The 57585-nt window shown below is 38.7% G+C and overlaps 1 protein-coding gene across 2 annotated transcripts; it reads left to right on the top strand.

Moving 5' to 3' along the window:
• The first annotated feature begins 375 nt into the window (after positions 1 to 375).
• nherf1b (NHERF family PDZ scaffold protein 1b) lies at positions 376 to 56484 on the top strand. 2 transcript variants are annotated; one of them, XM_079833125.1, is made up of 7 exons: positions 376 to 1108; positions 22863 to 23000; positions 24316 to 24486; positions 31632 to 31785; positions 48505 to 48548; positions 53856 to 53981; positions 54664 to 56484. In XM_079833125.1, the coding sequence occupies exons 1-7, from the start codon at positions 614 to 616 to the stop codon at positions 54808 to 54810; spliced, it is 1275 nt and encodes a 424-aa protein (XP_079689251.1). In that variant the 5' UTR covers positions 376 to 613; the 3' UTR covers positions 54811 to 56484. The 2 variants fall into 2 exon arrangements, with proteins under 2 accessions (XP_079689251.1, XP_079689252.1); XM_079833126.1 differs by lacking the exon at positions 22863 to 23000 and having other exon boundaries at positions 420 to 1108; positions 54664 to 56445.
• The last annotated feature ends 1101 nt before the right edge of the window (positions 56485 to 57585 follow it).

A 57585-nucleotide genomic window follows, 5' to 3' on the forward strand; every position in this document is an offset into this window, starting at 1 on the left:
TGGAGTTCAGGAGATTGTCTTGACCAGGACCACACCCCTAAATACATTGAAGCAACTGCCATGGGATTGGTTGATTAGATAATTGCATTAATGAGAAATTGAACAGGTGTTCCTAATAATCCTTTAGGTGAGTGTTATATAGAGTGAGATATATATATATATATAAATTCAATCAAATTAAAATGTGTTCCTTACAGCTATTTCTTTTTTAAAAGCCAAATTGGTCATTCCAGAGAGATGTAATTTGTGAAGTGTGCGGATGACATCACAGTAAATAACAGAAGTCGAAAGTATACGAAGAGAGAAAGTCCCAAATAATGAGATGACCCCAGTTCACCGTGCTTTCACATAAAGCGTGCAGGGGCGGAGGAGGAGGAGGTTCCAGAGAGGAGTCACTCCTCCCTGGGCTGGTTTGGGATGTTGATGTGCAGCCGTTCAAACACTCGAACACTAGAACTTTCTCCTCACACTTTATCAACAACAAATCCCTTCATTTACTCAGACTGAGCGGGTTAACATGCTTCATCCGTGAGCACCTGAGCGCAGGACCCTCGGTTATTCTTCATTTCTATGTATTTAGGCTATCAGATTAAATCAACAGGTGACTCGCGTGATGCCCAGCCAGACTCTGCGCCCGCGACTTTGCGTCCTGGAGAAGGGCGAGAACGGATACGGCTTCCATCTGCACGGAGAGAAGGGCAAAAGTGGCCAGTTCATCCGCCTGGTGGAGCCCGACTCCCCTGCCGAGCTGTCCGGTCTGCGCGCTGGCGACCGGCTGGTGTTCGTTAACGGAGAGCGCGTGGAGAGCGACAGCCACCAGCAGGTCGTGGCGAGGATACGCGCGAGCGCCGGGAGCCTGGAGCTCATCGTGTTGGACGCGGACACCGACGAGCTGCTGAAGAAACACGAGCTGAAGTGTGTGAGGGAGTTTGTCACAGAGGGCATTCCGGTGCTCGAATGTGACGATGAGCCCGAGATCAGCGACGAGATGATGCGGGACGACACACCGCCGCCGCCCCCGCTGCCAGAGAGAGAGAGGAACGGAGAGATCATCCCCGTTTACGTTCCCGCGGTGGAGAAACGGAGAACATCCGTGAGCTCCGAGACGGTGAGAGACCAACTGAGTATTGATGATAGCCTATTAATCATTCACTGATGCTTGCCATAATTGTAACACTTTTTGCAGGGCTGCCAACTTTTCAAGTTTTTTTTTCTAAACCCACATGACTCACACAACCTTGTAGCCTATACTGTGGTTGTCAAAACATGCGGTAACTGAACATAATTTCATTAAGTTTACTGACAACATGTTACACTGCTTACATGGTACAATGACTAGCGTTTTTATTAGGGCTGGGGATTGATCACACATTTTACGATTCGATTCATAAACTTCCGATTCGATTCCAATTTCGATTAAATTCGATTCAATATCGATTCATTTGGATAATAAAATCTCTCAACTATTGTAAACTATTCAGGGAACCTATGGAAGCTTGTTTCCGCCACAGAATAAAAAATATAAAAGGTAAGCTTTTTATCTCACAATTCTGAATGTTTCTTAGCCTGACAAGCCAGACCCACATCAAGATGTTGGGTCTGGAAGCTCACCATTGACAGGGCTCAATCCGAGGGGCGGGATAAACGGTTGTCTTTCAAATTCCCTCTGCGCGCAATTGGATAGCGCCATCCGCCATGAGCACCACAACCAATCAGAGCGAAGAAAAAGGTGAAGCCGAGCTAACGTTAGTTGATAGACTTTCGCAGTATCCGGTAGGCAAAACTTCGAACATATCTTCTTTTCTAAAGAATGACTTCAGTGCCGTTCTTTGTTCTTTTCTCAAAGAAAAGCTTAACTCCAAGTCTTCCAGAGTCGCGACCAAAAAAACGATTCAAAAGACCTGTCCGTCAGCTTTGTTTACGAGTAGCACGCAGAACCTCCGCAACTCTGCCGTGACGTCATTATGTTAAGCCCGCCCACCGACTCTACACACGCTGTGATTGGCCTGACCAGAGTTTCGTTTTTCCAGCTCTCAGGTCTACCGAGAGTTGTTTGACTACACTCGCGGCAAAATAAATTTTCTGCCGCTATGATGCGTCTAGATTTCTAGGCTAAATGTTTCTCGTAATTGCGACTTTATATCTCACAAACTTTTTGACTTTATTTTGCAATTATGACTTTACAATTCGCAACCGTGATTTTATAACTCGCAATTCTGAGAAAAAAGTCAGAATTGCAAGATATAAACACACAAAGTCGCAATTATCTTGTAAAATGTTTTATTTTGTGGCGGAAACAAGCTTCCATAGGGAACCCTGTCAGCTGGTACATTATTATAATGGTTATAAAGGTTAAAATTAACAACTGATTTGTAAACAATTAATATAAGTTTAAAATAAATAAATAAATAACCGTATAATATTTTTTTTAATGATATAAGAGTGTAAAAAAAAGTTGCTGCCTTAAATGTAAGTACAATCAACTTGGATGTTTAAGTCATTCTGACTTAAATGACATTGAACTGACTTAAAAAATGAGTTGAATCTTGTATAACTTATAAAAAGGGTGAAAATTGCTTGACTTATTTTGATAAATTAAAGCAATGTAAAAACATGTTGTCATAACTTACTGATCATATAATGTTTTTCCAGTGTATATGTAGCAGAAAGCTCCTCTAATTTTTCTAGCTATCTACCAAATTTATGGTCTTTGAATGGCTTTCCTGCGGTGAATGTAACGTTACGTTTACAAGCTGTTTTATTGACGTCTTTTTGCGGTTGAAACACTGATTTAGTGATTATTACATGAGACATTTCAGTAAGTTGTACTGTATCTTTCAACACACCTTCTAATGGTCATTTCATGCAATGACTAGTAGTAAAGAGGAATAGATGATCAGTTCAACTTTAACTGAGGCGCACTCTGTCACAGCACATTCAATTATAAAATACAGAATTTATTTATTGAATTTCGTTATAAAATTTAAAACATTTGAACGCTGACACTTTGTGAGAACAGAGTTGGCAGCCTTGCTTTTTGAGAGGATAAAGTGCATGAAATAATTAGTTGTCTAAACGAACAGAAAGGTACCAGAAAGTATGCTACTTACTATGTTTTTTGTACTTGGTAGTTCCATTGTATTATTCTGTGTACTTTAATGCATTATGCAAAATACATGGTGTATGATTATGGTAATCGTTTACCATGTGAAAAAGAAGTGTGCCTAATTGTATTGGGCTTAACTGTATAATTTGAAGATTTGAAGTTCACTTGTAGTTTACTTAAAATCATAAAAGTATATTTGGTTACACTTTATTTTACAGTGTCACTGTTACATATGTTACATGTAGTTACTATAGTAATAACAGTAAATTATGCATAATTACATGCACTAACCCTAAACCAAATCCTAATCCTAATCCTAACCCTATAGTAAGTACATGTAGTTAATTAAAACTTAAATACAGTATATAATTACACTGTAACAATGACACCTAAAAATAAACTGTAACCATTTATTTAAGGTGTCTTTGTTACACTGTTATTATACACTTAAGGTCTGCGTAAGATTAATTAACTACATGTACTTACTCTAGGGTTAGGATTAGGGTCGGTTGGGTTTAGGGTTAGTGCATGTAATTATGCATAATTTACTGTTATTACTATAGTAACAGGATGTAACACATGTAACAATAACACTGTAAATTAACATGTTACTGTATATTTTTTTAAAAACTACTTGCAGATAATATTACTGAAACATAAGGCTACTTAAGTGCACTTAAAGGAAGACACTTTCATCACTATTTTTAACACACAAGGAAACTTTTAAAAAGTGTAATAATGCCAAATGAAAAGTTTTGGTAACACTTTATTTTACAATGTCATCGTTCCATAGGTTACATGTAGTTATTATAACTATAATTACTATAAATTAGGCATAATTACATGCAACTAACCCTAAACCAAACCATAGCCCTATAGTAAGTACTAGTATAGTAAGTAAGTATGTAGTTAATTAATAATGCAGACCTTACTTAAATGTATAGTTACAGTGTAACAAAGACACCTTAACATTTTCACACCTAAAAAAGTTTTAATAATCGTTTGTCATGCTTTAAAATAAGTGCACTTATTTGAATGTGTTTGACTAACATACTAAAACACATGTAAAGCACTTGATTGTAACTCTAGTGTGTTATTCAATATTCAAATTAATTTTTTACATGTAGGCCTACTAAAATTCATTGTTACAAATGTGTAATTACAAATATATTTAAATACAAAGAGACATTAAAGTATATTTTAGTTCATCATAAATGCTTGTCAGTTCATTCAGCAGTAGCTTTAACCATATTTCAAAGACAATAGAAATGATTATGAAATTACATATGCAAATGTAATTGAGTAAGTGGGTCAAACCTGTTACGTTGAACCAAATGCATTTCATATAAATTTAAACAAATACATTTTCATTTAATTGCACTTAACATGCAATTAAGTGTCTGGAAAAAAATACATTCAGTTCAAACTTAATATTCAAAGTAATTACTCTAAGTATGCTAAAGTTTACTTCTTTTTCACAAGAAAAGTTTTGTAATAAGTAGAATAAACCATTAAAATGTATTGGTTGAACACTAATCTGAATATCTGGTCACATCTGTACCGTTGTAATTTAGTACAAAGATATTATGGTATTAGCACAGTACTTTTGTGAGTGTACTAGTACATTCATGTGATAATTGTATAATACTCTGACAAAGTTCTATGATATGGTCTTTTGTACATGATCCGTGGTACAAAGTACCATGTCTTTAAAGTACGTATTTGTATATTAATGTAATCACTTTACCATGGTACTGCCACAGTTGAACCCTAAACCTAACCTTTAAATCTAAATTGGTCATACTTTATTCTCTGAAAAGTCTAATTGCATCCACCATATGATTCAGTATCATTGCTTTGATGTTTTTGTCCATATGTGTGGTTGAAAAATGGCTTTGTATTCCTCAAGCAATTATAACACAGCGCTATGACAACTGTGAAACACACACCTACACACTGTAGTGCACTTGGCAGGTCACAGACCTAGTGCTTCTTTAGTCATTGACTGTGGGTGGGTGGCACGTTGAGGACGACGTCCACCTCAGTTAGTTCTCACAGAAGACAAACAACTCCATTCAGCCTCGATCCTTGAGTAAACAGCTTTAACGCACAGTTTTACACCACAACTAATTACACAGAACATTATTACCATCATTTAAAGCTGATCATCTGATGAACACATCATCTGTGTGTTCACAAGCTGTCTGAGAAAGATCTTGTTGTGTTTTTCTCACGCATCACTCTATTTTCTGTCCAGACGGTTGTAACCGCGCTGTCTTTTGTGTGTGTGTGTGTGTGTGAACTGCTGCCATGATAATGATTTGCACATTACTCAAGGAGGAAAAAGGCCAGACTCCAGAACAGCTGGGCTCCCCATGGTGACAGTCCTGTTTACTGCTCAGACCCCCTATTCATTCTCATGTCATCTGCATAACCAAATTACCCAGAATGGCCCTTTGGCATCATGCGGATCTGTTCTGCTCCCCACCTGCATGCAAACCAACATATTGCTACTCTAAGGTACTAATATGCACCTTTTAAGGGTAAAAAAGGTACAAAGATGTCCTTTTAAGGGTACTGCCTCAGTGACAAGCTTTTGTGCCCCTAAAGGTACAATTTCTACACACTTTTCTGAGCGTGTAGAGATAACATTCTCCAACGATTCTGAGCAGACATAGCAGAGAATAACATGTAATTTACTAGCCTGGATGCCAGCCGAACATAGCCCCGCCCACAACATTTGAGGTCGGGAAGTTCGGTCTGGACTTGATCCGTTGTGGAGCAACTATGCTCGAACCAGAGCCATTTGGACCAATCAAATTTTCAGGGCGGGCTTTATACGATGATGGACAGATGATCAACAGTAACGTCATCATCTAAGTCACCAAAGAGCGCTTGGGTTGAATTAGTTTGGATCTGAGTATGACGACGTCAGGCTAAAGTACCCCATGTATCCTTAAATTCTTTTACAACACCGGCAAAGATTGTTTACACTCTTCTTCTTCTACTTCTTCTAGCGTGTGTGCAGTCGAGTTCTGTTGACAACTATGCGTCGCTCAACATACGTCACTTACTCCTTTGCTCTGATTGGTTGTAGGTCTATCCAGTTGAGTGTAGAGGCATTTTTTTCCTGGTTCGGTTGAAACGCCCCATAATCACAGCCCAATGGAGCAGTATCAGACTCATATTCTGACTAGAATCTTGAGTATGACGACGTCAGGCTATTAATTTACGATAGGTTTTGACAAAATAATTTAATTTAATTAATTTGAATGAATTATTTAAAAAAACAATAGGGTTGGGTGAATGATTCAATGACTCCCTCATTAAGACTTCACTTGTTTCATGACTGGATGAATCTGTGTTTCTGAACGAATCTCTTGAATGAATGATTCAATGACAAATACATTTCGCTTGTCGCCACCTACTGGTGTTACGATGTAATGGATACAATCATTATTTAAAGCTGCAAGTTGCATTTAAAAAGCTGATTTGCTCTCTTTTGATCACTACCATGGACATCAGTGTTTATATCTGAACTATAAACTTTTATCCCAGGACTTCTGTGATAATATTCATGTTTCTAACACAAAAATAATGAAACTGTATGGTTGTTAAAACTGTTTGTGTAGCTGTTTTGTACCTTTACATGACAACTGCTCTCTCTGGCTCAGCGGCAGCACCAACACAGGTCTTAATGTTCAGGTATGATTTTGTCAAAGGTTTAAAAGACAGAGGCGAATCCTTGCCATTTAGGAATAAGATTGCGTGGGTGTTTGAATCGAGATGGCGATTTTTTTAGTTAAGATTAATCGCGCAGCTCTATATCAGAGAGATGCTACAGAGTGATCACGTTGTTGATACTGCTGCTTTAAACAATTCAAACTTCCAATCTAGTTATGCGGGCAAACTTGGCTCATAAAGTATTTATAAAGCTTTGAAATACAGAATAAGTGTACTTCTTTAAAGCTCGACAAAATACTATTAACACATAATGGTTTATATTACGGTGTATATGGAGATAGAAATGGCTCATTCTAAGGTAATAATAACATAACGGTTCATTATGGAAGGTCTTTATACACCCCTGAAAACATAGTTATGTGTATTATATTGCATTTCTGCCAATAGATCCTCATAAATACTGCACACAGCACCTTTAAAGTAAAACCTTTCATTTGACATTATTACAAAGTGCACTTGTTAAAAGCCTATTTAAGTGTGTTGAGTGTACTCTTTTTAATTGCTCTTAAGTGGCCTTATATTTCATTAATATTATATGATCTGCAAGTACAGTTTTAAAAAAAAAATACACTTTTAGGATTTGATGTACACTAGAAGTGCACATTAAAGGCACAATATGTAAGATTTTTTGGATTAAAATATCCAAAAAACACTGGAACAATGTTATATATTTAGTTGACGTGTGTACTTACATTATGTTTCCAAGAATAATAGTATAAGCAGTTTTAAAGGGGTGGTAAACCACGATTTCACTATTCTAACTTTAGCTAGCGTGTAATGTTGCTGCTTGAGCATAAACAACATCTGCAAAGTTACAACGTTCAAAGTTTAAAGCAAAGGGACATATTTGCTTTTAAAGAAATCAGTTTCTAAGAACTACAGCAAACGGCCAGTAGGCGACTACACACATTCCTCCAGGGTTGGTGACATCAACAGGCTCAATATTTACATAAACCCCTCCTCCGAGAATATTAAATAAGGGGGGGTGAGGCCATTTTGTATCGCGGCGCTGTTGTGGTATAAGTTAGTTAGGCTGGAGTGTTGTTGCCGCGATGCCGAGGAAACGCTGTTATTTTCATCCGGATTGCAGGTCTGGGGTACTTGCTCTGTTCAGCCTTCCTTGGGACGGGGGTGCGTTGTAGAGTGTTTAACATACAACATGTTGCACGTGTGTATGAGACAGCGGGGAACAGGCGCGCGCGGGGCTCCCTGCAGCACATCTCACGGAGGAAAACATCCACCGTCTTCGCGATTTCAATGCCGGATTTGCACAACGTCAGCTGCGTGAAAAAAACACTGCCAGTGCGTGGATGCACGACGCGCGCGCTGCACATTTCACGGAGGACAACACAAACTTCCACAAACTTCGCGAGTTCAATACAGGATATGCACAACGGCTTGCCCTGAAAGCTGGATTTACAAACAGAAGCTGTTTACGGGCCACAACCTGTAAGTCTGATTTATATTTCATCGATGTGTTTTCCTGTAATAGGTTGTAGCAAGGAAGTAAACAGATGACAACGCTGTTCTGCAAACCAGTCTGTTAAATGCTCATTCATACTTAACGTTATCCGACGAACACCTAACGTTACAAACACTAACGTTAAAATCTCAACAGCGAACCTGGCATTAGTGTAAATGATTCTTTGATTAGAGCTTTTATGTATTGTTTATCTTCAGGCTTGCTAAACATGGTTCTGTGTGTGATTTGGCTAACTTACTAGTTAAAGCCAGTGCTTAGTGTTTGTTTTGGGTTAGTTCTTGCGACAGATATTTGGCTATAATCGTTCTAAAAATACAAAAGTTAAAGTGCCATTCAGTAGCGATCATTATAGATCCGCAGTCTTTACTCTTGAGGACTGAACAGGTTCTGCTCGATCATCTTCACTCAAATGTTCTGGGTCTGATTCGGGCTCAGATTGGTATGGTTTTATTGACGCCGTTGTTTCTAACACTGACCAAAGCACAGCCTCCGGTAAAGGTAAGGGGCGTGACGTTTCCGACAAACGTGCACCGGCAGTTAGCGAATCACAACACACTGGGCCAGCTAACCAATCAGAGCCCATCGCGTATTTTTGAGGGACTGGCTTCATACAACCCGGAAAGCATCAGACCGTTTTACAAGGAGGGACAGAGCAGTGTAGAATAAAGGTCAAATATATGAAAAATAAGGCAATTTTTTTTAAAACGAAGCATGAACACATGTTACAGTGCACCCCACAAACACAGTCAAGCCTTCAAAAGAATGTGTTTTACCACCCCTTTAACCAGGACACGGACCATGTCCGTGCGTCGCCTATAAATGACATCATACCCACCTCGATTTCCGGAAACACCAAAGACGCTTTAATATATGATGTGTTTTATTAGACAGGTGAGCAACTGTTTGGAGACATTCATCGCCAGAAAACGAGACATTGTTATATAGCTCAACACAGTTAGTCTTGTTTAAATCTGTTTTTTTTTAATTTACTGCGAGTACCATGTTTTACCACACCTAATATCGATCTAGTGTCTCATAGTATCCGCTGAGTGAACGCACAGAGTATCATTATAACATAACTTTCTACTCTCAAATGTGTCTAATATGATTAAACAGCACTGCGTTACCCCAAATACACATGAGCGGAAGAAGCGAAAGCATTCGTCTGTGGCATAATAAAAGCTCCACGAAATCAAATCACCATCAAGCTACGCCTTTGTTTTGAATAAGTGTACATATTGTGCCTTTCTTTTTCTCAAGGTTGTACAACCTTCAAACTGTGTTAGCTTTGAAAATGATTGCCAAGTCTTGTTGTAGTTTGTATTTGTTGGGAAAATATTCGTAGTTAAAACGATACAGTCACGTTGTCCTACGCCAGATTGAGTCACAAAACTGTCTTTTCCGCTTCTCCAAATCAATTCTCTCAGTGGCAGAAGGCCAAATAAACATCATATAATGTTCACAGGACTCCACAGGAGTTTATCCCCAGTTAAAGAACAACCCTTTAAAACCTGCTGATGTTGCAAGTTCCATCTTTGGGCTTTTGTTAGAGTTGTAATTCTCCGTTGTGCTACAACAGGAGTGTTTGAATGAAAAGAATTGAGAGAACCTGGTCTGTGTTCCGATGTTTTCATGATGATGGTTTTCCTTTTAAAAGCCTGTTGCTTTCCTGTACTGCTCCGAGGGGAAGTCGGAATGAAATCTGCAAAGATAGCAGGGCTGTTTTTCAATCGTGCACAGATGACTGGTCTTACATAAGCCTATTCTCAGAGGCAATTACTTGCGTGGAAGTGCTTTTGTGTTGGGTGAAATCGACTGTGACTCTCCGGGTCAACTGCTGTTTCTTGCGTAACTCCTCTCCCTGTCAGGAAGAAGCACGGGTACGTCACCCTGCAGCACATTTACTCTGGAATCTCAGTGAAGCTCGCTGATGGACTTCATATTAACTTTCTGTAAGAGCAGGTTGACACAAAAAGGTTTTGACTTGGAGTCTTTGATGTGTAATGATTTTGGACATTTCCTGTCAAAAACCATGCCTGAGGCTGAACTATATGCTGTTTTTGTTCAGAGGAGCCATCAACAGACAATGATTCAAAATGAATCAATAAGAACTACAACTAAGATTAGATTAAAGTGGAAATATAGTTTTCCACGTTGTTGTTTTTTCTATTGATTTGATGGAAATTCATTTAACTTTTCTAACTCTAATGCCATTTTGTAACAGAAATTTAAATCGTGAACACTATTAAAACGATCCTGTCCTACAGGTCGTAAAACTAGTGCAATGATGCAGGCTTTGAGTATTAATCACTAAATAAAACATTTGAATCATTGCAATATGGTAAATAATGGTCTTGCTTATTTTTATATACAGTAGCTTGCAAAATCATCACCAGTATGAATATTCACTGTTAATATAGATATTTCTAGTTATGCTTAGCACTAAAATATTTCATTTCTAAAAATCAGACTGGAAAATGAATGGAAATTTTTGATTTAGTTTTTATTATAGTATAGTTAAAGTTTTAGTAATTTTGTTGTGTATTTTTGTCATTGTATTTTGATTTAAATGAAAAAAAATATAGCTAGCTATAGTTTTTAATATTTTTTATTCAGTTAATTCTAATTAGGTCAAAAGGTGTCTGAATCCTGTGGGATTTATAGGTTTCATTCTGTTTCGAATGAACTTCTATGCATTTTGATTTCGAGCTTTTAAATATAATCACATTTATAGCATAAGCACTGCGCAGAGAGACAAGATCATGTGATCGGGTGTTTTTTGAAAGCCGATCTTCAAAGAGGCTGTAGTGAGTGTGTGGGAATCTGTTCTTGGAGCCTCTGGCAGAACAGGCACTCCAGAAAGCTTAGAGTGGTTTCCTCTGATTGTTTTTCATGGATGTGCAGATATCACACACTTCCCCTGTCTTTAAGCACTGATCTAGGAGCAGTGCTCCCACCCTCCGGCCATCAACAACGACAAGAACATCTGACCCTGAAGCTGTCCTTATTCATTACGAGCAAAACTCAGGATCCAGACAAAGGAAATACTTTTGGTCTTGTGGCTGCATCCGTGTCACTTGCATTCTTTAGTTTGTCTCAGTAATTATGTAGACGTATTTGTTAGTTGTAGTGTGATCAGCAAAGCTTTTCTTTTCATGTAAATAAGTTTTTATTTGTGAAACTTGTTGCAATAAACTCTTCCATCTTCTAAAGGTTGGTTTAGTGCTTAATTTGACAAAGTGCACATTTAAAAAATGTGCCCTCAAGTACACTTAAGTTGCCATTTAATGCATTAATATATTATATATGCAGGTCGTTTAAATATATACATATATATATATATATATATATATATATATATATATATATATACACAGATCAGGCATAACATTATGACCACTGACAGGTGAAGTGAATAACACTGATTATCTCTTCATCACGGCTCCTGTTAATGGGTGGGATATATTAGGCAGCAGGTGAACATTTTGTCCTCAAAGTTGATGTGTTAGAAGCAGGAAAAACTCAAGAGTAAGGATTTGAGCGAGTTTGACAAGGGCCAAATTGTGATGGCTAGACGACTGGGATAATGCTTTGGGCAATGTTCTGCTGGGAAATCTTGGGTCCTGCCATCCATGTGGATGTTACTTTGACACGTACCACCTACCTAAGCATTGTTGCAGACCATGTACACCCTTTCATAGAAATGGTATTCCCTGGTGGCTGTGGCTCTTTCAGCAGATAATGCTCCCTGCCACAAAGCAAAAATGGTTCAGGAATGGTTTGAGGAGCACAATAACGAGTTTGAGGTGTTGTCTTGGCCTCCAAATTTCACTGATCTCAATCCAATCGAGCATCTGTGGGATGTGCTGAACAAACAAGTCCGATCCATGGAGGCCCCACCTCACAACTTACAGGACTTAAAGGATCTGTTGCTAACATCTTGGTGCCAGATACCACAGCACACCTTCAGGGGTCTAGTGGAGTCCATGCCTCGGTGGGTCAGGGTTGTTTTGGCAGCAAAATGGGGACCAACACAATATAAGTCATAATGTTATGCCTGATCGGTGTAAGGTTTAAATCTTCTACATCCATTATTTACCACGGTAAATGATTACCATAGTAGTACACCATGTATTTGCATGATGCATTAAAGTACATAAAAGAATACTATGGAACTACCAAGTACAAAAGAACAGTAGTATCATAGTACTTTTTGGTAAATTTCTGTTAATAGGTTAGAAGTGCACAACAAGTACACATTTACTACAATTAACCTCCCTTCTTTTTGACAAGGGGAGATAGCAACATAAGAAACACTACAATACAAAGTGTTTACATGATAATGATAAACGTATTAAGTCCCAGAGATTGTATATAAAGAAGAAGAGGGGGCCTAGTATCGAACCCTGAGGTACCCCGAGTGGGTTTCTGATTAAATGTATGCTGTTTTGTCACTGTTTGTGCAATTGAGTCAGAATCATGGTATGTTTGCTTGAATACTGCCATGAGGCAGACTTAGGAAGTAACAATGCCAGTTTCCCTGTGAAGTGACTCAAAAATGCTAGTGTGACTGTGCCCTTATACACTTCTCCCTCCCAGGATACCATGAAAGATCTACCCATGAGGTCAGACTCAAACCAGTCAAGTGGAAGAAGAATGATAGATTTACCCTAGATAAGAGGAATAGACTCTGTGCTGATAGAATAGAATAGACATTTAAGTAAATAACTGGTCCCAAAGAGTGTAAATAAAGAACAGGAGGGGGCCGTGTATCGAACCCTGAAGTACTGAACTTTGAGTGGGTTTGATCTTCTGATGGTTGGTTTAGTTGGGCACTTTCACAATAGAGCTTTTGATCTGTTTGACATCAGGGATGTTTTGTTTGGTTGGTATGAAACCAGTTTTTCAAACTCTGGTGTGCACCAGCAAACCACAATGACTCTCACACTGGTACTCACATTGAATGACGCTCTTCAGACCTAGAAGTACAATGTGAAACAAAATTGAATTCAGACTTATTTATTTGTGTGTATACAGAATGTTCAAACCAAATTTATTTTATTCTCTTTTCGGTTTTGTTTAGCCTAGAGCATCTAGTAACATTATGTCCTAGATTGTAGCTTTTATTTTTGACCGGCTACATTGTTGTCATTGTGAAAGCCAAGGATTCATGTTACACTGTACCTTTAATAAACAAACGTTGTGTAGTATGGCCTGAAACGGATGATTGTTAGCATGTAAACACAGACTGTATAGATAGAGGTGAGTGGGTGCAGGTTCCTCTGAAGGTAGTCAGGATTTTGTGTGTGTGTGTGTGTGTGTGTGTGTGTGTGTGTGTGTGTGTGTGTGTGTGTGTGTGTGTGTGTGTGTGTGTGTGTGTGTGTTCTCTGTCTAGTGCCAGGGGTGAAGCTCAGGTCTTTCTATTGTGCCACTGGGCCAAACCCACCTCACACTCACAGGGTGGCTGCTTAGAGGAAGGGCAGATGAAGGGGGTTTTGCCTCTTGGGGGTTGTGGATTAGCAGCTACTACTACACTGTTACATCCCATTTCCTCTTCTATGCAGGGTTCACATACTTCTTTTGACAATGAGCACAACCTTTCCCTTTAGAAAAGCCTGACTGAAAAGTGGAAGTCTATCAACCTAAAATAGAGTAGCATCTTCTACACTTCTACAAGCACAGCAAGATGAAAATATCTTGTATAGACAAGCTCAGATCAGGATTATGAACACATTTATATAAATGCAGATTACCACATTCACCTAGTGTAATGACATACTGTACAACATACTGTCCCATCTTACTAGGTTGATTAACCTAACCAATTCACTTTTGGCAGAACTGACACATTTCCTACTTCAATCGTCCTTTATTACGTGTGAATCTCAATACATGTCATTGAAATTAGTTAAACTTAAGAGTGCTTTTTTGACCCACTTAAGTTCATCTTTATAGGTAGAGACATCTTTATTTTTATTTGACTAGGTACATTTTAAAAAAGTGTACTTAAGTGAAAGCCATTAAAGTGTACTCTCTTAGTACACTTAAGGGGCCTTTTATTTCATGAATAGTATATTATCTGCAAGTACAGCAGATCTTTTAAGATTTATAGTACACTACAAGTGCACATTCACTACAAGTAAGCACACAAAGGTATTAGAAGAATATCATGCAACTATCAAATACAAAAAAACGTACTAGTAGTACTTTCTCATATCTTTCTGTTAGTAAGTAAGAAGTACACTACAAGTGCACATTCACTATAATCAAGCACTTCTTTTTCACAAGAGAAGGCAGCAACATGATAAGCACTACAATACAAAGTGTTATGATAGATAGGTAAATAACTGGTTCCAGAGAGTGTATATAAAGAAGAAGAGGAGGGGCCTAGTATCGAACCCTGAGGTACCCCGAGTGGGTTTCTGATGAAATGTCACTGTTTGTGCATTTGAGTCAGAACCCTGGTATGTTTGCTTGAATACTGCCACGAGGCAGACTTAGGGAGTAACAATGCCAGTTTCCCTGTGAAGTGACTCAAAATAAATTGTGAATGTGCCCTTGGACACTCCTCCCTTCCAGGATACCATGAAAGATCTACCCATGAAGTCGGACTCAAACCAGTTGAGTGGAAGGAGTGATAGATTTGCCCCAGATAAGAGCAATACACTCTGGGCTGTCTGGAGTTCAGTTAAAGACACAATAGGGCTCATATGTGGGAAATGTTTGTCTATTCAATAGCTCTGATACCATTCCGGGAGAGTTCAGAAATACACCACCTGCTACCAGAACAAGAGTACAAGATCATTATTGACTTAAGAACACATGCTGTTTGTTTTTGTTTTACGTCATCTGTGGTCATGTAGTCTAGAGCTGGGCATGCTTGACAGTGAGGTTGATAATTTGCAGGCCATTTAGTCTAATATGGGTGAACTTTGGACCTGACAGGGTGAAATGAAGCTGTGAATGGAAATGTGTTTCACCTTGTTGAGAAACATCTTTAACTTCTGTGAAAGCTGTAATTTGACTTATCAAGCCTTGCTATCTCTGAACAGATGTGGCTTGTGTCATAGAGTCACCATATGAAGCTGGACAGGAAGTTCACCAGGGACTTATTTATATATTAGGGCTATGTGTAAATATTTATTGTCAGCGGGTTTACTTTCAAGTGCAGTCTAGTAAACTGTTGGTCAAGTTTGTTGTATAAGAAAACCCACAGAGAATAAAGTCATCACAACTCATTTACCATATGTGTCTAGATTATACAGCAGTGTTTTCCAACCATCAGATGATGAGTTAAATCAGGTGTTTGTTTAGAAAGAGTTTGAAAAGAGTTTGGTGTGCCTGTTAGTGTGCCTCCAGGAACAGGATTGGGAAACAATGGTATAAACCACCACAAATTTGCCCATTCATTTTCCAATCTGCTTGTTCTATGTAGGGTCGTGGTGAAGCTGAAGCCTATCCCAGAGTCACAGGCTTTAGGCAGGGAAACACCAGTGTTGTAGTACTTGAGTCAAGACAAGACCGGACTCGGACTCACGTCCATCTCAAGTATCAAGTCCAAGAGCATATTTTCAGGAACATGTACACCCGCTGTGGACTCTGACTCGAATGAACTGGTCTTGACTATTCATAGAAAATATGGTCTTGGATTCTTGGACTGATCTTGGACACACCTGAACCAGCTAACCAAGGTCTTCAGGATTAGTAGAAAATTGCAAGCAGATTTGATTGGTCAGGCAGGAGCTAAACTCTGCAGGACATTGGCCCTTCAGAGAGTAGGGTATTAATGCAATACTGGGGGTTTCAGGACAGCATTTCTAGGACCTTCGTTATTTTGTGTGTTCTGGCAGTTTATACTATTTTAGAGCACTTTATTAACTTTAGTTAACCCAAAACCCTAAACCCAAACGCTGGTAGCCCTCTTGATATATTTATCCTAATTTGTTTCAATATATGAGGCCCTATATTCTGGTTTTAAATTCTGTTTTGCTAGAAAGAAAAACCTTATTTTTCAACACAGAAACAAGTATTTTCTGTGTATTTATGGCACAGACTTCCTTTTCATTCAACACCACGGCGCTTCTTGTCTAATGTGTGGCAGTAAAACGAATGTGTAAATGGTCAAATTGTTTGTGCTACAAACTAGCATGTTTATTAGTATGTTAATAAATTAAAATTATGCAAAAACAAATATTTGTTTCAGATGCCTAACACTGAAAGCCTAGAACATTCAAATTTAAAATGGCCGCGCCCGTTCTTACGTTAAAAATAAGGTGGAAAGATAATAAAAATGTAATCATTTCTGTGGGTGTAGTCTTTGCATCTATTTGTTTTAGGTTTAATCCAGGTCTTCTCAGTTGGAGTACAATTGGCTAGGTGATGCTGTCACAAAGAACTAGGGTCCTAGAAATGCAGTCTGAGTGGATGTTTACATGACAACATTTTCAAGTGAAAACTTTGAATGCATTTTGGCCGTTCATTTACACACGACAATGGCGTTTTGGGGGTCTGAAAACGCAAACTTTTAAAATGGGTTTCAAAGTGCACGTTTTTGAAAACGACACCGTTATCATCTCTATGTAAACTACAAAAATTTAATTTGTGAAAATGGTGACATCATGCGCATGTGTATTACGTGTTCTTCAGTCTATAGGCACATAGTGTTTCTTTGCAAAGTGGCATCGCCATCTACTGGCCTGGCATGAATAATACAGCGTTTTAGTTGTTTTCACAGATCCGTGCGAAAGGGGATCGTTTTGACAACGTTGACATCTGTACACAAAAAAGGCAAAGGGAAAACTTTTTTTGTATTGTAAAATAGTATTGCCTTCACGAGCAAAGGATGCAAACTCCACACAGAATAGCCTTGGGTTAGTAAAATTGTTTTTTTTTAAGTATGTAAGCAATGTTGGGGTTTCATATTCATTGATGACATGATAGTAGAATTGTATGACTGATAAATGTATCACCATGTAAACAGCAGCTAAACACTAGCACTCCTTTGCTAAATGTTTGCCTAGTCAAAGCTGCATAGTATCGGTACAATCATTTGAATATGTAAAGCTATAATTAAGGCCGGCTTCAAGCTTTATGATTCACTGTGTCTACTGTGTTGTGTAATGTTCTGAGCAAACCTTTATCAGGGAATCACCAGTCATCATAAAAATTCAGTTCAGTGGTTTATTTTTTAAGTATCAGAGCAAGAGATATACATTTTATTTCCACTCATCAGCATTTTTGCTAGTGCTGCAATGCATAGCATGAGTCTATACACAACTACACACCGTAAAGTATGTAGTTGAAGTTCTAAAGAAGTAGTTCTAAATAGAAGAATAGAAGTTCTAAATTAATGGTTATTGGAGGACAGAAAATACCATTTCAGTCTTTCAATGTCAAAATTTCCCATTTAATTCAATGTGTTACTTCTTTGTAATTATTGAAATTGACTAGAAATTTCAGGCTGAAAATTGTTTCTACACCATTTTTTTTCAGTGCAGCAGGAAATACACTTTAGCTTCTCCTATAATATGAAATCTGCTGACTCAGTTTGCGATATGATCTTGCTGTGTCATGAAATTCACAGCCTTGAGAACACGTTCAGGAATCTGCAGAAATGGCTTGTTTGGATGCAGAAAATATTATCTGCTCTTTGTCTAGTTCATTGTAATATACATCGCTGTAATATATCATGGCACCTGTTAGTGGGTGGGATATATTAGGCAGCAAGTGAACATTTTGTCCTCAAATTCGATGTGTATAATGTAAAAAATTAGCAAATTGGGATGGCCAGACGACTGGGTCAGAGCATCTCCAAAGCTGATGAATCACTTTTTCTTTGACATCAAGTGGGGAACACATGGCACCAGGATGCACTATGGGAAGAAGGCAACCCGGAGGAGGCAGTGTGATGCTTTGGGCAATGTTCTGCTGGGAAACCTTGGGTTACTTTGACACGTACCACCTACCTAAGCATTGTTGCAGACCATGTACACCCTTTCATGGAAATGGTATTCCCTGGTGGTTGTGGCTTTTTCTGCAGGATAATGTGCCCTGCCACAGAGCAAAAATGGTCCAGGAATGGTTTGAGGAGCACAACAGTGAGTATGAGGTGTTGACTTAGCCTCCAAATTCCCCAGATCTCAATCCAATCGAGCATCTGTCGGATCAGTTCTGATCCATGGAGGCCCCACCTCGCAACTTACAGGACTTAAAGGATCTGCTGCTAACATCTTGGTGCCAGATACCACAGCACACCTTCAGGGATCTAGTGGAGTCCATGCCTCGACGGGTCAGGGCTATGTTGGCAGCAAAAGGAGGACCAACACAATATTAGTCATAATGTTATGCCTGATCGGTGTATTGTTGTTGTTTAATTTAGATACTATAGGTTAACTTGGCAGTCAGATTATCAAGACCCTCTATACAGCTATTTGCTACTTGGTATTATGAATGCAAAAATGTTTTTTATAAATTTTGGTTCTTTAGTGCTGATGCAGCAAAAAAACAACAACGCTATTTTCGCTGGTTGGTGTAGCTAATGGGCATTTGCAATGAATGACAAAAAGACACAAAGGTCAAGGTAATCTGTAAAATGTTTCCATAATGATCTTTTTCCATTGTATATTCCATATTTATATGATTCAGATCACAGCACAGCATCTCTGTGGAACTGAGGTCAGGATTCTGATTTGGACATTGTGATATACAGTACGTCATTTTCTGTTTGGGCATGGGCAGAGATTTACTACTATGTTCTGGATCTTTTCTTGGATTTTCACTGACCCAGCCTCAGCTGTGTTTTCAAACATTTAGGCTTTTGACACAATCCATTGGTCCCCCAGTAACTGCAAGTAGTAAAGCAACCCAAAACACGTACTTACTCCCTCCATGTTTCAGTGTTTGTAAGATCTTCTGGTGTTGGCAGCTGTGGCGATTGTGTCGGGTTGGCAGGGCTGATCTCAGGTCAAGGCCGAGGTTGTGTACACAGGATGTTCTGTTGGAGCCAAACCTCGGTTCCTCCCATTTTCATTTCAATGGTTCCTCCTCACGAGATGGACAGGCTTTTGTGATTGCAGCAGATTCCTCAGATTCCCTGCCCTCTCTGAGATTCCTCCACACAAGACGCACAACACATCCTCTGTTGCACTGCTGACGGGCCCGGTGTAGGTCGGAAATCGGGGCTAGAGCAGTGGAACATATCCCATTGAGGCTGAGCAGTGGGATCAATCATTTCATTTTGATTAGGGACCTGAACAATGAATCGAAATTGCGATATGGCTTAGTGACATTATCCAATAGCTGCGATTTAATTAAATAAATTCACCCTTTGCAGCTATAACAGCTTCAACTCTTCTGGGAAGGCTTTCCACAAGGTTTAGGAGTGTGTTTATGGGAATTTATTACCATTCTTCTAGAAGCGCATTTGTGAGGTGATGTTGGACGAGAAGGCCTGGCTCTCAGTCTCCGCTCTAATTTCATCCCAAAGGTTTGCTATCGGGTTGAGGTCAGGACTCTGTGCAGGCCAGTCAAGTTCCTCCACACCAAACTCACTCATCCATGTCTTTGTGCACTGGTTAGGGATGGCTCGATACTACAATTTTGGCTTCGGTATGGTACCACAATTTAATACCGAAGTACCGATACCATACAGGGTCTGAATTTTGGTGCAGATATTGCGAATAATTTTACTCACTCGCGCAAGTTTGTGGTTTATAAAGCGGGAAATAAACGCAAATGTTTATTATTAAATGAATCAACAAAGATTATCACATCAAATCAGTAATTTTGAAAACTTTCTTGTGAGAAGTAACAAGTCAGCATTACTCCCTTCCCAAGCTCTCAAAATGAACCAATTGAATTCTGGCTTCAAAAGACATCGCACATGCACTATAAAAGTAATCTGCGCACTCAGATTCAACACTTTTGCTTTAGCTTTGGGACAGCTGGCGGAAATCACTGCCCACATATTTTTAAACCTTGCCAATTTGAACATGCCAGCGATTTTATAGCATTTCATAATACATGGTATGGGAGCTCTTTATGAGAGCTTTCTTTGCGCTCATACCAACAAAGCACACACAAGCCTAAAGAGCTTGTGCATTCCAAATTAAGTTGATTTTCCTAAGTCAAATACACACACAATTATGTCAAAAATGTCCATCTTTAGTGATTAGTCACATAAACACAGTCGGTTATGTCTTCCGCGAATGTAAATAGTGCAATAGTATGCATGCAAATATGATGAAATCTAAACGTCATTGGTTGAAACGAACGCGGGAGATTTCATTATATTCATTATATTCTAGAGACGATCTTATGTGTGTGCGTTGATCAGTGTTAAAAGAAAATAAATGTCTAAGTTAGATCGTTTGATTTATGCACTCACCTGTCGATCCCTTAATGTCTTGTACAAGTCAGGATGGGCAAGTGACAGATGCTTGGCAAGGTTTGATGGTTCTTCAGCAGTTTTATAAGCAAAGTTCCAATGTCACTTCTGCCACAGAGCGGCGAACTTCGGAAAAGCAGCATATACCGGAATGAGCAAAATCATGATATCGTACCGTTTGAAATCAAATATATACCAGTATTTTCCCAGTACCGGTATACCGCGCATCCCTAGCACTGGTGCGTAGTCATGTTGGAACAGGAAGGGGCCACTTCCGTTTCTTCCACTCATGTGTATGTGGGGTAACACAGCGCTGTTTTATCATATTAGACACATTTGAGTGTTTAAAGTTGTTATAATGTTACTCATTACAGTACAGAACATTCAGTACATTCGTTCAGCGACTACTATGAGACACTTGTTCACACGCAGTGAGCTAGATCGATATTAGATATGGTAAAACATGGTACTCACTGTAAATCATGAAAACCAGATTTAAACATAAGACTGACTGTGTTGAGCTATAGAACAATGATTAGTTTTCTGTTGATGAATGTCTCCAAACAGTTGCTCACCTGTCTAATAAAACACATAATATATTAAAGCATCTTCGGTGTTTCCGTGGTTTCTACAAAATTAAAACCTAAAATAAAATAAAAAAATCCAGGGTAAAGTGGGTATGATGTAATTTATAGGTGACGCACGGGCATGGTCTGTGTCCTGGTTAAAACTGCTTATTTCTCTGGATTTAAACATTCTTGGAAACATAATGTAATGTACACAAGTCAACAAAATATATAACATTGTTCTAGTGGTTTTTGGATATTTTAATCCAAACAATATTGTGCCTTTCTTTACCTGAAAAACATTTTTGGCCAGTAAATACTTATATTTAGATATAAGCAGATATGGCAAAAAAGTTTATAATGATTTTTAGAACTATACCTTTATCCTTATCATAATATTTTCAGTGTGGACTATTCTTTTACATTTAGAATGATTATTAAAACCTTACAGTTATTGACATCTTTCTTGGTGTGAACAAGCCATAAAGGGTTAGTTCACCCAAAAATGAAATTTCTTCCATTAATGACTCACCCCAATGTTATTCCACACCTGTAAGACCTCCGTTCATCCTCGGAACACAGTTTAAGATATTTTAGATTTAGTCCGAGGGCTTTCAGTCCTTTGAATGTAAGTGTAAGCACACTTTGCTGTCCACGTCCAGAAAGGTAATGAAAACATCATCAAAGTAGTCCATATGTGACATCATTTGGTTAGTTAGACTCTTTTGAAGCGTCGACAATACATTTTGGTCCAAAAATAACCAAAACTAAGACTTTATTTAGCATTGTGTTCTCTTCCGGCTTTGTTTGAATCCGCGTTCACGACGCCACAGTGACGCTGCTGACGTAAGACGCTGTGACGTGTTATCTGGTTATCTTTGGCGATTAGGGCATCCGGGACATGCACACTTACGCACCATTTAAAAAAAAAATATAGCAATACAAACAATGTAGAACAGCTTGTTTACAGCGTGCGTCTCCCTCAGACTACAAACGAAGCTCTGTCGCACCAGATAACACGTCACAGCGTCTTACGTCAGCAGCGTCACTGTGGCGTCGTGAACGCGGATTCAAACAAAGCCGGAAGAGAAGACAATGCTTAATAAAGTCTTAGTTTTTGTTATTTTTGGACCGAAATGTATTTTCGACGCTTCAAAAGAGTCTAACTAACCAAATGATGTCACATATGGACTACTTTGATGATGTTTTCATTACCTTTCTGGACGTGGACAGCAAAGTGTGCATACACTTACATTCAAAGGACTGAAAGCCCTCGGACTAAATCTAAAATATCTTAAACTGTGTTCCGAGGATGAACGGAGGTCTTACGGGTGTGGAACAACATTGGGGTGAGTCATTAATGGAAGAAATTTCATTTTTGGGTGAACTAACCCTTTAAGAGCTATTCAAGTCATTATGCTATTAAGCGATATACATTATGTAACCAAATTTATCAACATCTCACTGGTGTTTCAATGCGTTTGCTCCATAATTATGTTATCCACTGTGAAATGTCTTGATTGGTTTCATCAAGTGGGCAGAATGATCAGATCCTGTTGTGTTGTAATTTATTTATAGACTGCAGAATTGAGGCGAAATGAGGGAAAAGCAGCAGAACTGTTCACCAGGGCAGGTTACACCCCTCACAGACTGATTCATCTACATGACGTCCACCCGTCCTCCGTCGGACTGACTGACGGCGCTGTGATGGAACGTGTGAGTTGTGCTGTGGTTCAGGGCGGGTGAAGGCGGGTGGTGTTCCGCATTGTTTCTGACAGTGGAAAGCAGGTGTGGTCCACAGGAAGTCCAGCTCTTCCTGCGCTGGAGCCGAACAGAGAGGAAGTGCTGCCGTAGCACCGTGTGTAAGAGTGACAATGCTGGAAGGAGCAGAAGGCTCTGCGCTGGTGCTTTAATTATAATTGTTAATCACGTTTTCACTGTTACCATGGCTTATATTTGCTGTTAGCCATATGAAAAATCCTCTGAAGTATTAAACATTTACATTAACTTTCCCAGCATTGCTGCTACAGATCAGAAGAATAATTAGCGTTTTCAAACTGAACCGTGTCAAACTAAATATGGCGCCGACTCTGACGAAGGTGTATTTTGCCCACCAGGAAAGTTGTTTTCACTTATGATTAAGGGTGTGATGACAAAACTAACTGTGTTGAAATATCTTGGCTCAATACAATCAGCTGCGCATTAAACAAAAATAGCAGTTTGAATCACTGTCCAAAGAACTATAAAAAGACCTAACTTGCTGAACGTTAGCGGAAGGGTGTTTTTTTCCTGGATGACAATGCACTGACCTGTGTGCCGTCTGAGAACAGTGGTGGGCGGCTCATGATCAGGTGACCTCATCCTGTGCGCCGTCCACATTCAGGACAAAGGGAAAACATCCTTCTGTCTGGGTCTATTCCTCTGTCCAGTACAACAGCCCTTGTGAAAAAGAAGTGCGCTTTATTGTACTGAATATGCTTTTAGTGTAATTCCAATCTTTAAAGTATTTGCAAAATCTCTAGTTGCAGATTATACAAGATTAATGAAATAAAAGGCCACTTAAGTGCACTTAAAGACACTTTCTTAACTTAAGTGTCCACAATAATGTCAAATTATGTTTTACTTTAAAACACATTTTAAATCATTGTTTTAACAATCTTTTGACCTGTTTTAAAGAAGTGCACTTAAGTTTTGACTAACATACTAAAGCACATGCAAAGTACTTTATTATGATTTTAGTATAATCAGACTTACTTTTTGGATTAAAATTAGATTAGTTTATGTTTTTTTTTTATGACCAGTCTTTTTAAAAAAAAATGAGATCACTTAACTTGTAAGACTAGTCTGAGCAGTTTATGCAATCTGCCACAGGTTTTAATGAGGTCTTCTTGGCTTCTGAAGTTACGTGTGTATGCTCTTTAAGATATTATATAAGACTATATTCTATACACAGACATCCTGCATTCCAGTGGCATTCGCTTGTGTTTCGTTGTGCTGATGTTGTGTTTGTTGTGTTGTGTCTGTTCTGCAGGACTTGAAGCCTGAGCTCAGACCGCGGCTCTGTGCCATCAAGAAAGGCTCCAATGGCTTTGGCTTTAACCTGCACAGCGAGAAGTCCAGACCTGGCCAGTACATCAGAGCTGTAGATGACGAGTCACCGGCACAGAGGTCTGGCCTGAGGCCCAAAGACCGGATAATACAGGTACAAGACACACTAGACATGCTGCAAACCCTGTGAACTGTCTCACTTTACTGCATACATAGACACCCTTGTGAAAAACAAGTAGCATGCACTCTAAAAATGCTGGGTTGTTTCAACATATCTTTGGGTCAATTATGAATAATGCCATTTGTTGGTTTATTTTAAAGTGAATTCAAACAAGCAGTTGTCCATATTTGACCCAAACATGAGTTGAAACTACCCAGCATTTTTTTAGAGTGTACTTTTAAAAAGAGCTCTTATTATGGAAATATTATAATTGAGTGGAAACTGAATGTAATATTTCTGTACACTTAAATGCATGTTTTTTAATTTCATATATTAGAAAGTGCACTTGTTAAAAGTGAACTTAAGTGTAAGAAACATTAAAGTGTGCTCTGTTTAAGTGCACTTAAGTGTGTTAAGAAACATGAAAGTATGCTCTGTTTAAGTGCACTTAAGTGTGTTAAGAAACATGAAGATATGCTCTAAGTGCACTTAAGTGTGTTAAGAAACATGAAAGTGTGCTCTATTTAAGTGCGCTTGTGTGTTAAGAAACATGAAGATATGCTCTAAGTGCACTTAAGTGTGTTAAGAAACATGAAAGTGTGCTCTATTTAAGTGCACTTGTGTGTTAAGAAACATGAAAGTGTGCTCTGTTTAAGTGCACTTAAGTGTGTTAAGAAACATGAAAATGTGCTCTGTTGAAGTGCACTAAAGTGTGTTAATAAACATGAAGATGTGCTCTGTTTACGTGCACTTAAGTGTGTTAAGAAACATGAAAGTGTGCTCTATTTAAGGGCACTTGTGTGTTAAGAAACATGAAAATGTGCTCTGTTGAAGTGCACTAAAGTATGTTAAGAAACATGAAGATGTGCTCTGTTTACGTGCACTTAAGTGTGTTAAGAAACATGAAAGTGTGCTCTGTTTACGTGCACTTAAGTGTGTTAAGAAACATGAAAGTGTGCTCTGTTTACGTGCACTTAAGTGTGTTAAGAAACATGAAAACTTGCTCTGTTTAATTGCACTTAAGTGTGTTAAGAAACATGAAAAGTTGCTCTGTTAAGTGCACTTAAGTGTGTTAAGAAACATGAAAATGTGCTCTGTTAAGTGCACTTGAGTGTGTTAAGAAACATGAAAATGTGCTGTTAAGTGCACTTAAGTGTGTTAAGAAACATGAAAAGTTGCTCTGTTAAGTGCACTTAAGTGTGTTAAGAAACATGAAAAGTTGCTCTGTTAAGTGCACTTGAGTGTGTTAAGAAACATGAAAATGTGCTGTTAAGTGCACTTAAGTGTGTTAAGAAACATGAAAGTGTGCTCTGTTTAAGTTCTCTTAATAGGCCTTTAACTTTTGTAATATATTATCTGCAAGTATGATTTTTACTAAAAAATCTAAAAGTACACATTCAATACAGTTAAGCGCACTTCTTTTTCACAAGGGTATGGTTTTGGGAAACGCCAAATCATTCAACTATGTTGGTAACAACGGAACTTGTGACCATAGTTTTTTAACGATGCTTTTGGGACACGCACCCCAGTGCAGATTTACTTAATATCTTTGGTGAGATAAGTCTTTGGTGTTAGAATAAAACATGATAGATTTATACTTTTCCAAGTATAGTGTTATTATGACTCGGAAACACTGTTCCTGGAAGGGAAATTTGTACATTGTGCCACTTTTTTAAGCTTATCCTGTTTGAGAACAGAGAAGCAGAGACAAATGGGACCCTGGAATTGAGCACATCACACTCATGAACATTAGAGAGTCAAACATGAAGCCATGAGCAATACTCAATAATCATACTACTAAAATTGGAGACTCTTCTGTGTTCTTGTACGTGTACTGTGTGAGATACACCACAGATACACACACTTGTGCTGTGTTTCGGCTGTGGCCATCAAGTCTGACTAAAACAGTTTACACTGTCATTTATCTACATTTTATGGGGAGGGATACACACAGTAGAGGCGGAGACAATTTAAACAAAGCAATGAAATGTGTCCAGGTAAAGGGACTCACCCCAGGCATTCCACTATGAAATGAAATCCAAAATAGCCAAAATCTTAAAAAAATTTAAATTCCTCTAGTGTCTTACCTTAAATTAATTAAAAAATGTCCCCCAAAAATTCAGAGCATGATCAGGGCATAAAATATCCCTGAGTTTTTATATTTCTCACAGTTAAGCAGTATCACATGAACAAGAGTGCTGTGCTTCTTGAATGTCAGCACAATTGGAAAATGTGATATTGATTTTATAAATAACAGCCCGGCAAACACAACTACATTGTAAAAATGTTTTGTGTTCACTGATAGTTCAGTAAATTAATATTAAGAAACGTACATTTTTGACACATTTTATTGTCTGTTTTGACTCTATTACGCCATGAAAATGGTTCCAATCAAAGCCACATCAGAACTGCTGTATACCTTTGAGCAACACATAATGGTGCTTCATTCCTGAATGCATTCAAATGCTTATACGTAATAAACCTGTAGACAATGTGCATAATACTAAAAATAAAGAACGAGTAGGTGTATGTTTCTGTAGGTTTTTCTCTGTCCGGTTCTTGTGTGAGTTGGAATTCTTGAGTTTGGCCGCTCCATCCGGAGCGAGAGCCACAGAAAGGCCACCAGTGAACGAGTGAAGGGAGGGAAGGAAGCAGAGGGATGGAGGGGTCTTTGTTGTCCCAGAGGGGCCTCCATTCCTCTAGGCCTCCTTCTGCGAGCCGGGCTCTTTGTGTTGGACAGGCAGCTATTGTTCCTGCTGAGCGTACATTGTCCGTTTCCTCTCTGGGACTGAGCTCCACTAACAGACACACCCTCATTTCACATATAGACACACAAGTGGACAGATCTGTTCCCATAGCGCCTCGCTGCCAGCGCTGGCCTTTCTTTATAAAAATTGATAATTTTGATATTATTTTCAATGAAAATACTGTCCATTAATCTTAGAAGAAAAAGTTATATATGGAACCTTAAAGGGTTCTGTCAGGTGCTTCATATATGGAACATTTTCTATATATGGGATCATGGGATCATTTTATGGATTTAGTGTAAATTATAATGTTGACAGCTAGTGGTTGAAATGGGTATTGCAGTCCAAATTCAAACTATTGGAGTGAGTTGTTTCCACTGCCCCTTCCTCCTCAGTCTCCACACTCACATGGGTTGCCACATTAAGGTGCAAATGACAATGAAAACGAGGAGCCTTACTCTGTAAATTGATGAGTTGATTCTCTGCGTTTTAATATGCTCCCGTACATAGAGATTAATAGATTGATGCCGAGGCTTTTTAGGTCGGGTATAATCTGCGATCTCTGACCCAGTTTGTTCACTGGCTTCCATGGCTGTAATACGCTGTGTTTTCCACCAACTGGCTACCCGGGGTGTCGAAATACTATTGAGTAAATTGGTAGTGGGCGGGATCACACAGACCAAAACAAAAACAGACATTCCGACACGAAACGCACATTTCGAAGTAGAATAACTGGCTGTAGCATTGTTTTTTCAGAGAAACAAGTATGTGAACGTAGCATGTTTCCTAAATACAGTTGCGGTCAGAATTATTGGCCCCCTTGGTAAATATGATCAAAGGTGGCTGTAAAAATAAATCTGCATTGTTTATCCTTTTGATCTTTCATTTAAAAAATTCACAAAAACCTAACCTTTCACTGAAGTAAAATAATTGAAAGTGGGGGGGAAATCACATTATGAAATAAATGATTTTCTCCTAAACACATTGGACACAAATATTGGCACCCTTAGAAATATCTCTGAAGTATATTGCCATTAATATTTACATTTTTAGCACACCAGGGTGACTAGAAACATGAAATTATCCAGCCATGACTTCCTGTTTCACAGGAGTATAAATATGAGGAAACACAAAGGCCAAATTCCCTTAATCATCATCAGAATGAGTAACCAAAAAATATAGTTCTGATGTGCAGCAAAACATTGTTGAGCTTCACAAAATAGAAAGTGGCTGTAAGAAAACAGCTAAAGCATCGAAAATCCCCATTAAGAAGTTCCACTCAACTGAAGATGTTCTGGAAGAGGACGTGTGTCTATATCGTCCTAATGCACGAGAGGAGAGTTTGAGTGGACAAAGACTCTCCAAGGGTCACAGATGGAGAATCGCAGAGATTAGTTGAATTTTAGGGTCAGAAAGCCTAAAAAGAAAAATCCTCCTCGCTCATCCAGAAACATATTCAGTTGTCAGACGCGACTGGAACTTCAAACGGGAGCTGGTTCTGTGGTCAGATGAAACAAAAAAAAAAGAGCTTTTTGCCAGAAAACCCACCAGATGGGTTTGGTGCAAACAGGGATAAAAAGTACCCAATGCCCACTGTTAAATATACAGCTGGATCTGTTAAATTTTTGGCCTATTTTTTTTTGCTGGAGGTCCTGGACATCTTTTTCAGATTCATGGCATCATGGATGCTAACAAATACCAGCAGATAAAAAATCAAAACCTGACGGCTTCTGCTAGAAATCTTATAATGGGCCGTGGTTGGATCTTCCATCAGGACAACGATCCAAAACAAACATCAAAATCAACACAAAAATGTGTCACTGCACAAAATGAAGCCTCTGCCATGGCCGTCCCCTGACCTGAACCCTATAGAGGATGAGTGGCTTAACTGAAGAGAAGAAGTTACATACAGCACCTTTAATTTTGTTTTAATTTTAATAGAATTTTATGAATTAAACAGCTCGTAAACATACTTTATCTCTGGAAAAAAATTTAAATATCCCTATAAATATGTCAGTGTTATGCAACCATTTCTGACATTTCTCCTACAAATAAAGGTTCCAAAAGGGAGTTTTAAAAGTGATGCTATAGAACAGGGGTTTTCAAACTGGGGTCCGGGGTCCCCCAGGGGTTCTAAGGGGTCCCCAGAACATTTCTGAGAATAAAAAGACAAAGCAAAAATGGATAAAGTCTACCGAACATTCTAACTGTTTTCTCTCTTTTCTTGCCATAATACATACTTTCCAGAATTGTATAATAATATGTTTGCTTTGTATCTTCAGTGAGTTTTTCTCACTATAGTCCCCTTTATCTTGCTCACTGAGGTTGTAAGGCGGTATTGTTAACACAGTACGTAAACTGCTTACATGCATTTATTGTGAAAGTTTATACTTCAGGTTAATACATCCAACATTAAAGCTACACTGTGTAACTTTTTTAGTTTATTCTTAGCTAAAAACACTTAGTTCTTTCAAAAATATATGTGCTCATTAATGTATATTTACTTCTTTCAAGTAATAAAGTATTCTCGTAAGTTTATAATATGCCATTGAAAATACATACGGGTGAGGAGTTCGAATGCCGGTCGCCATGTTGCCCCTCCATCTTGAAAGTACATTAGCCAAAGAGGGACATACCCGTAAATTCAAGCTTCGCCTTTCGCGTTTTAACACTCAATGGCACCGTGTTGAATGTGGACGAGGTCGAACTGGAAGCCATATTAATCTTGGGCTAAATCGGCCACCGTAGGAGTTAAAACTAAATCGGAATTGAGAGGAACAGAAACTAATATTCACTGGATGGTCATATACATTTTCACCGCTAGATGGGGGACAAATATCACACAGTGTAGCTTTAAGGATGGCTAATTCAAGTTAGGAAACAATGTGTTTTATTTATAACGTCACACTTACTATTTATCTAACACTTTACAATGTTTTTTTCATACATAAAATTATATATATGGATTTGAGGAAGGGGGTCCCCAATAAAGGTTCATCATATTCGGGGGTCCTTAGCATCTTTAAAGTTTGAAAACCCCTGCCATAGAAGAACCCAAAGAACCTTTCAGTGAACAGTTCTTAAAAGATCTTTGTTTTCAAACATTTTTATAAACTGAACCTTTTTTCCAATAAAAGAACATTTTGTGCAATGGAAAGGTTCTTTATGGAACCTTCACTGACAATAAAGAACCTTTATAGAATCTTTTTGGCATAAGGGTTCTTTAAAATTGAGCCAAGAACCCTAATTGAACTTTTCTAAGAGTGAAATGTACTATTAAAGTGAGATCCTGTTTATTCCACATCTGGCTTGTCCTTGAAGTTTGGCAGTATAAATCACCTTCTACTTTCCTTGTGTTTCAAACAGGAAAGAAAATATGAGGTCAGAAAAACCAAACGATGAATTTCCATTTTTTTGCGTGCACTTTTCCTTTAAATGCCACCTGAGGTGACACGCACATTGATTTCTCACTCATATTCATTCATTTATGAATAATAAACCAATGCTTATGAATATTTCATATTGTTAAATATTAAATTATAAATATTTCAAGTCACAATTTTCTTCCAAAATCATGCCTCAGCGGGATCCTGTCAGATTTGCCCTTGACATTCCTCCCCATTCAGTTCACACAAACGCCTCTTGTGGTTTTTTTGGCAAACGTGTAATGCATGAATGTTTGTGAATTAAAGACACAGGATATCCTTCCCTCGGACAGCAGGAAAGGAGACTGATAATATTGAAAAATGAATCCTTGCTTTGATAAACGCTTTCTTTGTTGGAACAATGAAGATGTGAATAATTCATCTAAAAATAGATTTCAGGGTGACGCCAAAAAGTAACTGTTGTCTTATTTTGAGCAACAACAAAAAAAGACCCATATGTAACTGTAAAAGTAACCCATATGAATCGAGAGGTTTAATCCAAGTCTTCTGAAGAGACTAGATCGCACATGTGTTGATCAATGTTTATATGTAAATAAAAGCCTAAAGTAAATCAGTCCATCATATAAAGTGAATGTGTCTTGGTTTAAACCAGGGCTATTATAGTAAACTAACATTATAACCAAAATTCACCCACATTCAATTCTTATAACTTTAAATGACACACATAAGCAGTACCTCAGATTATCACTGTCATATTTTGTGTGTTGTTGTTCCAGTCACAACGCCGTAGAAAAAAAGCAACATAATTGTTGCATTTCACTGTCATGGCTGGTTAGGACAGATACTCTAATTAACTTGGAAAATATATATTTTATCACATGTTACGTCTGGTTAGGACACGGTGTTATGAGTTTGAAATTTAGATTTTTGGGGGAAGTATCTCTTTAAGTGTGTGTCCCTGCATGCGTGTGTGAATGTCTTCTGATGTGTCACTGTTTGTCCGCAGGTGAACGGGCTTTCAGTGGAAGGGAAGCAGCATGCAGAGGTGGTGGCCGCTATTAAAGCCGGGGGTGATGGCACAACACTCTTGGTCGTAGATCAAGAAACAGATGATTTCTTCAAGAAGTGTCGAGTGACGCCCACTGCAGAACACCTCACAGGTACAAACACAATATAAATATCCTATCCAGCAGCTGTAACTCTCCATGGCATCTCTGTAGGTGGCGTCTGACACAGAGTCATTGTCTGGCAGGGCTCAGACAAGCGTGTCTCTCTCGCTGCGCTGGTTTTGGGTTTCCTATTAAGCAATTTAGTTTGTCCGTCTCATTTTGTTACCCTGTGCCAACAATCATCAACAGTGCCAACTGCAGCCATGGAAACTGTGTGTGTGTGTGTGTGTGTGTGTGTGTGTGTGTGTGTGTGTGTGTGTGTTTGACACAACTAGATTAGTCATGAGTGGAGACACAATGTTTACTCATTGTATTTACTGAGTAAGCGTTTGGCGTCAGCACTAGTGGAAACTTTCCTTAGCTGCTATCACTGCTATCACGTTTTATCAGTTCCTCGGACTCCATCTGCTTGAGAGGAAATGGCAGGATTGACCAGATGAAGGCTTTTAGATGTTTAGGTGTTGCTGTTCTCAGTGAGGCTCATTTTGTACTCGTCAGTGTTGGGGAAAGTTACTTTTAAAAGTAATGCATTACAATATTTGAATTGCTTTACTTAGTTACTTTTTATGGAAAGTAGTGTGTTGCATTACTTTTGCGTTACTTTTTCTCACCTGGGCTGGGCTTGCTTGTTTGTTTTTTAATAACAACAAAAAAAAGGTTATATTTTGGGCAAATGTAAAGGCCCTTTCACACCAAAAGTGAAATGAATAAGCCTCAGGCTGAAAGAAATGCTAATTCAAGCCTGTACAGTAGAGGGCGCAGTTAAAAAAAAAAAACTTTTAGCTGTGCTGCCATTCTGGATTGGAGAAAAAAATTCAACAGGCTTACTTTAGCAATATATGTATATTTTTAAATAAATAAACATAAATGGCTTAGATTGGTTTATAAAGTGAGATTAAACACATAAAGATTTTTTTTTTTTTTTTTTTGCAAGTGATTGTTGTGAACTTCTTTTGTTTCTTGAAGTAGAGACCAGGAGAACTTGGATAGGTTTTTCAGCAGGATTCTTTATTGAGAAAAACATGCTGTCTTTCCGCTGAGGTCATCAAGTCTCACTAAAGGAGTTGTATATTGTAATTTATCTACATTTCAGGAGGTGGGATTATACAGCAGGGGAGGAGACACTCTGAACAATACAATGCAAATGTTGTATAGGTAAAAGGACACACCCTACTATGAGAGCCCTACCCGTCCAGATTCAATCAGCATAAGTGTCATTCAAATGCATAGATGCTAATCCAATCACTCAAGGGCTCCAAGAGCCATTAAAGACAAATGGTGCTCATTTTACTTACAATGAAGAGAACAGGAACTGGCCGGGAAGATACAGGTTTTGGGAAACCCGCTCAGATAGAGTATCACCAATCCTAATCTCAATCAGCCAAACGATATTGTGTTCTGACCTTGTTATGCTAAATGGTCAGGAAGTGCATAAAGACAAAATACTTAATGTCTCCAACCCATGGGCTGATTAACTTAATCATGTTAGAATGTAGTAAAGCTTTACCTTAAACTGTACCACAATATATTTCAAACATTAATAAATGTGTAATCCTTCTTACATGATATAATGCCTGCTCACAGTTAGTCTAGAACTACAATGACCTGGGCTTGACATTAACTTTTTTGCTAACCAGCCACTGTGGATAGTGGTTTTCCAAAGTTACTAGCCACTCAGCGATACACTAATCTCACGATACGATACGATACTCGATATTCAGCTCACGATACGATATATATCACGATATTCAGCCAACGATACGATTCAATATAATTCGATTCACTTACATCATTTTCTGAAAGATTTAAAGGGGACAGAGTGATTTTGGTGACATCTTGTGAGTGTTTCATTTACTTGGATTGAATTAACTGAACTGAAAACTAAAATCATCAATTACACAATATATGTCTCTGACTGGACAGAGAGTCTACAGCTTGCAAATGCTGGACAAAATGAATCAAAGATGTGTTCAGAAAATTAGTTCCATTTATTGAAACAGTGCAAACTGTAGCTTACAAGCCTTTGAAAAGTAAATAAAGTGCAGTATTGCAATTAACAATGGAGTTTTAAAAATTGCAGCAAGTGGCATTTTCTGAACAGTTTCTTTGACAGCTTTTTTAGCTTGACACTGACATTTGGTAGTATTTCCAGAGTATGTCACGTTTGTGTCACACAGCTTGCAAATCAACCGCGATGCTTTGTCTAAGTCAAGGGTCTCCAACCTTTTTTCATTTGAGAGCTACTTTTTAAAAAAGAAAGTCACAGAGAGCCACTCATGTTATATAATACTTAAAACTCTTAAATAATGCATCATAATTCTCATATTAACAACTATCCAAACTGTTTTACACCTGAAAGAGTATAGTAGTAGTTCCAGTAGTCGGTACAATACCACTTTTTTTTTTTTAAATAAATGTTTTATATTATATATGATGATAATCATAAGTAAATAATACATAAACATGTAAAGGCTGTATGCTGTTTAAAAGTAAACATTGTTTATAAATGAAAGATCAAGTGAAAAATAAGCAACCATTAATAATTATATAATTAGTATTATTTATTTCATAATTATTATTATTAGTAGAGACGTATTATTATTACATAGAGACGTAGCTAAATGTACTGTAGGCTACAATCTGTAGTCAATCTCTTCACGTTAAACCGAACTTTTATTTTGACGGGTTGTCGTGATTACCAGTGTCTGTGTTCATGATGATATGACAGTGGGTGCGCGTCTCAGTCATTCAGCTCCCTAGTTCAGTCAGGGCACTGATCAGGGATCAGCCCATTGACTTATGTCCTGATCAGTGCCCTGACTTCTGAACCAGGAGCAGAATGAGACGCAGCCAGTTTTCTCAAATGAAACGGTAAATTCTCATGAAGTGACGGTTTGTGTTCGTGTCGGCAGAGACTACAAGAGCGAGTGCGCGCGCGGCGCTCGTCATCCACACAGACGCAGAACATGCAGGAGTAATATTTAAATAGTATTTTGCAGTTTATTATTTACAGACACTAGTATATACTCGGCTTCAGTCTGGAGCCCTGCGCTTAAATTAACACGGAAGCGACTGAACGCAGCTGCTATGGTGAGCTATTTTTAGAACAGACCCGCGGGCAACTCGTGTGGTGCTTGTGGGCGACTCATGTTGTTGACCCCTGAGTCTAATGTGGCGTTCACACCGGACGCGATTCGCGCGAATAATTCGCGCTAATCGCGCGAAGGTGGACGCGTGTACATTTTGAGTTTACTCGCGCGAATCGCGCGTGAAATTCGCGCGAATCGCGTGTGACATTCACTGCACAACAGATGCGAATTCGCGTCATGGGCGGGGCTTCCGCCAGCAGCTCGTCTCGTTGAGAAATGGCTGACATGGGCTGTGTTTACATGTCTTTTTTTTTGTTCATATCTACTGTTAATGTGTGACAAAACGTAAATTTAAGACTTTTTCATCGATACTGTAGCGTCGATAATGTAGTTGTTTAAAGCTCAAATCTGTGGTTTATTTACATAAACAGTGCCTATTTGAACATTTTATCTGCCGTTGTCGGAGCTGTGAGCTCCAGCGGACAGCGCGCTCAGCGCACGTGAAAGCCGGCGAGGGCAACCTTTCCTCGGCCAGTCCTTCTGCCGTCTGCCGCTGGCTCTGATGTCTCTGTGGCGTGTGTCTCGAGCTATAATTCGTCTTGTAACGGCCGATCTTTGGTCTCATGGATCTATAATTTGTTCCCTGGCAAATCGTTTAGGCAGAGGTCAAAGATAAGTTTCATTACTTTATATTTTTAGGCTATAACTGTACGTTGCAGTTGTAACGTTAGCCTACTAGCACTGACTCTGAATGTTTGACTGCATTGTTGCTTTGTTTCATGTATAGCTTGTTATACATTACTGATACTTTTGTATTATTGATCATACATAAACTTGCATTTAACAAAAAGAGACTAGGTTGTGTTTCATGTAATTTAATGTTATCACAGTGATAATCATATTGTCTGAACCAGATATCAATATACAGATTTTCTCTTCATTGTTGTCACTACTAGAGCAAGCTCCTGATTGGTTAACGCGGCGCGAAATATCCGCCAAAGTTCAGATTTTTCAACTTGAGCGTTTCGCGCGATTTGCGTTCAAAACGCTCAAGTCGCGTCCTTCTCGCCGCCTCAATCGCGCGAATCGCGCCGCAGAATGCCATTTCGCGTCTCTGCATTGACTTAACATGTAAATCACTCGCGCGAATCGCGTCCGGTGTGAACGCACCATAATCTGCGGCGCGATTCGCGCGAATGAGGCGGCGAGATTCGCGCGATTGAGGCGGCGAGAAGGACGCGACTTGAGCGTTTTGAACGCGCGATTCGCGCGAAACGCTCAAGTTGAAAAATCTGAACTTTGGCGGATATTTCGCGCCGCGTTAACCAATCAGGAGCTTGCTCTAGTAGTGACAACAATGAAGAGAAAATCTGTATATTGATATCTGGTTCAGACAATATGATTATCACTGTGATAACATTAAATTACATGAAACACAACCCAGTCTCTTTTTGTTAAATGCAAGTTTATGTATGATCAATAATACAAAAGTATCAGTAATGTATAACAAGCTATACATGAAACAAAGCAACAATGCAGTCAAACATTCAAAGTCAGTGCTAGTAGGCTAACGTTACAACTGCAACGTACAGTTATAGCCTAAAAATATAAAGTAATGAAACTTATCTTTGCCCTCAGCCTAAACGATTTGCCAGGGAACAAATTATAGATCCATGAGACCAAAGATCGGCCGTTACAAGACGAATTATAGCTCGAGACACACCACAGAGACATCAGAGCCAGCGGGAGACGGCAGAAGGACTGGCCGAGGAAAGGTTGCCCTCGCCGGCTTTCACGTGCGCTGAGCGCGCTGTCCGCTGGAGCTCACAGCTCCGACAACGGCAGATAAAATGTTCAAATAGGCACTGTTTATGTAAATAAACCACAGATTTGAGCTTTAAACAACTACATTATCGACTGAAAAAGTCTTAAAACTACGTTTTGTCACACATTAACAGTAGATATGAACAAAAAAAAAGACATGTAAACACAGCCCATGTCAGCCATTTCTCAACGAGACGAGCTGCTGGCGGAAGCCCCGCCCATGACGCGAATTCGCATCTGTTGTGCAGTAAATGTCACACGCGATTCGCGCGAATTTCACGCGCGATTCGCGCGAGTAAACTCAAAATGTACACGCGTCCACCTTCGCGCGATTAGCGCGAATTATTCGCGCGAATCGCGTCCGGTGTGAACGCCACATAATGGTGCGTTCACACCGGACGCGATTCGCGCGAGTGATTTACATGTTAAGTCAATGCAGAGACGCGAAATGGCATTCTGCGGCGCGATTCGCGCGAATGAGGCGGCGAGATTCGCGCGATTCGCGCGATTGAGGCGGCGAGAAGGACGCGACTTGAGCGTTTTGAACGCGCGATTCGCGCGAAACGCTCAAGTTGAAAAATCTGAACTTTGGCGGATATTTCGCGCCGCGTTAACCAATCAGGAGCTTGCTCTAGTAGTGACAACTAGAGGAGAAAATCTGTATATTAATATCTGGTTCAGACAATATGATTATCACTGTGATAACATTAAATGACATGAAACACAACCCAGTCTCTTTTTGTTAAATGCAAGTTTATGTATGATCAATAATACAAAAGTATAAGTAATGTATAACAAGCTATACATGAAATAAAACAAACAATGCAGTCAAACATTCAAAGTCAGTGCTAGTAGGCTAACGTTACAACTGCAACATACAGTTATAGCCTAATATAAAGTAATGAAACTTATCTTTGCCCTCAGCCTAAACGATTTGCCAGGGAACAAATTATAGATCCATGAGACCAAAGATCGGCCGTTACAAGACGAATTATAGCTCGAGACACACCACAGAGACATGAGAGCCAGCGGCAGACGGCAGAAGGACTGGCCGAGGAAAGGTTGCCCTCGCCGGCTTTCACGTGCGCTGAGCGCGCTGTCCGCTGGAGCTCACAGCTCCGACAACGGCAGATAAAATGTTCAAATAGGCACTGTTTATGTAAATACACCACAGATTTGAGCTTTAAACAACTACATTATCGACTGAAAAAGTCTTAAAACTACGTTTTGTCACACATTAACAGTAGATATGAACAAAAAAAAAGACATGTAAACACAGCCCATGTCAGCCATTTCTCAACGAGACGAGCTGCTGGCGGAAGCCCCGCCCATGACGCGAATTCGCATCTGTTGTGCAGTGAATGTCACGCGCGAATTTCACGCGCGAATTTCACGCGCGATTCGCGCGAGTAAACTCAAAATGTACACGCAGCGCAAATTATTCGCGCGAATCGCGTCCGGTGTGAACGCCACATGAGTCGTCGCTTTCCTTCTTCTTTTTAAACCCAAAGTGCTCCCACACATCTGCTTTTAAGCATGAAGGCGCTGGATTTATATTCGCCGCCATTTTTTTGAGCCTCGCTCTGACTCCGTAAACAAGAAGAGGTAGACGTCGGCGTAAAGTTAACAGTACGGGTAACTTGCTCTACAGCGATACTAGCGGCTGGCTGACCAAATCGCTCTTCCTGCAACGCAGGTAAACACGGGGATTTGAATGGGACTTATGTATCGATATTTAAAAATATGGACGTAGTGTCCGTGACGTCACCCATAGGATTCTGATGAGCCGCTCTGAAGCGCAAAGTAGGGACGAGCCATCTTGGCAGCGCGTCACTCCCGGATGCGATATTTTTTTTCCCAGGATGGTAGGGGAAGGTACCGCCTTTTTCGTCTATGATTGGCTAGAAGGGCTCTCCTCCGATTGGTTATATATCTCACGTTCATGGCAGGCTGTCAGCTAGTCTGTTTTGATCGTCGTTAAACGAAGTCAATCCAACATAGCCTTCTAAGAAAAGCGCTATATGTGCGTGTCTTCAGATTTATATTTCAAGTTCACAATTTCATAGCCTGTTTAGATTAGTCTTAGCTGTTTCCTAACCCTAACCCTAACCCTTCAATACCTGCGCCAAAACCATTTATTACTGGAGCTGTTCTCCCTGTCCGTTGATTTATACCTAATCCTAACCTCAAGATGATCCGGTATGATGTTCTCCAAGTTCTGGGACAAGACCCACCCACTTTTTACGATCAATGATATTGGACCCACTCTCTTTTATCGTCTCTAACATTCAGCACATGTCTGTTTACCTACCCCTAATCGATAAACACTTATTATTAAACACATATTAGACGCTTTATTTCCACTTTTCTAATATTTTCTTAATTTGTATTGAAAATAAATGCCTTTCCGATTTGATATGTGATGGGAAAACGGGGAAGATTGATTTCGGCGAAAGCCGGACTCGAACCGCGGGTCGATTTGTGTCAAAACTAGATGCCGTACGTCTTACCCCTACACTACTACCGCTCTCAATGATATGGCGATTTACGTAATTTTGTCTTTCCGACCTATACGTTTACCAAGTAAAGCGGTATATTTGTACTTAATGTAATTGGCATCTACTCCAGTAAAAAATTTCTGAGGACCCACCCACATTTTTTTTGCTTCCGACGCCCATGCACACACACACACACACACACACACACACACACACACACACACACACACACACACACACACACACACACACACACACACACACACACACAATAATTACTAGTAATGTTTAACATACAGTTAATGTTGATGCACTAATATTGTGTAATCCTTACCTTGAAATGGCTAACAAATGTTATTTGTTTTGGAAAGATATTGTTTCTATAGAAGATGGGACGAATCAGTACATTGCCATGACACAGTGGCCCTTAACCACCACATTTCTGTGTGGCTTTAAAGTTACTGTACAGTCAATTTACCCATAGTGTTTGCCTCAACTAGATACACCATGTGAACTTGGAATATAAATCTGACGGCACACGACAGCCTGGCCTGCCATGAACGTGAGATGACGTTTCACGGCTAAATCAAATAACCAATCGGAGGAGAGCCCTTCTAGCCAATCATTGACGAAAAAGGCGGTACCTTCCCCTACCATCCTGGGAAAAAAAATATCGCCTCCCGGATAACAGAAAATGGGCAAAAAGGCGGGACTTGGGCGGAGCTTAAGTGACGCGATGACTAACAGACAGCAGATAAATGGCTATCCACCTGTCACTCGAAATGGCCACGCCCTTAATTATGCAGAATTTTAAGGCTTTATATAATGTAAACGAATGAGTTATAAAAAAATTCACCCCCCTCACAGTTGTCATGAAGGGCAAAATGAGCCGTATAGACCAAAAGCACAATTTGTAGCAGGCTGTAAACATGTTTTATTCTGCTCTAAAGTTGGCCATTTTAACATGGGGCTCAATGAGATTCTGCTCCCTTCTGGATCCTGTCCCTAGCGGCCAGTCGATGAATTGCAATTTGAGGCACTTCCGTATTGGCTTCAAGAGAAACTGCGGGAGGTTGCCGCTTGATCGATACTCGCGGCTTAAAAATCGATACTTTCTTGGGAGCAAAAATATCTATTTATATCGCAGAATCGATAAAATTGCCCAGCCCTACTAGTGAAATGCATATCCATATTTTTATGTGACTTTTTTTATGTTTATTTTATTAAATATCAAAAATCTAAAAGGTGTGCGTCATATCTGACTCCTAGATTAACTCTTAGCAGTTGTTTGACTGCAAGTCATTCTCTTCAGATGCTATTGAAGTTAGAAACATGTATACTAATGTTGTATGTAACTTTAGAGACGGTCCCTAAATTTGCGAAAAGCAAACGTCCAACGTCAAGTCAACTTTATGCCAGTCACATCAGATGCACTATTGTATTTTTTACTATTACTATTTTAGCTGCTGAAATAGAACAAATACAGTCAACCACTGTATGATAAATGAATCTCCTATGTACATCGCACGTATATCTCTGCTCTGTTGTTTATAATGAGAGTGCAGATTTCAGTGAGTGAGAGCGCCCTCTGAACAAAACTCCGGCGTTTTAGCGATGACTAATCTGAACGCCTCTAATTATTATTCATAAGCTCAACAGAATCACATGTGATTGGTTATAATGCGCAACGCGATTATAACAGATGCCTTTTGAGAAGACAACAATAAAATTCAACCCGCCAAAGTGGCTAGTGGGAGTGACTGTGTTACACGCCACCGCTGAAATACATACGCAAATGGCGGGTTGGCGGATGTTTATTGTATGTCAAGCCCTGACAATAACCATCATGTTCACACATTGTACACACATCTGTTCACACATCTACACTTACGATCTCTCTCAACATAGGGACAGGAGAGCTGTCAGTCAATAAATTGAAAAGTAACTTACTTTCATTACTTATTTGAAAAAGATACTCAGGTATTTTGTTGTAAATTGAAAAGTAATGCACTACTTTACTAGTTACTCCCAACACTGATACTCGTGATGCCAGAATCCCTGCGTTTCAATTTGAATGGCTTTTTTCTGTTCACAGTGAAGCGGTGGGATTAGCTGGCACACCCATCATTAGGCTGTCAACAGGGAAAGAAGACTGGGAGGACTAGCTAACAACTACAACCCAGCTAACAGGGAACGTTCTCATAACTTTTGCTAACGTTCTGGCAAGGTTCGCTCAAAGTAATGAACAAACGTTCTTTCAGTACCGTTAATAGAACATTTTCTCAACATGATCTGGTCTTTAATAATGTTCTCACAAAAATGTATTTATACATTGTTTGTAGAAGTTTTGTCGATTCTTTGAACGTCCTTCAAATATTAAGGGTCACTACCTCTGGTTTAAACAATGGCTTAAGGTTGGATGGCAAAATCCCCTGTGTTTAATGAACAGCACTCAGTGTGACCATGATGTCACCTGATGTTAATGAGTAAAATCAATAAAGGAAAGGGAAGTCACCTTTGTGGTGATCAGTGTTTCCTGTAGCTGGGCTCTTGAACGTTCCTGGCTGTAGTATCCCAGCAAGCAATTTTGCGTTTCAAGGCATCTAATAGCCTTCCAAACACAGCCCTGAAATCTAGACTAAAACAAGTCAAAATTTGGACTGTCAGTGGAAATTCGATAGACGTTTAACCATAGCCCAAGAGTAGACTAGTCATCTAGAACATGAACATGTCAAAGAAATGAAACCACCTTGTAAACACTGTTGACTTTGCTTACATGATGGAATATTATACATCTCGCAAGTTATTTTGGCAAAAACGACATGTAACCGAATTTAAGGTTATATGGCTAGAAGTGGGTTACTCATAGCCAGACTATATCGGGTCTATAGTGAACCGAGACTATTGCTTGCTGGGATTAGTGTGTTCAGAAAACACATATACTTTTTCAGAAGTATTTGAGACAGAATAACATCAGGGGCTGTTGACTGTTAATTAATGGTGACCTCATCAGGAAGGGATCCGATTCAATGATCACATCTGAAGTCTAGCACGGTTTCCGCGGGTCTTAAAAAAGCCTTAAAAAGTCTTAATTTGACCTTCGACAATTTAAGGCCTTAAAATGTCTTAAACTGGAGCAGAAAGTCTTAAATTCAATTTCATGGCATTACATTTCTGTGATGCAGAAAATGTGAATGGAATTGCAGAATCCATTCATAAAAATGGAATTTACTGTATAATGTAGAATGTCACAGAATGTGTCCTATTTTCAAAAGTAGGATGGGTCAGTACACTTAAAGAGACAGTTCACCCCAAAATAAAAATCCCTTCATCATTTTCTCACAGCAATGTCTTTCCAAACCTGCAAGACTTTCCTTCATCATATAAAGCCATCGAGTCCCTTCAGAAAATTTTGAATAATCCTCTTGATTCAAATGGATTAGTTTTACAATCTCTTTATGAACTTTTTGAAGCGTCAAAGTGGGAGTTGCTTAGACTGTCAAATGGAGGGACAGAAATCTTTCCCGTTTCATTAAAAATATCTTAATTTTTGTTCCGAAGATGAATGAAAGTCAGTAAATTTAACAATTAAAGCAGAGTCCAGAAAAGTAAATTAATACAGATTTAATAAGGCCTTAAATTTAATTGCAAAATTAAATTGCATGCACTGCAAAAAAATGTTTTCCAGGACAAATTCTAAACATCTTTAAATCAAGATACATTAACTTGATATGCAAAATGAAGAAAGTCTTGTTTTCTGAGAAATTGAACAAAAGTAAATGAATTTATGCTTAAAACAAGAACAAATATCTGTCATTTGGTATGAAAAGCAGATTTTTATGAACCCATTGGCAGATAATCATAAAATTGCTTTCACAAGATTTCCCATTTCTTATCTCAAACTTTAAGCTATTTTTTGTCAAATCATTTAAAAGGTTATGAAGATCTGTTGGAAATTGTATTTTCAAACTTTGAAGTGTCACTAATAAAACTCATTGTGTGCTTAGACATTTACATTTAGAGAACGTATTGACGTGCTATGTTCCCTTCAATTTATTCCTTCAATTTTCTTTAATTTTACTTTCATAAAACCTGCAGAAACCCTGTCTAATCACTGATCAGAAGTGTGTTTTGCTATTAACTTATTTAAATAATTGTGCTGCTGACCATGTGATGCTATTGTGAAAATCAGACTTTCTGAAAAAATGAGAATGTGTAGTGAGCAGGAAGTTATTAACTAGCGTCTATTTAGACACTGACAGACATCAGCATATGAAACGCAACAATGGTGACATGCTGCATGCCAGCATACAAAACACCTTCCTGGCTTATTATGCAGCTGAATTATTTTACTATTCATGTGCTTCAACTGCACAGTTATTTAAGTCAGTCATTAAAACTACAGAAAAGGTTAAAACCAGTTTAATGCAGTCAATTGACTGCCAATAAAACAGACGTTTGTCTGCCTTTTCATCAATCCCTTTTTCAATGCAGAACCATTTTCTGAAAACACCTGCAATTGCTGAAAGTGAAATAAACTAAAGGAACATTGACAAAACATCAAAACATTTTTAACCAAACATCAGCATTCAAAGCTCTGTTAATTCTCAATAAGAGCTTCTCTAGATGTATAACAGGAATAAAGTCAATCTGGTTAGTAATAAGTGAAGCTGGTAATGCTGTTTGTGGAGTTGTTTAATCAGATCTTGAGAGATTTAATGTCTTCTTTTATCTTCAGTTGATTTCAAGGCTGTTGAAGTTTCAGTTTATGTTGTTTCTTCTTAATTGTTAACAGCAGGTGTTTGGATGTCTGAATGAATGATTCGAACCTTTAACGTCCATGGAATCTTTATTTTCCACAAAAGATTATTCATAGTGGAAATAGGTTAATCAGATTGTTAAAATAGTATGTGCTTTTTAATACTGTTCTCTGAAAGATTCTTTGTGGAACCCAAAATGGTTCTTCTATGGTATGGGGTTTTAAGATAGTAGGATTCTATTCTCTACACAGTTGTACATTCAGCTGTTTTCTCTTCTCTTTCACACACAGTCACACTGCTCTCTCTGAGCACACACACTCTGTCTCTCTCTGCTGCCTGCCTCCCAAATTTGGAAGCAGCATTTGTGTGGTTTCCAAGGTGTTGGTCTGGAGTGGCTCTCAGATTGCCGTATTGGGACTGAAGGGCGTTTTGAAGTGTCCAAACAGCCAGTGATGTGTGTGTTTTGTGCCGATCAGAGGCCAGATGGATCTGTTATCCTCCCTGCAGTTTTCTGCCACTCATAAAGCCTTCAGACAGCAGTCGAAAGATAGAAATTGAGAGACAAGAAGACGGTAAAGGGTGTCAGGATTATTTTCCAATTCTGTTATCTGCCTTCCTACTTTACTCTTCTTCCTATAAACTCTTCGGAAAGACTGGCTGGTGGTAGGAACATCTTTTTGTTGGAACCAAAACATGTTTAATATATGAAGTAATGTATATTTTTTCATAATCCAGTCACTTAATTACTTTACAAATGAAAGGTACTTATGATAACCACAATACATTTTTGACGGTACATCAATTAAGTTCTGTTAATGCAGCAAATTGTGACGTTTCTTTGTAACCACAAACAGCCTCCAGTCACAAGTATGTTGTGACCCAAAAATAAATAGTCACTGACTATAATTTCGACTTGTCCTCCATCATATAAATAAACGGCTAACATGTTTACAGTAAAAGACTTACAGTTGTGGCCTATCAGGCAAGTGTGCAGCACCACAAATAAATGTTTCTAACTCGCAAATGTATACAAATGTTATGTATACATGTACATTTTTCAAGTTAACTAATTATGTAACTGAAAAAAGTAATTTTCCTTAAAAATTAAGGCAAATGTCATTATTATCATGTGCAAAAATGTAGTTAATTTGAGACGTCCATAAAAAAAAAACACATCTAAAATGGCTAAATTCCCCTAAAAATGCAGATATTCAGAACACTGAAAAAACAGGCATTTTCACTTAAACAAAGGTAAATGTCATCAAGTTTAACCCGAGATGTCCATAAATATATATAAATAAATATAATTAAGGGATTAATGAGCATTAGTAAAACCATCTGATGATAATCACTGGAGGAAAGAGGAACAACAACAACAACAACAGAAAACAAGATGTTTCTTACCCATTGGCAGATACACTATATTGCCAAAAGTTTTGGGACGTCTGCCTTTACATGCACATGAAGTTTAATGACATCCCATTCTTAATCCTTAGGGTTTAATATGGAGTTGGCCCACAGCTAAAACAGCTTTAACTCTTCTGGGAAGGCTTTCCACAAGGTTTAGGAGTGTGTTTATGGGGATTTATGACCATTCTTCTGGAAGTGCATTTGTGAGGTCAGGCACTGATGTTGGACGAGAAGGCCTGGCTCTCAGTCTCCCCTCTAATTCATCCTAAAAGTGTTTTTTTTTTCGGGTTGAGTTCAGGACTCTGTGCAGGCCAGTCAAGTTCCTCCACACCAAACTCGCTCATCCATGTCTTTATGGACCTTCCTTTGTGCACTGGTGTGCAGTCATGTTGGAACGGGAAGGGGCCATCCCCAAAATGTTCCCACAAAGTTGGGAGAATGAAATTGTCCAAAATGTATTGGTATGCTGAAACATTAAGAGTTCCTTTCACTGGAACTAAGGGGCCAAGCCTAACCCCTGAAAAACAACCATACACCATAATCCCCCCTCCACCAAACTTTACACAGGGGGCAGACTTATTGCACTGGTGGCAACCTATCACGGTACCACACTTGAATTCACTGAGCTCCTGAGAGTGAACCATTCTTTCACAAATGTTTGTAGAAGCGTCTGCATGCCTAGTGCTTGATTTTATACACCTGTGACCATGGACATGATTGGAACACCTGTATTCAATGATTTGGAGGAGTCCCAATACTTTTGGCAATATAGTGTAATTTTGCTTGTTTTAAAGGGGCTATATGCGTTTTTCTGAAATTTAAACTCGCGACTGACACCTGTGGCCAAAAAACAGAACTGCTCTCATTTTCTGCTCGCTCTCGCAGCGGTGGTGACGTCACATCCGCAGACAGCGCGGGAAAAGACGACCCGCCAGAAAATAGGAAAAATAGGATACAGGCTTATAGGTGCACCCACTGTGAGCGGACAAGGTGTCAGTATGCTCATCAGGAGATGTTTGAGTCATAAATGGTCAAATAAAAAGGCAATTGTTACGTTTATTTTGGGGAAAAAGTTGCATATAGCCCCTTTAAGAAAAAACTCACCAAATTCAAGACATACAATCTTATTTGTCTAATAAATGCATCTTGATTTAAGCTTTTTTATTTTTTTGGATATTTGGACAAAAATACTTTTTAAATCATAGTTTTAAAAGTCTTTTGTTGTTAAAGAAGTGCAGTTATTTTGATGCGTTGACTAACAGACTAAAGTACTTGATTATAATTTTAATTGTAATCATCCGTGTTTCATGTCTGTTTGGCTGGGTTTTGCACGTTTAGTTCTGTTTCCTGTGTTTCAGTTAGGTTCTATGTTTTTTTATTGAGTTTGATTATCAGCTGCACCTGTTGTTAAGTCCATTGATTGGATTAGTCTTGTATTTAAGCTCCGTGTTTCTTTCTCGTTGCATAATGCCTTTTTCATTATGCAAAAAATTAGGTTTGAAGTGTTTTGGGTTTTTCTCACGATATTCTTAGTAATGGATTACAGAGCCTCTAAAAGGACCTCTGCAAAAATAAACAACATACAGACTTTAGTGGGCGCATGAGAAACTATTAAACTTAGCATACAGCACAATGCACACTGAGCCCCTATTGCGCCATCAGCCCATTTCACGGTGTGGTTTCTTGGCCGCCACAGAGTATGCGTTAAAGCAGACCTAAGGCCTTGAGATATGACAAACTGCCCTAACAAAAGCCACATTTTGAACACTTTTTTTTTTTTACTTGGTAAATAGGACAATGCACACAGACGTATTGTGCCATCAGCACATTTCATATCATGGTTTGTTGGCCACTACAGAGTATGCGTTAAATTGGACATTAGGCCTTGATATTAGAGGAACAACCCTAAGGAAAGCCACATTTTAAGAAAATAGATTCATCAATAATTCAGTAATTCATGTGCATTCATGCTCTCGTTTTGTTCATAGTAAAATGGCAGACACACAAAGGAAATGGTTTCTTTTGTGCATGCAAAAGTCTGTATTTTTTTATTATTTTTTTATTATTTATTATCTGTATGTTGTCACTTCGAGAAAACCAATGGAAGAAACCTCTGAGAAAATAAACATATTTACAGATGACTCTACTATATACCAAATATAAAGCTGAAAATAATGCTGTATGAAACATTTATGTTTAATATGGTCTGAAAATCTACAGAGGTTTGGAAATTTGTGTCTGGAAAAGGATGACGTTTTGAAATGGTTATTTGATGTGAAGTTATTAAACGTAATTTCGGGAGGAGTACGCCCATCTAATCTTCCAATTAATACCAAGGTATAAAACCAGCAGCTTACCTCTTGCCATTTTTAGTTCCAGCAGCATCCCTCCTCCTCCCCTGCTCCTCCTTTTGTACAATTTTGCCTGTTATAGGGGGGCAATCGGAGCTCGGGTAGAATATCCTCTCCGAGCCCCTCTATAGCAGACAGCAAGCCAAATCGGTTTACCACTTTCACTAAGATTATATGGGCACACAAACTCGTGAAATTACATTTAAAGTTATTTTAAATGTACTAAATTGCAACTTCATCATTACAACTGTGTAATTACAAATATATTTAAATGCATGACATACAAGTTTCAGTGGAAATGGCATTAAAAAACCATATTTTAAAGACAATAGAAGTAGACGTATGCTAAAGTGTACGAAGTCTCTGCCCATCTCCACATACTGTACGTCCTTCATCTCTCATGTCAAGCTCATTTGTTAAAGTGTAATCCACTATGAAGGCCTCTAGATTTTGTTCCCGGTGGAGTTGTGGAGGTCGACGGGTATCCAGGTATCACGGATCTCACCACGGTGATTATCGGCATCTGAATAATAAATGAAGCAAATACCTGTGCTGCAGTATGTAACAGAGTAGACATCTGCTCACTGCAACCTGAGAAGGAGTGAATGTCATACTAGCTATTCTCAGGGTGTTTGAAAGCAAGTGTCTTCATCTTTGCTTCCTCGCTGTCTCTGATGAGGAGCAATTGTTGGAGAAAGTGTCCCGTCTGACAGATTCAGATGTTTAGGTGCAGTTGTTTGATCTGTGACTGACCTGTGCTGCTTCTCTCTGCCCGCAGGACCACTACCTGAACCTGTGCTCAACGGAGACATGGTGGACAAGGTAAGACAACCGCTCAAATTACAGAATACTAGCTGGCCATATTAAGAGCATAATTCACCTAAAACTTAAAGTTCTGTCATCATTTTCTCACTTTCAGTCTACTTTTTTTTAATTACTTTTTTGTACTTATCAGAGGTATACAAAATGCTACAGTACTTGGCGTATAAATACAGTGTGTTTGGCCTATACTATAGTTAATTTCAAGTCTACTTTAAGTGCATAAAAATGAATAGAAACCTAGTAGTGTAGGCCTACTTAAAATGCAAAAAATTATATAAATAGAAAACTATAAGTATGCTGTTAAGTTCTAACAGTATACTTGCAGTAAAAAGACTATTAATCTATTAGTTTACTGAGAGTACTCTTCAAAGTGTACTTTCATAAACTAAAAAGTTAGCTTGAAATATATAGCTAGTATACCAACAGTATACCTGAAGTTGTATTGTAGTGAAAATCTTAGGGCCCTATTTTACCAATCTAAGTGCTTGGTCCGAATCCAATTTTTCTAGTTTAATGACGGGAAAAACAGTCGGTGCACCAGGCGCATGGTCCAAAAGGGTTGTACCTAGTCTCTTAATGAGTCATGGGTGTGTTTTTGGCGTAACGTTCAATAAACCAATCAGAGTCTTATCTCCCATTCCCTTTAAAAGCCAGTTGCGCTTGCACCATGGCGGAATCCTTTATTTTTAATATTTAAAAAGTTTGTGCGCTGCTGCACTGTGTGTGTAATAAGCAGAGTGTACGCGCTTTGTGCACCCGCACCGTGGATATTACTAACATGCCCTTTAAATAACACTAAAAATACTGACTTTGGACCAGGTTTTTGTTGGTCAATGGCGCAGTCGTTTTCCACTTCCTCAAAATAGCAACGCGCCAACAATGCGCCTGAACACACCTTGTTTTCAGACCAACAGATGGGCGCAAGTGCATTTGCTATTTAAACAACGTGGTGCTGGGCGTGAAAATGAGAACTGCGTCAGGCTAAAACTAGCTAAAACATTTGTGTCGCACCTGGCGTCGCATTGCGCCGGGTGTATGATAGGGCCCTTAGACACACCTCATTCTTTACATGGCCAGCAGGGCAAGAAAGATAACATGGTAGCATCCCCACTGACTTCCTACCCATTAGTATCACTTTCCCCTGCCAAAAGTGAAATACCAGGTAGCAAAAGAGTAGGCTAAAGTTTAAGGAAAGTTGAGGTTCTGGGCTTTGGTTGTGTAAATAAGATCAATGCTGCAAATTCAGCAGATATTACAATGATGTCTTGTTGCTTTAATAACATTGAGCATCAAGGACAGAATCGGGCTCGTTTGTGATTAAATATCATTTGTTCACATTTTTTATTTAGTAAAAAAGCTCTGGCATTAGATGTTTTGAATCTATCTGGCTAGAAATGGATTTTGAGATCAATTTTTCTCCTCAGTTCTCAGCCCTGTACTCTTTCCTGTTGGGGTTTTATTTGTTATTCTGCAAGCTTTTTAATAAATAAATACTGTAACTTGGAATTGTTTGTGTTGACCTGTGCCTGACCCTAGTTCTCATCGCAGAAAAACACACGTACAACAGCAAGTTTCTCAGAGGTTATTGGAAAACTTTACCGTATACAGTATTAGCCCATTATTGGGTTTAGTGAAGTCATCCCTCTAGACAAATATGAAGTCTAAAACTGTATTATACACAATTACTTGTGATTATGCCAATTATAAACGTTATAAAAGGCATGCCAGAAGCCCATTAGAGGTTGAAGATGGATCCTTTATTCAGAAATTGAAAGGATTAATCGCAGGTTTTAAAGTTTTCAGTCAGGCCTCTGTTGTTAATTGAACTAGTTTGTGTGCTGGAGGGTCTGAGATGTGTCAGTGGTGTACAGATTAATGGACTTCATGCAGTGTATGTAAAAAAGCAATAATGCGTTTTATTGCCCATAATCATTATGAGTGGGAGAATAATGGACTACCTGCACAACTATTTCCGCGTTCTACTTATTTTCCGGTTAGTTAGTACTGAGTTTCTGGTAACAGCGCACATACATACATGAGAATGCAGATTATTAGTACCTTTTATGACGGTCAATTGATAGCATGAATTATTTTGAACCTGCTGAAATGATACATTTTCTTTCCAACTGTGCATTCTGTATAATACAAATTTAAATTATATACTAAATAGATTTGTGTTAGTCTTCTCTTTAACCATTAAATGCATGAATGTTTCGCCAGTCATTACATATTTGGGTCTTTAGCGACCCGGTTCTATATCTAACACACAGATGGATCTCTACACGGCGTGATAATATAAAACTCTCCTGATGTTAGAGTAACTATTACAGAAGAATCAAATAAAGCATATTTTGTTATCTTTTGGAGTGGAAGGGTTCAGGGTTTTATACCATCATCACTGTCCTCGTCAGAGCTCATTTCCCAGTATATTCAGCATCTGCCTCATATTCACCATCTCAAACATATTCTCAAAACTATCATCTTTAATGTCAATATTTAGATCGCTGACAGCTTCTTCACCAGATCCAGCATCAAGTGACAGTGACAGTAATATTTGATTGTGTTCCGTTCTTGCTCTGCTGTAAATCTCTGAGCCATTTCAAGTTTTGCTGATGATTCTTCCTAATCTTTTGTTTTCTGCCTGCGGTAACTATGAGTGAAACATCACTTCATCATTGAGTTTCAGACATTACCACCTTGAGGAATAAATGTGAATGTCACTTATTGAGTCAACAGAGATTTAATTATTGTTGTACAGAAAAATTATTATACTTACACTATTACACACCTCATGTCATTACCGACCCAATACAATTTTTACAAAAGGTCTTTTAAAATAGATGATGAATGAATGTGCGGTACATGACTTAAATAAATATAAAAATGTTAAATATATAATTAATCTTAAACAGCAATGGACACCGCATAGAGGAGAATGACAGTCAACTACTTTGAATATTTATTAAGCATATTGGGCTTAAACATGTAAATTACATCAAGTAAAATTGTTGACAATGAAAAATGACAGAATAGTGATTAAAATATTCAATACAAAATAAATAAAGGTTTGTAAAGTTGCACAGTGTAAATTTTAGCAGCATCTAGCAGTGAGGTTGTGAATTGCAACCGTCCACCTCTCACCCCTCCCTTTCGGAGCACATAGAGAAGCTATGGTGGCCGACACAGGACAAAGATGTCGTTGTCTGAGACAGCAGAGAGTAGCTAGCGCTCTGTAGAGCAGTTTGTCCGTTTAGGGCGACTGTAGAAACATGGCGGCGCAAAATGGCAGCTTCACTGTAAAGGGACTCGCGGTGTATGAAGATAGAAATGCCTCATTCTGAGGTAATAAAAACATAACGCTTCATTATGTAAGGTCTTTATACTCCACTGAAAACATAGTTATGTGTATTATATTGCATTTCTGTCAACAGATCCTCATAAATACTGCACACTGCACCTTTAAGGGATGTAGGATATGCAAAATTAGGCATTAAAGGGTTAGTTCACCCAAAAATGAAAATTCTGTCATTAATTACTCACCCTTATGTCGTTCGAGACCCGTAAGACCTCCGTTCATATTCGGAACACAAATGAAGATATTTTTGTTGAAAGCTGATGGCTGAGAAAGGCTTCAGTTAGGCCTCCATTGGCATTCAGTACACTTATACTCCCAGGATCGATAAAAGGCACTTAAAATGTCGTTACAAAGTCCATCTCACCACAGTGACTCTACAATAATCTTACGATGCGACGACAATAGTTTTGTGCGCAAAAAAAAATCAAAATAACACCTTTATCCAGCTTGTTATTGCCTTCCGCGTGTGCCTCCACGACGCATGCGCGAGAATATGACGTAGCGCCGGGGCTCGGGATTCCATGAAATGCACACTCTAACCCCATTTTGAGCACTACGCCGAGACCTAAAGCACGATCAATGTAGAATCCAACAGCTGAGATACGCGCGTCTTCCTCTGATTGTAAACAAATCACTTCTGGGTCATCTGTCCGAACGCAGGATCTGCGTCATATTCTCGCGCATGCGTCGTGGAGGCACACACGGAAGGCAGTAACAAGTTGGAAAAAGGTGTTATTTTGATTTTTTTTGCGCACAAAAACTATTGTCGTCGCATCGTAAGATTATTGTAGAGTCACTGTGGTGAGATGGACTTTGTAACGATGTTTTGAGTGTCTTTTATCCGTCTTGGGAGTATAAGTGTACTGAATGCCAATGGAGGCCTATCTGAAGCCTTTCTCAGCCATCAGCTTTCAACAAAAATATCTTCATTTGTGTTCCGAATATGAACGGAGGTCTTACGGGTCTCGAACGACGTGAGGGTGAGTAATTAATGACAGAATTTTCATTTTTGGGTGAACTAACCCTTTAATATGTGCTTAATAAGTACTAATAAACCACCAATATCCTAGTAACTAGTAAATAGTGAGAAATGGGTCCCTAAATAAAAGTGTTACCTGTGTGGTTAATGACCCTGCACTGTATCTCTACTAAATTTCTGCATTAAAAGTTAAATGATGGCTTTGTCGTTCACTTGTGGTGACACATATGTGTAATATTTCTCACATTACGCCACCACAATAAAACATAAGGAGCATAAACTTGATATATCATCACATTTTTGTGACAGGAGCAGTTTGACTGTGAGACACAGACTGTCTTATATGTCACCGCTAGCGAGACTATGACTTGCAGTGTTTGACACTAATATGCAAGACACACTGTCATACAGACTAAAAAATATATTTGAGGCGAGATTATAAGGCAAAAATAAAATTTTATGGCCCGTAATACTTATTTAAGGCTACCTTCTGAATTCACCTTCAGTTTTTGCGCTCATCTCGCCGGAGTTGACATGGACGGATCAGGTCTTCTCCGATCCATCACACTCATTGCTTGAGTTTATAAGTTTTGAGGCTGTGTCTCCAGAAGATAGAAAGAGAGAGAGCCGCTGGGGACGGTTTCTCTAAAGAGGATTGTGGGGGAAAGTAAGAGGAATACAGCGATCCTTCAGCTTCTGGCTAATGGCTGACGTGTTAGATGTAGCTGGCAGGAGGGAAGAAGGGGGCGCTGTCACCTGTCAGAGGAGGAGTATTGATGCCTGGCTAATGCTGCCCACTCGTAGAGTTAATGAAGCTCAGTCTCCAGCAGCAGCAGCAGCAGCAGCAGCCTGAGGCCCACACACTGCAGCTGTCACAGTACAACACAGGCTCAAGTCTGACCCCTAGTGCACAGACCACAGCACTGAGATGATCCCACACAGGACATTTGACTGAAATCTGCCTTCTGTTTAGGTCAATGGGAATGTGGCCAAAGAGATGGGGCTGAACGACTCAAAGATGTCAGTCAGTCCGTCCCCTTCCAACGCATCCTCCAACGCCTCCCTCATGACTCCGCACACTGGGACTCCACCCCCTGAGGTGAGACTGATGCTGAATGCAGAACTGCATGCATACTACTCTTACTGCATAACTTACTACTCTTATTACTAACATACTATATATGTAATCATTTTATCTCATTTCATAATTATTTCTATTGTCTTTGAAATATGGTTAAAGCTACTGTTGAATGTACTGACAAACATGTATGATAAACTAATATATACTTAATTTACTGTAATTTACATTGGCAGTTGTATGTATTTAAATATATTCATATTTGTTATGCAGAAGTTGCAATTTAGTACATTTGAACTTATAGAATATTAAATAACACTAGTTTTAATAATCAAGTACTTTACATGTGATTTAGTACATTACTCAACACATCAAAATAAGTGCACTTCTTCAAAACAGGACAAAAGGTTAAAACATGAAAGTTAAACTTTTAATTTAAAAGTGTGTTAAAAAGTCATAAAAGTGTGCTTTTAACTGCACTTATTATTTCAGTTATATATTATTTGCATGTACATTTTTCACAAGGGACTGTGTGACATTTACATAATGCATACTGTTTCACATACTATTTTTAAAGAAATAGTCAGCAGTATACAGTATTAACCTAATGAAATTTTAGGCAAAAAATTTCCATTAGAAAGACGTTTCACGTGCTTGTAGCAGGTGCTTCATATCTTTCTGTTTGTTTTTCTTCCTCTCTCAGGCTTTGGAGACATCTATCATAGATACCATCCCGGAGCTCAATCTGTCCTTACAGCAGGTGAAAGAGCGCGCGCACCAGAAACGCTCCAATAAGAGAGCTCCGCCCATGGACTGGAGCAAGAAAAATGAACTCTTCAGTAACCTATAGACCTCCAGCCGCCTGTCCATCCACTCATCCATCCATCCATCCGTCCGTCCATCCATCAGCTCTGTTTAAGACTTGATGAAACAGAGCAGATCTTATAATGAGGTTATCATTAAAGTAGGCTCAATATGATGTGTGTACAGTGTGTGTGTGTGTGTATATATATATATATATGCACACAGATTTATATTCATAATTATGTATTTGAATTACTAACAGATTATATTAGTACATCAGCTATGGGGCAAATGGAATGTAACATTCTACAACTGTGATGTATTACAATCACCGGCTGTGTTCAGAATGGAGTACTTATTGTAATATTACTGCTCACTGAATACTGTGCATTACACATCGTAGGCTATATTGCTTGCTGTTTAACACATATAGTAAAACAGTAGTAGGGTTGTGTTGTTATGCATACAGTGGTATGCTATACTGTTGTCACATGACCACATTGCATGTTAATGAGCAGTATCCAATAATCGTTTTGGAAAATAAAGTTTATTTTTTATTAATTCAATTTTGTGTAAATATGTCTTTTAATGTCTAGCAATTTGATTAAACGATGAGACGCATTGCGGGATGCAGTATTTCAGCAACTTGTTTGCACGCTATAGTGATATTATGTTAGTATGCTATTCTGAACAGAGCCTAATTCAGCATGTTTGACATTGAGTGGGTGTGTGTGTTCAGTGAGTTGTGCATGAGGCTGTATAAAGGTTCAATATAGAACCCTAAGGTTCTTAATTTAAAGAACCCTTTATGCTAAAAAGGTTCTATGTATGAAGTGCCTGACAGAACCCTTTAAGGTTCTATATAGAACCGTTTCTTCTAAGAGTGAAAGCAATGTAGTTTGATTTATGAATGATTTCTTGAGTCTCATTTCTCTACCAGTTCTGTTGAGAATGATTTCATTGTTTTATAATGAAGGAATAAATGAAGACTTGCGTCCTAAACTTCTGACAGATGCAGTGCTGTCCAAAAGTCTGAGAAATCTATAATAAGCAATGAAGCATTTTCACTGATGGCCTGAGACGTTTGGAGCATGCTGTAAATTCTTGTAAGTGTATCATGGTCTTGTTCCAATCAGTGAGGCATTTTAGACACGTGCTATTTCATTTTTTTCTTTTGCACTTCTGATCACTATTGTTGTTATTTCATATTTGTGAATGTTATTTCTGTATTATGTAACAATACATTTATAGAGCACCCACTTTGTTCAGAAAATATATTATAGTGGACAAATTAATTCTGCAGTGTTTTATGCTTGTGATAAACCATGATCGATTGCTTCACAAAATGATTCACTGTGTCGAAGCGTTCGAAACGCCACGCGCTGGTGACCCCTGCTGGTCAGAACAGTGGAATACAACAAAAACTCAGGACAAACATGCATAAAACAGCTTTTACTAACACATTGTAAATGTTTTATTGAACCTAAAATCTATCAAATTCAACTAACTAATCATAGGATTAAATATCAAGTGTCTGTATGATATGTGTTCTTTTATCATTTTTCAGGGCTTGTTTTGTTTCTTCCATGGATGGCTCAGCTAAACAGGTCAATAAGAGACTGTTAACTACTATTATTCATTTGAATTATAGTAATGTCTCATTAAAACATGTACAAATGTGTAAAACTGATTAGAGATCAGGTAAAACCCATAGAGACTCCTCATGATTCAAATTTTGAAACGTTTCGCGTTATGACGTAACGAAGCCTCGTTTACTGATATCACGTGACTTTGGCAGTTTGATACTCCCAACCACTGATTCGAATCAAGAGGTTAGTAAAGGTTACGAAACTTCATGAAGCAGTGTTTCAAAAGCCCATCACATCTACACCGGACGAGAGTGCCGCAACGCTATCATAGACAGTAGAATGCATTATAATTAGTGATATGGTGTAAACTGGATGTGGTGCAAAACAAAACTACGTCCTGTTTTACTTCTGACATGAAGGACAAATTTAAGATATTTTGAGGCAGAGAAATTTTGAGTTGGTAGCTACGTCTGACCTAGTGCCCTATTTTAACGATCTGAGCACATGGTCTACAGCGTGCAGTGCAAGTGCACTTAGGGCGTGTCCGAATCCACTTTTGCTAGTTTGATAATGGAAAAAACGGTCGGTGTGCATGCATACGCATGGTCCAAAAGGGTTGTAGTTGTACCTAGTCTCTTAATGAGTCATGGGTGTGTTTTAGGCGTAACGCGCAATAAACCAGAGTCTCATCTCCCATTCCCTTTAAAAGCCAGTTGCACTTGCATACATTTTCGTGGAACAACAAAGATTGGATAGACAAAGATAAACAAGGATTGTTTTGATATGAAGCATAATCCCAATAGTTCTATCGTAAGGCATGCATTAAATGGTGTGCAATACAAAAGACACTATACTAGACAGTAATAATACACACAATGTCCTGGAGATATGCATGTTCATTCATAGAAAGGTTTGTTTTGGGCATTATGTGTCTGTTTCTCCTATGGTCTTGCATGTGGCACCTTCCCAAAACTTGAATGTCTCTGAGATTCACTAGTTACCTGGCTAGAGTCAGTAGGGGAATATAAGTTGATGATGATCAGTGGAAGGCCAGACTTCTCTGGGCTTGCTTTGGCCTTTGCTTGTTACGTTCTTGAGAGATTTATGACTCCCAAGAGGAACTTGTGTCTGTGGTCCTATTGCTACAATTAAGCAAAGTGTGTTTACCATTAGCCATCATGACTGGATGGGCAGGCAAACTCATCAGCGTAACAAACTTAAAGCATGCTTGT

Source organism: Gobio gobio, assembly GCF_949357685.1.
Source record: "Gobio gobio genome assembly, chromosome: 1".
Lineage (NCBI taxonomy): Eukaryota > Metazoa > Chordata > Actinopteri > Cypriniformes > Gobionidae > Gobio > Gobio gobio.

What these genes read in the sequence shown, in the direction of transcription:
- nherf1b (XM_079833125.1), top strand. Translation starts at nt 614, where the DNA reads ATGCCCAGCCAGACTCTGCGCCCGCGACTTTGCGTCCTGGAGAAGGGC. An exon ending in ACGGCGCTGTGATGGAACGT is followed by an intron (nt 23,001 to 24,315) that starts GTGAGTTGTGCT and finishes TCTGTTCTGCAG; the next exon opens with GACTTGAAGCCTGAGCTCAG. An exon ending in CACTGCAGAACACCTCACAG is followed by an intron (nt 31,786 to 48,504) that starts GTACAAACACAA and finishes CTCTGCCCGCAG; the next exon opens with GACCACTACCTGAACCTGTG.